The sequence below is a fragment of the Rhineura floridana genome, chromosome 11 (assembly GCF_030035675.1).
Source record: "Rhineura floridana isolate rRhiFlo1 chromosome 11, rRhiFlo1.hap2, whole genome shotgun sequence".
NCBI classification, from domain to species: domain Eukaryota; kingdom Metazoa; phylum Chordata; class Lepidosauria; order Squamata; family Rhineuridae; genus Rhineura; species Rhineura floridana.
In genome coordinates, this window is record NC_084490.1 from 12,720,329 (window position 1) to 12,792,116 (window position 71,788).

The window sequence follows — 71,788 nt, forward strand, 5'->3', positions numbered from 1 at the left end:
GTTCCACAGGGCAGGTCATGAAGGACAGGCGAAGGGTATGGGAGCCATGGTGTGCAGCTCTCAGCCCCCAATGGCACTCATATTATAACAAAACCTGTACCCAAGATGAACCTACTTTAGCCATGGTTATGTGAGGTGAGGTGAGGAAGGGGCAAGGCGTGATGGATTTACCCACATCCTGTCTACCCTACTTGGAACAGCACATAATTACTGGTGGATCTGTGGACAGAAGGCTTGGAAAAACTTACCTGTTAATGCAAAGGGAACTTGTTATATTGGATTTCTGGCCCCTGGAATCAGAATCATGGAAGCCTTTCCTAAGGGACTGGTAAGAAATTATCAAAATGTAGCCCCTAGCCATAAAATCCTGGAAGCTTTTAAAGACGTTAAAGCTCCAGGTGAGTCTTGGCTGCGAGGTATCATACCTTTTTATGGGGCAGGAGCAAACTATATGGATATTTTTGTGCTTTACTTGAAAACTTTATGAATGAAACTGCCAGTGCCCAAGCTATGATTAACACTGAAGTCCAACAGATCCGACAACTCACCTTACAGAATCGCATAGCTCTAGACTACCTCCTAACATCACAGGGGGGAGTCTGCAATTTTATTGGTCCTGAATGCTGCACCCACATTGCTGATGGTTCTGTGAACATCACCAGATCAATTGAAAATTTTCATCTGTTAGTATCCAAGGTGCATGAGGTTAGAACCTCTGGGTGGCAGTGGATTCCTGGGGAGTGGTTCAGTGGATTAAAAGGTTGGATTAATCAGTCCTTTTAGGACTACTCTTGGGTATAGTGTTCCTTTTTGCCCTATACATCATAGTAAATTGTGTGCTGTTTTGTTTGAAGAGCACCATGCCAAAGACCACCCAAATGTTAACACCTGCTGAAGTGAAGCAAATTTACTTGGAATTGATAAACAATGGATGGAGGTGAAGGAGGAAGTGTTATCTATCATGCAAATTGGGATGGAACTTGAAAATAGTCCCAAAGGGGGGAATGAGGAAGGTTCTGGCTGCCGTTCTTTCTAGGCAGGAGAGTCATGTAGACAATAGTGAATAGAGCTGCTGTAGCAGACTGATCATGTGCCAAGGATACTGATATCACAGGAATGCATAGAGGAGGGTGGCTAGTATGGGGGCAGAGCATCAAAGTAGCATAGAATAATTGGATGAGACTGTTGCTATGGCTATGACATATATTTGTCTGTACCCAACCACCATTTTTTAGTCCAGTTATGTACTTTGCTCCAGTAAAGCACTTTGCTGAATAAATAACCTTAAAACAGGCTTTGGCTTTGTTATTGAGTCTCCTCCAAAAAGAACCTAGTTGTAAATTCAACGACATACAACAGCAAGCAAAAACAACTTTCCAATATTGTGAGCATAATAAAAAAAACTTTAAAGATTTTTCTTTACGTAAATAAATAAATAAATAAATAATCAGTGTCTTTGTTGTGAAAGAAGGGGGAAATGCCCCACCAGAAAACTCGCCCCTTCTCCCACTTGTGAAATGACAATTGAGTGAATACACAGAGTACTGTACTAACCGCCAATTACCTATGGAAATTGCCCATGTTTCACCACAGCAGACGAAGATGGCCTGTCCCAAAAGAATGGCTGTTGTGGTGGATAATGACAAGGCGTTCCTGAGAGAGACATCCCAAAGGGCCTTTAGTAAGTATTTAAGGCCATCATTCAGGCTGCAGCCCAACAATCTCTTCCCACACACAGCTCACCTAGTGTCACAGTGGAAAGACATAGGAAACAACCATACACTTCTTTCAGACACGCAGTGCACACTCTCCAAATTCTGACACAGCCATTGTGGTGAGCCTTCTGCTGGATAAATCGCTCCCTCGCATGCTGCTGAGGTACAAAAATAGAAACTTCAACCAAGGCAAAGGAGACTGGGCTGAGCGAGACAAAGGGGTGCATTTGAACAGCTCCCTCATTCCAGAAAGAAAAGATTTCAGGTAAAGAAATGGTGGTACACACTTTTATAAGGTATTGCCTGAGAGAGAGAAACAAGTAGGGAATAGGGATCATTATTTATTGACTCATTTATCTATGTGTAGACTTTTTTACCCCACTCATCATCTGAAAAGGCTCCTTCCAGAACAGCTTACAGATCAGTAAGAAGACAGTCCCTGCCCTCAGGCTCACAGTCTAAATGATGGGACACAAGAGGAAAAATTATGGGGAGGAAGGAGGGGAAAGGCAAACTAAGGTACCAATTGTGGAAGTCATACCATTCTTATAACAACCAGCTGGAATGGAAACGGTTTAGAGAGTGTAGGAACCTGAGGAAGCTGGTCTCTCAGCAAAGTTGATGGACTGGCTCTTCTTCCAATCCTTCCTCTGTTACAGCCTGATAGGGCAGCTGCTGCCGAGGAAGTATTTCTGATTCTGAGCTGCATCCCATCAGATAAGCCAAACACTTTCATCAGCTGATTGACTCCATGCAGATCCTATGCACATCAATGTCTTGAACAAAAAAACTACACAGATGTGCAAAAAGTATCATTCACAGTGTGATCCTACACAGCTCTCCTAAGAGGTAAGTCCTATTGAGTTTAATGGGTCTTACTCCCAGGTAAGTATGCATAGGATAGCACAGTAAATTTCTTTAGAAACTGAACACCTCTTACTGAATGTGTTTGGTAGTGCCGTTTGATCTTCATCTCTCGGTTTTTTAACCCAAGGTTTTTCCCCCTGCCCCATGACTCATAAGAGCTTCGGGAACCAAAGGAGTGGAGGAGGAATGGTTAGAGCCCCATCCCCATGTGCTGTCGCCTGCTCCAAAATGGAGGCATCTGTGCCTGCTTTTGCAAAAAGAACATTTCACTGGGAAGCATTCGGCTCAGAACAGTGGAGAACTTTTTTCTACATCTCTCATTCAAAGCATCTGCTATCTGAAAGTAGGGTTGCCAGGTTCTTGGCCTGAGACTCATCCTGTTTCTTTAGGAGAAGAGAAAGTCAGCCAAGTGCAGGTGTTCATGCAACCCTGTAATGGGAAAAACCACAAGGTGGAATTCTCCTTCCCCCCTGCACAACTTTTAAAGATACAGAAGACCTCTTGCAGGCTGGGCCTGGCAACCAAAATGTCTTCTGTATCTTTAAAAGTTGTGGAGGAGGGAGGGAGAATTCCACCTGGTGGTTTTTCCCATTACAGGGTTGCAAGAACACCTGCACTTGGCTGACTTTCTCTTCTCCTAAAGATACAGGATCAGTCGCAGGCCAAGAACCTGGCAACCCTATCTGAAAGCCAAACACTGTCCTGAAGCAATCTTTCCCACTCACTCATCTGTGTGTGTGTGTGTGTGTGTGTGTGTGTGTGTGTGTGTGTGTGTGTGAAAGAAATAGGCAGGTTACTAAACAATATTGCTCAATATAAATGAAATAAAATTAAATATAACACTGTATTGAGGAATGTTAAACATTCCATAAACTTTCACACCCTGCCTTGCAATAGACAGCATTATTTGGCAATGATCCATATATAAACTGGCAGATGTGACTGAGGTCTTGATGGGCTGAAGGATTTACAAACTCCTAAGCCAGAGCTGGCCCTACCTTTAGGCAGAGTGACACAGCCACCTCAGGTGACAGATGTTGGAAGGCTGGGGTAGATCCCATCCCTAGCTATTTTATGTATACTCGTTATTTAACAGTTTTCTTGATTTAATCTGTGTTTTAATTTTGTTATGTACACTGGTTAGACAGTCTATACATCTTTCTCAAGAAATAAATATATTTTAAATGCATGCAGCCCAATTACTTGTTATATCTCATAATGGATACCCAATCAGAAAAACAGTTGCTTCTGAGAAATAAATGGGTGTGATCTTAAACGGAGGTAGATGGAGTGTACTGCTGGCTGTCCTCCTTAAATGGCATGCCTATTTGTTGTTATTGCATTTATTTGTCACTTTATACAAAAAGATGTCTCAAAGTGAATTAATGCCAACATCTAATACAAAACAGCTAAATCTCACTTAACAGACAGGTAAAGAAAACAACAAAATAAAGTTCTTAAAAGTAGTCATCCAACTCCATGGACTGCCTTCAAGTCGATCCTGACTTATGGTGACCCTATGAATAAGGTTTTCATGATAAGCGGTATCCAGAGGTGGTTTACCATTGCCTCCCTCTGAGGCTAAGAGGCAGTGACTGGCCCAAGGTCACCCAGTGAGCTTCATGGCTGTGTGGGGATTCGAATCCTGGTCTCCCAGGTCGTAGTCCAACACCTTAACCACTACACCACACTGGGTCTCAGTCATCCAACAATACCATACAAATCCTAAGCAACTCTATTAAAGATGAGCATCATCAAAGTAATAGCCAAAATCATACCACAGTATGATCCAAACGACAACTAAAAACACTGGGCAAGCAGAAATAAACAGTCTATATGCCTTTCTAAATAAATAAATATAGTTTAAAGGAATGCAACCCTATGGCTTGTTATACCTCATAACTGATAACTGATTAAGGGTGGAAAGTTGCTTCTGTGGAATAAACATTGGGTTAGCCTTTGTCTTTTGAGGAAAGCAGACAGGGAGAGAAGTGGACAGTACTTCCTAATGGTTTGTGATACTGCTTCTCTTATCTCATTCAAGATGGATCTAGCCAATGGAACCACAGTCCAGGAATTCATTTTGCTAGGGTTTGAAATTGGGCAGCAGAAACGGTTCCTGCTCCTTGCCATTTTTGCTGTTCTCTACATCCTCACCTTGGTTGAGAACATCACTATCATCATGCTGGTACATGTAGATGCCCACTTGGCCTGTCTTCCCATGTACATCCTGCTGAGCAACTTCTCCTGGCTAGAGATGTGCTACGTGTCCACCACTGTGCCCCGGATGCTCTTCGACCTGGCATTCCCACACGGGATCATTTCCTTCCATGAGTGCTTCCTCCAGTTCTACATCTTCTTCTCTCTCGGCGACACCGAATGCTTCTTCCTATCAGCCATGGCCTTGGATCGGTACTTGGCCATCTGCCACCCGCTGCGTTACCCACAAATGATGTCCAAAGATTCCTGCTATGCCCTGGTGGCAACTTGTTGGACCTTTGGCTTTCTGTGGCACATTGTCCCAGTTATTTTGATCTCCAAGTTGTCTTTCTGTGGCCCCAACATCATTGACCATTTTGTATGTGATCCTGGGCCAGTTCTCTCACTGGCTTGCTCTCCACGCAAAAACATTCTTGTCATCTACCAGTTTTCCATGGATGCTATGGTTATCCTAGGCAACCTGTTATTTGTTGTGCTATCCTATGGCGCTGTGATTTTCACACTGATGAAATCTTCTAGCCAAGGCAGTCGCATGAAAGCCTTCTCCACCATATCCTTCCACCTAATAGTGGTCACCCTTTTCTATGGCACAGTGGCGGGGATGTACGTAGCTCCGAGTGGAAAAAGTCACTCACACGTCTCCAAATTAGTAACACTCTTCTACACTGCAATTACACCATTTCTGAATCCTTTGATCTACTGTCTGAGGAATGATCAGGTGAGGGAGGCACTGGGCAGGTTGAAGAGGAGAAAGATGACAGAAGGAGGAAGTCGAATCTCCACTAAAAGGGATCGAGGTCCACTCAGGCTTCCATCTATCCGTGGTCGGTAAAATGAGTACCCGGCATATGCTGGGGGGTAAAGAAAGGCCAGGGAAGGAACAGGCAATCCCACCCCATATATACAGTCTGCCTAGTAAACATCGCAAGACGGCACCCTAAGAGTGCGGTGACACCTTTACCTTTATGTTTCACCTGTGATGGAGACAAATCTGAACAGCAGCTAGGTTTTGTATCTTCAAAACTTTGGCAATAAAAGCTGGGCGGCTTTGGGAGGAAGGGCGGGATACATTTTTAATAAATAACTATCTTGTGATTCACCTGCCCAGTGGTCACAAGTCGTAACTGCATAGCACCTGATAATGCCCCTTTTGAATGCCTGCTAACTCCTTCCTTATTCCATCTTAAGGGAAGACTCCACGGCTCCAACAACAGCCAGCCTATTCCCTCGCCCACCCCTCTTCTCATCTTGCTTTCCATCTGGCCTGATGAGGAGTTATGGGAATTCGAAAGCTTGCACACTATTTAGTGACATTTTGGTTGGCCTAATAAACATGTTGATCTAATGTGGATTTGGATATTCTTCTTATGGGCCAAGATGGCTACCTTTTGCTTTCACCAGAAGCCCACTCCACAGCAACTGGGCGCAGGGTTTCCAGTGTGGTTGCCCCTTTTCTGTGGAACAGCAGCCCTGCTGAGCTACGACAAGTGCCTACTCTCTGTACTTTGTGGAAACAATTGAAGGCATTTTTGTTTTGACAAGCTTTTCCAGCTGGATGAAAAGGTCTCTGCCTTAGATCTTTGTTTTGTATTGCTTTAAAACCTATTTTCAGTTGCTTCTTTGTGCTGTTTTTAAAACTACTTTAGCAGGTTTTATGATGTGACTGTAAATCACCTTGAGACATATACATAAAAAGTGATTAACTGATTAATCCACTAATTAATTAATAACGAGAGAAAGGAAGAGGAAAACAAAAACAAACCAAGATACCAGTCCTCTAACAAGAGAGATAAATGTCATGCCACCCTGGGTTCCTTCTGGGAGGAAGGGAAGGATATAAATTTGAATCATCATCATCTGTTTACAATGTGGACAAGAGTGGCGCTTCTCCTTCCCAAATGATTTTATTGTGCTCAATCGGGATACCCAAAAAACCAAAGTGGGGACAGAGGTCAGGGAGGAACCCATTGCAAGGATGCTTCCCTCTTGCTTTGAGAACTAGAATACAATGCACAAATGTTATCTTGACAAATTGTTAGGCGGTAAGTCACATAATAAATAAAAGAAAGTGAGTTATGTCTTCTTTCTATGTGGCAGCCCCAATTGTGTGCTTTTTGTATTTCATAAAGTGGAGTGAAATAATTCCAGAGCTTGGAAAAGTTACTGTTTTGAACTACAACTCCCATCAGCCCAATCCAGTGGCCATGCTGGCTGGGGCTGATGGGAGCTGTAGTTTTAAAAAGTAACTTTCCCAAGCTCTGATTATAATTCTATGTAAAATGCATGTAATGTACTTTTTATATGGTCACAAGGAGGTTGTGTTCAAACAAGCTTAGAAGTCCCCTTCAGACCTTCCCTCTGCGTAAGGGAAGTGTTATTTTTTTTTTGAGGGGGGGGAGAGTTGAGCAGGTGCACCAGTCACCCTGGTGACATGAGGGGACAGGGCGAATGGATGCACCCCCACCTCCAAACACACTTTTTTGCCCTCGCATGTTCAGGCTGAATGCCTGAAGGTGGCTTGTGTTATGCATGGTACTCAAAGGGCGAGATGAACATTCTTGATTATTTCCCAGCATAGTTTTGGGGTATCTTGATTGGACAACGCAAAATACATCAGAGGGATGGTCCACTTGTTCAAATGGTGAACACATTTGTTTGACCCCTTAGACTTAGGGAAGGGCCGTAGGTCAGTGGTAGAGCATCTGCTTTGCATGCAGAAGGTCCCAGGTTCAATCCTTAGCATCTCCAGGTAGGCTTGGGAATGTTCCTTGAAACACTGGAGAGCGGCTGCCAGACAGTGTAGGTAATACTGACCTATATGGACAACTGGTCTGGCCCGGTATAAGGCAGCGTCCTTTGTTCTTTTCCAGAGCTCTAATATGGAAAGGGCAGAGGGGGAGGGGAACGAGTGCAAGGTTGTTGGGGGTGCGGCCAGCATACAAGTTCCCCAACCCTCTCTCCATGTATATTTACCCTCATGCGTTCAGGCTGAACAACTGAATAGGGCATCATGACATATATTAGCATATTAAAAAACACTAACTCAAGAAAACAAACAAGTTTCTGATCAATAATTCATTCATAAGTCAGATACATCTAGCAAAACAAATGTACAATACATCCCTTGATTTCTAACATTATTTTGCTTATATTTGTTATTCTAAGTACTGATTTGTCCATTTTTTTTTCATTTTGATACCAGATCTCCATCTGTTGTGTCCTGTGAAACCCTGCTGTTTTACAGTAAATGACTTACTACAGCTACTCCAACCATAATCACAACTACCACTCCAATTATTGCTACTACTATTGGGTGATATCCAATCTCAGTCATACTCACAGTACAATATAGTTGCATAAGCTCATTTATTTCAGTGGCTCCGTTCTGAGCACGAATAACATTAGAGGTTCACTCTCTTTAGGCCAGCAGCGAAAGAGAATGGTTACACCTGGAATATCCAACATAGTGCCTTTCAGATGTTGTTGACCCATGGTCAAAGATGATATGAAGGGCACCACATTAGCTACCCCTGCCATACATGAATCTCTAAAAGGCACTAACATAGCTCTGATCAAGCTATACTATGGTTAAGTGTTTAGTGTTACATGTGCAAGCTTGGGGCTCATGCACTCTCTAATCCTCGCTCTTCCTCCAGCTTGGCTGCAAGGATAAGATCAGAAGGTCTTGCTTCTGTTTGTTCACCACCATTTCCTTTACACTTAGGCTGTAAACACACTAGTCGCCAGCGCAAAGCATTTCCGTTAGCCACACTTGGAGGGGGAATGGGTTGATCTGCCGATCAGTTACGAAATCTCTTTGAAGCTGATTTTTTTTTAAAAAAAATGCATTCAAGCTGCTCCCACCAGGTTTTACAGTAAAAAGGGGTGGGGTTTGACTAGCATGATGTGCCCGCATATGCAGAAGGGAGAGGTGGAGATGCACTGGAACCGACAGAACAGTGAGTGTGTGACATGCACAAGTTTAGGACTCATGCACTCTTTACTCCTCCTCCACCACGGCTACAAGAATAAGATTGAAAGCTTTTGATTCTGTTTTCAGTTCACCACAGTTTATACATCCATACCCTAAACTGGATAATTTTAACTATGATTTTGGGAAAGAAGGGGATTTCATAAACCATGCTGAAGTTGGCATGTTTCAATAAAATATACATTTCTTGAAACTAAACACAGATCCACTTTGTCCAGATCCACACATAACAATAAACTGCCATTAGTTAAAGGTAAAAGTGAACTTTTTTTATCACCTACTTGTGGCCGCGCTGCAGAAGGAATGGGGAGGGGGAAGACACACACAACGGGGGGGGGGGTTGCATGGAGATAGTGTAGATTCTCCCCAGACCAGGCCCTTCACTGGTCCTGCTTCATACCCAAGTGGTTTTGCCTGGCTGGAACATGTCCATGAACTCTGATAATGCCTGGATAGAGGATAAAGAGGGTGTGTAGAAACAAGCCTACTCTAGAAAGGTAAATTTTACATTAGTTTCTCCACCTGCTTTTGTTTCTGGCCCTGCCCACCACTGGCATTTGGCCCTCAGTCGTTTGCCCAGAAGGGAATGTGGCTCTCAGCCTGAAAAAGTTTCCTCACCTCGGCACTACTCCACCATAGTTTAGTGTTACATCCAAATGAGGACAGTATGTCTTAGAAGAGCAGCATTAGTCCATTTTTCTTACTTATATTGCTTTCCCGCTATTAACATTGATACAGTTATATCCTGTGGGTCTAATTCTAGATTGTAAACTTCTTTGGTAAAGTGCCATGCACAATGATGGCACTATAAATGAATAAATAATATGACTATTTTCTGTGTAATTGTATAGAAACAGTCAGAAACTTGTCCATAATGCATTCCATCAACTTAATTGCACAAAGGTTTCCATATTTAGCAAAACAGAGAATCCAGAAAAACAACAATTACCTGTGGAAATTTCCTGTACTTCACCATGGCAGAGGGAGGCCACGAGTCCCTAAAGAGATGCTATTTTGGTGGATAACAACAGTGTTCTTGAGGGATATATTCCCAAGGGTCACCAAATGCTTGTCAGAGACATTGTGGATAAAAATCTACGTACAGGCCCACAGTCTCTTTCCACTAAGATAAGCCCATGGCCCCTCAATGCCAAAGCACAACAAGGGATGTCCCTACTGTTGGACGGATCAGCAGTTTGAAAACTGCAGAGGTACTGAAATGAGATTTTTACCAAGCCAAGGGAAGATAAGGTGGGAGGAGAAGAATGTAGCAGGATGGGTGGAATGGGTGACATTTCCAACAATGAAAGTTTGATTTTTCAAGGAAATATAGATAGACATTATAAAGTTCTGCCCAGAAAGAGAGAGAGAGGAATAGGAAGTATGGAATGATGAAAAGTGGCCAAAAATTTCCCAGTTGCACCCTTGGTATTAATTTCACTTATGCCAAAGACTTTGATCAGCTGCTTTTGTCAACTCTGTGAAGTTCTTTCAAAAACAGCATAGAAGCCATCTTGGCAATAAAGTATTATTGATGTTGTTGTTGTTGTTATCCCTCATCATCTTGCAAAAAGCTCCAATACATTGTTTAGTTTCCTTATGAGCAACATATTTCTTACTAAATATTCCAGAATTTGTCCCCCTCGCATTTTAAGAACATAAGTAACCTAGCTGATGAGGCCAGTAGTCCACCTAGTCTAGCAACCTGTGCTCACAGAATCAGCGGCCAACCAGGTGCCCATGAGAAGCATGCAAGCAGGGTCTGAGCCCAAGACAACATTGCTTTCCTGCGGTTTCCAACAACATTCAGGAGCATACTGCCTCTGCTATTTTAGATTGTTAGCACCATTTGTTAATGACCCATAGTGAAAGCAGCAGTTGTGACAGAGTTACACACCTCCCAGTATGTTTTAATCCTGACTTCTGTAGCCATAAGCTCCCTGACAGGTGTTGAGAAGTTCTCTGTGGCAGGGGAGGAGAATAAATTCATGGCAGCTACTGATTTCTGGCTAATGGTAGGATCAGGCTGATCGTCTCTTTGTTGATTTTGCAGTGCTCTTGCCTGGAAATTTTAAAAACATAGGAAGCTACCATCCACTGTGTCAGACAATAGGTTCATCTAGCTCAATATGACCACAGTGACCAACAGCAGCTCTCCAGGGTTTCAGACAGGAGTTTCTCCCAGCCTTACCCGGAGAAGCCAGGTCTTGAACCTGGGACCTTCTGCATGCAAAGCAGAAACTCTACCACTAAGCTACGACCCTTCCTCATAATGCCGCATCAGGAGCAGTCAGGAAGGAAATACAATGGCTTAGGATTGTAATCAATGAAGACCTCATCTGAAGAATTGTATCCAGTTCTGAGTGCTACATTTTGAGAAGGACCTCAACAGACCGAAGGGTGTCCAAAGGCGAGTGACAAAGATGGTGAGTGATCTGGAAGCCAAGTCCTATGGGGAATGGTTGAAAGAGCTGGATATGTTTAGCCTAAAGAAGAGAAGATTTTACTTAGTTGAAAATGAATTTTGTGAATTCCTGCTCCCTAAATCACTTACCATCTGCATTTCACCTGTTTATTCCTGTATCTGAAAGAGTAAAGAAGGACTAAGAGGAAGAGACTTGGTCAAGCTAGTATCTGTTAATATTGCTTGCTAAAATGACAAGATGAACCCAGTGGAAATATTTCTGGAGCTTCAAAGTAATTATGCGTCATCTTGGCTTCTCTTCTCCCTCTTTCAGACAAGGTCACGGAGACCAAAGGGCCATCGCTCAGTGGCAGAGCACCTGCTTTTCATGCAGAAGGTCCCAGGCATCATCATGGCGTCTCCTGGTAGGGCTGGGAGAGACCCTTGCCTGAAACTGGAAAGCTGCTGCCAGTCAGTGCAGGCAATACTTGTTGGCAGCGGTGGAATTTGCTGCGTGTTCCCAGAGGTTCCAGTGCAGTCCTGCCAGAGAAGTAGCCCAAGACATGAGACCGACACACAGGCCTTTTAGTCTTAAGAGTCTTTTACTGACATTAATGGTTAATACAGATAAGAATACTTTCCTAACGCTACTAACACCCCACACACACCAAGCGGTTTCGGTTTCAAGGCTTTATAGTCAACAGAAGCTCTGTTCCACCTGCATATCTGTCCTTGAGCTTTCTGCAAGCCTTAACCCTTCCTTGGCATTCCTGACTGTCTTTGTGGAAAACCAGACCACTAGACTTTCCAGCAGCCTACAAAACTGTGGTAGATAGACCAATACTCTGGCTCAGCATAAGGCAGCATTGGTCTGTCTACCAGAGTATTGCCTACACTGACTGGCAGCAGCTCTCCAGGGTTTCAGGCAGGGGTCTCTCCCAGCCCTACCAGGAGATTCCATGAAGTGAACCTGGGACTTTCTGCATGAAAAGCAGATATTCCACCACTGAGCGATGGCTTTTTGGTCTCCATGACCTTGTCTAAGAGGGAGAAGAGAAGAAGCCAAGATGACGCATAACTACTTTGAAGCTCCAAAATGTTCCTAGGATGCTTTATAGGAAGAGTAGTTCTTTAAGAATCTGTAGAAAATATGGTGCCTTTTTGCTTACTAAAATTGTCACTATTGAATTTTCCATGTCCTATGATCTCATACCATATCTTATTATGTATTGTTTGACATCTGGATGGAGACTAAGTTTTTATAAAGTGTTTTCTCTCAAGTAATTTGATTAATATTTAATGTCTCTACAATACTGTCAGGACCCACAAAAAATACAGATGTATGCTTTTCATTAGTAATTACACACATTCTGGTTAATACAACCAATTCAGGATTTGCTTAGCCACTGAGATGTAAGAACTTATCTGTAAGAAGCTTATGGTGGTACAGCGTGATCTGAAACATATGGAGTGTGAGGTACAGCAGCCCCTTTCCGAACTCCACCTAATCTGCATTCCTTCTTTCAATGGAAGCAATGAGACAGGGAGCTGATACTTGCTTATGGTCTGTGCTGATGGTTCTGTTTTCCAATTGCAGATGGAGATGGCCAATGGGACCACAGTCAAGGAATTCATTTTAGTGGGCTTTGGAGAAACGGTTCCTGTTCCTCATCGTTTTCAGCATTCTCTATGTTCTCACTTTGGCTGAGAACATCCTGATTATCACACTGGTGGTTCTGGACACCCATTTATCCCAGCTTCCCATGTACATCCTGCTGAGTAACTTCTCTTGGTTGGAGGTGTGCTACGTGAGTGCAACTGTGCCCCGTATGCTCTTTGACCTGGCGTCCCCTCATGGAGGGATCATTCCCTTTCATGCCTGTTTGGTCCAGGTCTACTTCTTCTTTTCTCTTGGTAGCACCGAATGCTTCTTCCTCTCAGTCATGGCCTTAGATCGGTATTTGGCCATCTGCCACCCTCTGCGTTACCCACAAATCATGTCCCCAGAGTCCTGCTATGTCCTGGTGGCTACTTGTTGGGTCCTTGGCTTCCTATGGAACATTGCCCCAGTGACTTTGATCTCCACGTTGTCCTTCTGTGGCCCAAACATTATTGATAATTTGTTATGTGATCCTGGCCTAATACTGTCCCTAGCCAGTCCTCCACTAGGAAATGTTCCTTTCATCTGTCAGATTTCTATGACTTCTGGGGTTTTAGTAAATATCTTCTTTGTTGTGCTCTCCTACGGTACTGTGATTCTCACTCTGGTGAAAACATCTAGCCAGGGCAGTCATAAGAAGGCTTTCTCCACCATTTCTTTCCACCTAATTGTGGTGACACTTTTCTATGGGTCAGTGGCAGCGGCTAATTTAATTCCACGGGGGGAAAGCCAGTCAGATATCAATGCAGCAGTGACACTGTTCTACACTGCTGTCACACCCTTTCTCAACCCCCTGATCTACTGTTTGAGGAATGATCAGGTGAAAGAGGCCCTGGGCAGGTTGTTGACGAGAATGGAGAAATGACAGAATTGAATTGTGACAGTGTAAAAAAGAAGCAGACTGCTTCATTGAAGAGACCATGAATGTGTTTACAGTTTTGACCAGAGGTATGACCATCCCTCCTCATTGCGGATGATTGAAAATTTTGATTCAGTTCACATTTCAAGATGAATCTATCAAATTCACATTCTGACACAATATGAGGACTGAAACATAGTCATCCTTTGAAATTCACACTTATCTAAATTTTGCAATGCAGTTTGCCATCCAAATAATGCTTACAAAAATGCATATGATAGGGGAAACTGTGCATAAAATGAACATCAGTGAAGATAACATACAAAAATGCATTATATGATGAGAAGTTGCTTGAAAAATGTGTACATTAGGCAAAATTGCATACAAAAATATGTTGTTTTGGATTTTCCATAGACAGGGTAAATTCAGGTTAAATGGAGAAAAAAAATACAAGTTGGCATTTTGGTGCTGATGACATTGTGTGTGTGTGTGTGTGTGTGTGTGTATGTTATGTGCCTTGAAGTTGATTACGACTTATGGTGACCCTATGAATCAGTGACCTCCAAGAGCATCTGTCATGCACCACCCTGTTCAGACCTTGTAAGTTCAGCTCTGTGGCTTCCTTTATGGAATCAATCCATCTCTTGTTTGGCCTTCCTCTTTTTCTACTCCCTTCTGTTTTCCCAGCATTGTTGTCTTTTCTAGTGAATCATGTCTTCTCATGATGTGTCCAAAGTATGATAACCTCAGTTTCATCATTTTAGCTTCTAGTGACAGTTCTGGTTTAATTTGTTCTAACACCCAATTATTTGTCTTTTTCGCAGTCCATGGTATCCGCAAACGCCACATTTCAAATGAGTTGATTTTTCTCTTATCCACTTTTTTCATTGTCCAACTTTCACATCCATACGTAGAGATCGGGAATACCATGGTCTGAATTATCCTGACTTTAGTTTCAGTGATACATCTGAAGAAACCTGGAGAACTGAATTTAAGATTGGAAAAATGAGAAACAGAAAGAAACAAAATTGATAGATCTTTCCATCCCTTCTCCTCATCACATTGTACTGTTCAGTTAGGATGCCCCAACATGAGACCAGCCCTACCACTAGGTGGAACGAGTAAGCTGTCTCAAGTGATGGGTGGCAGGGAGCAGTGGCCAGTTGTTGGAGGACAGAGGTGTGTGCACCCCTTAAACTATTCTGCTGCCCTTAGATATAGTAGAGGATGCTGTCCCATTGCCAGTAATTGAAGTAAGACTCAATGGCCAGGCTGGTCAGCTTCTACATGTGGTGGAAGTGGGGGGCACTCTGTCCACACAGGCAGTAAATTATCTACGGATAGCTCAAAAACTAAGCTGGAGATAAGTTCAGGTAGGGATGTGTACAAGGGGGTTCCCTTTTCCCTTTGAGAACTAGATGCAAATCACAATCCTTATCTGGTAGGATTTCTTTGGTGTATGTCTATTGTAATAAATGAAATTAAACTGGATTATCTATATAACAGCGCCATTTGTGTGTTTTCATCTGCAAAATGTAGTAACAGAGGAGAGATTTAATTTTTTTCCCCAGTTATGGTGACATTATTCTATGGGTCCGTGGCAGGGATTTTACTTAAGGGATGGTGGAGAAAACCACTCTACACTAGGGATGGGTGAGAATTTTGATTCAGTTCACATTGCAAGCAGAATTTATCAAATTTGCACTTTCTGAAACAATATGAGAACCAAGACACATCCATCCTTCAAAATTCGCATTTATTAGAATTTTGGGATGCAGATCGCCAACTAAACAATATGGTTTAGGTGAGAAGGAGAGGAGAAAAACCAAAGCAAGTATGCTATCACTCCACTGAGGAGACTGTGCATGTGCTTACTGTTTTGACAACAGGGATACCTTTCTCTCCTCATGCACTTTAAACTGCTCGGTCAGGATGCCTCAGAACAGGGCCAGCCCTATGATTAGGCAGCATGAGATAGATACCTCAGGCCAGGCCCGACACCAGCAGGTGGCCAGGTTGGGCACTGCCCCTTACTCTGAGAGGAGCCCCTACTGCTGGGACTGGGCAGATATAGCTCCTGATCCACAATCCACACTAGCATCAGGTCACAGAGTGTGTGCCCTGTAACACAATGCTGACACAGTTGGCGGAGTGGCAGCCACCTTCCCAGGCACCCCTCCATGCTGCCAGCACAGGCTGGCCATACAACTTCCTGTGGTGGCACAGCAGCATGTCGCCGTGTGTTCATGCTTTCCATCACTCAAGATGGCAGTGTGGGCATCAACATGGCCCACCATCATCTTGGGTGATGGCAGGCATGTGCACAGAATATGCTATTTAAGGCCCCAGTGGTAACAGCAGTAGTGCCACTGCTGCTGAGGGACACTGTAGTCTGGTGCCCAAGGGCCCACTGCAATGGATGCTGGGAAAAAGGATTGGCAGTGAGATATTTGAGGACATAGCTCTCTCTATACACCTTCTAAATAGCCTGTTGCTCTCAGGCAGAGTGGAGGGTGCTGTCCTTCTGCCAGTAACTGAAGATCACTTCCAGATGACCTGTTTATTGAGCGTCCATCCTAAATTGTTTACGGGGAGATTAGATCAGAGCTTGGAAAAGTTACTTTTTTGAACTACAACTCCCATCAGCCCAATCCAGTGGCCATGCTGGCTAGGGCTGATGGGAGTTGTAGTTTAAAAAAGTAACTGTTCCAAGCTCTGGATTAGATGACATTGGTTATTCGTGGAGCATTCATTCTCATTTGTTTACAAGGAGGTTATATGATTTTGTAGCAAGCAAATGTAATCCCACACTTTCCCATCACTTTCCCTAACACAAAAGTCCAGTGGGGGGGTGCGCAAATAATAATCTACTACTACTGCTATGCATGGAATTTGGGGGTGGTGTGTCATCCTGTCCATTGCTTTAACAGCAAAATTGTCTGGGCCAGCCCTGCCATAAATAAATAAACAAACAAACAAACTAGGACAAGGGTCAGGAAGGAGCTTTTCCCCTGCCACCTAGGGATGCAAGAAGGCAGCGATTTCCATCCATCCAGTATTTGTCACAATCAGTGCTGTTTCCATTCTACTGAAGTTTGGTTTCCACCAAATGCTACTGTTCATCTCACTATCTGCTGTTCAATGTAACTTACGTAAATTCAGTCACTTACACTGAATACAATGTAAAGCAAATGTTAAAACAATGTTTTTTTAAAAGTCAGTTACTATATATTGTTTGCAGATTTTAAAAAATCAAAAACCATTTGAATGGATTCAGATCATATTCATAGAAACATAGGAAGCTGCCTTATATTGTGTCAGACCACTGGTCTATCTAGCTCAGTACTGTCTACACTGACCGGCAGTGGCTCTCCTGCATTTCAGGCAAATGTCTCTCCCAGCCCTTCCTGGAGATGCCATGGATTGAACCTGGGCCCTTCTGCATGCAAGACAGAAGCTCTACCCACTAAGCTACGTCCCTTCCCCTATTCACTTGACCGATCTCCATTCCTGACCACAGATAAACACACAAATTGCAGCAGTGCCCTCTTCTTTTCTGTTTTTGTTGGAATTATTCAACATCCCAGTTGATAGCCATCAGACACTAGAAGCTAGTTCACCTCCCTTAGAGATAGAATGCAAACCACAAATATTAGCTAGTCAGTTGGTGTTTCTATTACATTGTACATAAAATGCAACTGGATTACCGGTTTCTTTATACAGCAGCCTCGTGTGTGTAGTTTTGTGTATTCTATGGAATGCAATTGAAATGATTGGAAGCACACCAAACATCAATACAGTTTTGTTTGCAGCTAATGAGACCCTTGAATGCCTCATTGTGTGTCTTTTGGTAGACAGTGAACACTTCCAAACTCTTCATCTGAGCGCTCAGGCAACTCTTAGTGTATGGGTCACCTTCCTCCATAACTTTCGGAACAATTATGTATTTCTCGTTGTTTTTACTTTGAAGAATACATGCACTCCACCTATGTAAAAAAAAAATCTAGTGGGTTGTTCTTTGCATGCATTTAAAGAAATGAACCTCTTCCACACTGCAAGACACTCCACACTGTTGCAAGGCTCTCTTTCCCCTCAGACGCACATTGCTTTTGGAAACACGTTACTGTTGCAAAGAGATTGCTTTGCAGCATGGTAAAAATAAGGGCCAGTTTGCTCCACCTGGGAGGGGGGATAAATCAGTGCTTTGCATCTGGCCATCTTTGAAGATCACATAAGGAAAAGAAAGAGGTCAATCCAGGGCTTGGTTTTCTGTCAGGTTTGGATGCAGATCGTTTTTCATGCCCGTCAGACTAGAGAGGTTCCTAATATCAGTCTCTTGGATAGGCACCATGTCAGGAAAAGGGGCTGTAGCCAGCTTTCTCCCTAGCAAGCTACTCTTCTGCATGCAGGGAGCCTTTTCTAATGATCTTTTGTGAGTGCCTCCTTCCCTCGGGAGCAGTTTCTGCAGGAGAGAGTGGCGACAGTATTTGGCATAGCATGTTCTCCTAGCCGTTGACAATGTTGGCTGGGGCTGATGGGAGCTTTCATCCAAAACATCTGGAGGGCACCAGGTTGGCAAAAGCTGTTCTCACACATCTCCAAGCCACCAGGGACAACAGAACCTACTTCATAATGTGTTGAATCGTTTTGGCTGTTCCAAATGGTCCGTGTTTAGTAAACACCGAATGCAGGAAAACAGTCACTACCTTTGATAGTTGTTTGTTTCCCCATGGCAACCTGTCTAATGGGATGTCGCTGTGCTGGATAATTGTATTGTTCCTAATGGGCACATTCCCAAGAGCCAGGAGATGCTTAATACTGGCTTTCAAGCTTTGTTCCGCGCACAGGGCACAGCCTTGCTCCCCACAACATCTGACATCCCACTGATGCCACAGCTCATCGCCACTGGAGGACACAGGGAGCAACACATCTTTGATAGTTGCATAGAAGAGGGGATTTCAGCAGATTCCACTTGTTTCAAAAGATGCCCTACCATCTGCCAAATTCCTCAGCCTTCTTTTTTAAAAAATAATTCTGTTCACTCCAACTAAGTTAATTACAATATATTTATATCTCCCCCTTCTCCCCCCCACCCCCAGGTATTTGGCCCACCACGCTATAGATGTCTTCACGCTCCCTGGAATCTTTGTGAGTTTAATCTTCTCTTCTTAAATTTTGTGTCATTTTAAATGTGTTTTTAAATGTAGTTTATCAATAAGTGATTTTTTAAAAAAAAGATTGTGAGCCACCTTGCAAAAAGAGAAAGGCATGATGGAAGTGTGTGTGCGTGTGTGTGAATTCAATACAATTCTCATTTAAAGGCATACTTATCTAATTCACACTTTCCTAAGTAATACACAAACCAAAATATAGCCCCCCTTCATAATTCACACACCTCTGAATTTTGCAATGCATTTCTCCAGCCAAATAATGTATGCAGAAATGCAGACAGTGGGGTAAAATGTCCATAAACATATATGTATTTGTGTATTTGTGAAAATAATGTACAAAAATTTAATATTTTAGGGAAAATTGTTTAGGGAAAACGTATATGTTAGGCAGAATTGCATACAAACTTGTGTATATTCGGAGAAATTTGCAATAAAACACTAATGAAATTTGATTAGGACTATTCTTTTAAAGAAAAATCACAAACTGATGTGGAAATGTGAAGAACTTACCTAAGACTGGAAAAAAGGAAGATAGAGAGTAGACAATTTTGACATATTTGCCCATCCCTATCAACCCTAAGTCCCAGACCAGAAAAGAAACAAAATGAAGAATTGTTATGGAACGACACGGTGCTCTTTTATTGTTAAAGCTCTGCAAGATTCAGCCTAAATGGGAGATGAACAGGCATTCCCTGAGGGGTGCAGTAAGCTGATCGATTGACTTGTCATCTATTTTGTATTTGTTTTATGTTTGCCATCTCGGCTGTCCACTACCGTGGCATTTTTTTCTTATTGTTAGTGGTATAGACATTTTGGCTAAATAAAGTAAAATAAACTGCCCCAATCTTAAAGGGAGCAATTGACAAGAACTGTTCTCCTGATTTCTGGATGATTTCTCCACCCGCCGCCGCCTTCAGAAGATGGCACTCCTCAGAGGCAGGAGGAGAGATATAGAGTCTGTGGAGAGCTAGTGTTTATTCAGCCTGCTCCCCACTAATTATTTTCATTATCTATTTATTTAGTACATTTATATCCCACCTTTCCTCTAAGAGAGCTACGATAAGCTACATAGTTCTCCCCTCCCAAATTTTATCCTCACAGCCCTGTGAGGGAGGTTTAGGCTCAGAGGCAGTGACTAGCCCAAGGTCACCCCATGAGCTTCATGGCTGAGCAGGGAGCTGAACCCGAGTCTCTCAGGTCCTAGCAGAAACTATGCAAAGTCTCCTGACCCCTTCATACTTTGGACGAAGTGCCCAGGAATAATCCCAGCTCAGAAAAAAAGCTCAAGGAGTGGCTTTAAGGAAGCACCTGTGTGTCCTCTCAAGTCTGGGAGCCAAATGTGGCCCTGATCTCCGCCATGCCCCCTCTATGATGAGCTTCTGCCGGGCCTTGAAGACCGGGCTCTTCAGGCAGGCTTTTGGGATGGGTTAGCTTTTATCATTATTGCTGAGATTTTTAATGTTTTAATGTATTTGCATGTTTTTATTTTGTACGTCGCCCAGAGTGGCTGGACAGCCAGCCAGATGGGCGACTAATAAATATAATAAATAAAATAAATAAATAAATTCTGTCTGGCCCTCAGAACTCTCATCAGGCCACATCCCTCAGTGGTTTTGCTTCGCACACTTCTCTTGTGATTTGCCTGGGTGGAATGGGCCCTTGCACTCTGAGAAGAATGCCTCATGCTTGCTTGGATGGAAGACAGGAAGTGTGAGTGTGAGTAGAAACCAGCCCTCTGTAGAAAGGTGAAATTTACATTCTCTGCTCTGCCTATTTTTGCCTCTGGTTCTACCCATCGTTGGCATATGGCCCTCAAGAGATTACCCAGAAAGGAATGCAGCCCTTGGCCTGAAAAGGGTTCCCCACCTCTACCATATGTCTCTAGCACTCTTTCTTCTCAAGGCATCTATACTCTTAAGAACAGGCCCTGGACATAGCACCATGCCAGGGAGTGACATAGAGAGCCAGTATGGTATAGTGGTTAGAGTTTTAGACTGGAACCTGGGCGACTAGGATTCATATCGCCATTCAGCCATGAAGCTCACTGGGTGATCTTGGGTCACTCACAGACTCTTAGCCCAACCTACCTCACAGGATTGTTGTCAGGATGAAATTGGGAGGGGGAGAACCATGTCTGATGTATGCCATTTTGAGCTCCCTGGAGGAAAAGTGTGATGTAAATGTAATAATAAAATAAAATAAATAACAACACTAAGACAAGGAAAACGTGATCCAGCCAGGCAAAAGCACTCAAGGAGGGTGCAAAGCAGGCTGGGGAGGGAGTGTGGCCTCCTGAGAGTCCGGAGGGCCAGACAGAGAGGCTCACTTTCAGCTCCTGGGCCTGATGTTCCCCATCCCGATCTGTATTGAATACTGTAAAGGGAATTGTGCAAAAACACAGGATTACACCACTTATGCCGATGTGTTCCTGTCAAGCCGCTTAACCAGAAAAAAGAGGTGCTTCTGAGGAATAAGCACATGGGGTTTAAAATGAGGAGGTGGGCAGCAGTCTGAACCATTGACTGTCCACCCATCTTAACCAGTGGCCATCTTAACCATTTGTTTTACAGCAGAAACGTACAGGCACCAGACAGGTAGAGGATACCTTCTAGTACAGTGTGTGATTACGATTCTGTGCTTTGATTCCAGATGGAGTTGGCCAATGGGACCACAGTCCAGGAATTCATTTTGCTGGGATTTGGAATTGGGCAGGGCAGGAAGTTCCTGCTCCTCGCCTTTTTCACTGTCCTCTATGTGCTCACGTTGGCCGAGAACATCACCATCATCACACTGGTGTTCTTCGATGTCCACCTGGCCCGTCTGCCCATGTACATCCTGCTGAGCAACTTCTCCTGGCTAGAGATGTGCTATGTGTCCACCACTGTGCCCCGGATGCTCTTCGACCTGGCGTTCCCATATGGGGTCATCTCCTTCCATGCCTGCTTCCTCCAGTTCTATATGTTCTTCTCACTTGGCTACACTGAAGCCTGCTTCCTCTCCGCCATGGCCTTGGATCGGTACTTGGCCATCTGCCACCCGCTACGTTACCCACAAATTATGTCTCCAAATTCCTGCTTCACCCTGGTGGCCTCTTGTTGGGTCTTTGGCTTCTTGGGATCCATTCTCCCAGTTGCTTTGATCTCCAGGTTGTCCTTCTGCAAATCCAACATCATTGATCATTTTTTGTGTGATCCTGGACCCCTTCTGTCTCTGGCCTGTCCCCCACTCAGAAATGCTGCCTCTGTCTGCCAGTTTGCCATTAACATTCTGATTATCGTAGGCAACATATTATTTGTCCTGCTCTCCTATGGCACCATAGTTCACACACTGATGAAATCCTCTGGCCGAGGGAGTCGTAGAAAGGCCTTCTCCACCATATCTTTCCACTTAGTGGTGGTGACACTTTTCTTCGGGTCAGTGGCAGGGATGTATGTAACTCCAGACGGAGAAAGCCACTCAGAGGTCACAAAGGCAGTGACAGTTTTTTTCACTGCCATTACCCCTTTTCTTAACCCTTTGATCTACTGTCTGAGGAATGATCAGGTGAAAGAGGCCCTGGGCAGGTTGCTGAGGAGAAAGGAGAGAGAGCCAAGGCGAAAGGTGGCAGTGTAGAAAGGGAAATGAAAATAAGAAAGCAAAAGCAAAACACCCAGCAACACAGCTGAAAAGATAATATGATCAGAGAGACAGGTCTTCCTCTTTAGTATTGTCCAATAAGGATGTCCAAAAATGTAGCTGGGGTATGGGAGTCACACCCAACCACCACATCCTGTTACAAAAAAGTTCTCCTCTTGTTCTTAAGAACTGGAATGCAATGTTACCTTGACAGATTTCATCGGAGTGTATATTATGCAATAAATTTTGAAAAATAAATTATCTCTTCTTATTTTAGATGATTGAATCATGTGATTTCTGTTTTCATTGGAATTATTCAACATCCCAATTGGTAGCCATCAGACACTAGAAGCTAGTTCACCTCCCTTAGAGATAGAATGCAAACCATAAATATTAGCTAGTCAATTGGTGTTTGTATTACGTTGTACATATAATGCAACTGGATTACCGGTTTCTTTATACAGCAGCCTCGTGTGTGTAATTTTGTGTATTCTGTGGAATGCATTTGAAATGATTGGAAGCACACCAAACATCAATACAGTTTTGTTTGCAGCTAATGAGACCCTTGAATGCCTCTTTGTGTGTCTTTTGGTAGACAGGGAACATTTTTCATCTGAGCGCTCAGGCAACTCTTAGTGTATGGGTCACCTTCCTCCATAACTTTCGGAACAATTACGTATTTCTCGTTGTTTTTACTTTGAAGAATACATGCACTCCGCCTATGTAAAAAAAAAAATCTAGTGGGTTGTTGTTTGCTTGCACTTAAAGAAATGAACCTCTTCCACACTGCAAGACACTCCACACTGTTGCAAGGCTCTCTTTCCCCTCAGACGCACATTGCTTTTGGAATCACGTTACTGTTGCAAAGAGATTGCTTTGCAGCATGGTAAAAATAAGGGCCAGTTTGCTCCACCTGGGAGGGGGGATAAATCAGTGCTTTGCATCTGGCCATCTTAAAAGATAACATAAGAAAAAGGAAGAGGTCAATCCAGGGCTTGGTTTTCTGTTAGGTTTGGATGCAGATCGTTTTTCATGCCCGTCAGACTAGAGAGGTTCCTAATATCAGTCTCTTGGATAGGCACCATGTCAGGAAAAGGGGCTGTAGCCAGCTTTCTCCCTAGCAAGCTACTCTTCTGCATGCAGGGAGCCTTTTCTAATGATCTTTTGTGAGTGCCTCCTTTCCTCGGGAGCAGTTTCTGCAGGAGAGAGTGGCGACAGTATTTGGCATAGCATAAGAACATAAGAAGAGCCTGCTGGATCAGGCTAGTGGCCCATCTAGTCCAGCATCCTGTTCTCACAGTGGCCAACTAGGTGCCTGGGGGAAGCCCGCAAGCAGGACCCGAGTGCAAGAACACTCTCCCCTCCTGAGGCTTCCGGCAACTGGTTTTCAGAAGCATGCTGCCTCTGACTAGGGTGGCAGAGCACAGCCATCATGGCTAGTAGCCATTGATAGCCCTGTCCTCCATGAATTTGTCTAATCTTCTTTTAAAGCCGTCCAAGCTGGTGGCCATTACTGCATCTTGTGGGAGCAAATTCCATAGTTTAACTATGCGCTGAGTAAAGTACTTCCTTTTGTCTGTCCTGAATCTTCCAACATTCAGCTTCTTTGAATGTCCACGAGTTCTAGTATTATGAGAGAGGGAGAAGAACTTTTCTGTATCCACTTTCTCAATGCCATGCATAATTTTATACACTTCTATCATGTCTCCTCTGACCCGCCTTTTCTCTAAACTAAAAAGCCCCAAATGCTGCAACCTTTCCTCGTAAGGGAGTCGCTCCATCCCCTTGATCATTCTGGTTGCCCTCTTCTGAACCTTTTCCAACTCTATAATATCCTTTTTGAGATGAGGCGACCAGAACTGTACACAGTATTCTAAATGCGGCCGCACCATAGATTTATACAACGGCATTATGATATCGTCTGTTTTATTTTCAATACCTTTCCTAATTATCGCTAGCATGGAATTTGCCTTTTTCACAGCTGCCGCACACTGGGTCGACATTTTCATCATGCTGTCCACTACAACCCCGAGGTCTCTCTCCTGGTCGGTCACCGCCAGTTCAGACCCCATGAGCGTATATGTGAAATTAGGATTTTTTGCTCCCATATGCATAATTTTACACTTGTTTATATTGAATTGCATTTGCCATTTTTCCGCCCATTCACTCAGTTTGGAGAGGTCTTTTTGGAGCTCTTCGCAATCCCTTTTTGTTTTAACAACCCTGAACAATTTAGTGTCATCAGCAAACTTGGCCACTTCACTGCTCACTCCTAATTCTAGGTCATTAATGAACAAGTTGAAAAGGACAGGTCCCAGTACCGATCCTTGAGGGACTCCACTTTCTACAGCCCTCCATTGGGAGAACTGTCCGTTGATTCCTACTCTCTGCTTTCTGCTTCTTAACCAATTTCTTATCCACAAGAGGACCTCTCCTCTTATTTCATGACTGCTAAGCTTCCTCAGAAGCCTTTGGTGAGGTACCTTGTCAAACGCTTTTTGAAAGTCTAAGTACACTATGTCCGCTGGATCACCTCTATCTATATGCTTGTTGACACTCTCAAAGAATTCTAATAGGTTACTGAGACAGGACTTTCCCTTGCAGAAGCCATGCTGGCTCTGCTTCAGCAAGGCTTGTTCTTCTATGTGCTTAGTTAATCTAGCTTTAATCATACTTTCTACCAGTTTTCCAGGGACAGAAGTTACGCTAACTGGCCTGTAATTTCCGGGATCCCCTCTGGATCCCTTTTTGAAGATTGGCGTTACATTTGCCACTTTCCAGTCTTCAGGCACGGAGGAGGACCCAAGGGACAAGTTACATATTTTAGTTAGCAGATCAGCAATTTCACCTTTGAGTTCTTTGAGAACTCTCGGGTGGATGCCATCCGGGCCCGGTGATTTGTCAGTTTTTATATTGTCCATTAAGCTTAGAACTTCCTCTCTCGTTACCACTATTTGTCTCAGTTCCTCAGAATCCCTTCCTGCAAATGTTAGTTCAGGTTCAGGGATCTGCCCTATATCTTCCACTGTGAAGACAGATGCAAAGAATTCATTTAGCTTCTCTGCAATCTCCTTATTGTTCTTTAGTACACCTTTGACTCCCTTATCATCCAAGGGTCCAATTGTCTCCCTCGATGGTCTCCTGCTTTGAATGTATTTATAGAATTTTTTGTTGTTGGTTTTTATGTTCTTAGCAATGTGCTCCTCAAATTCTTTTTTAGCATCCCTTATTGTCTTCTTGCATTTCTTTTGCCAGAGTTTGTGTTCTTTTTTATTTTCTTCATTTGGACAAGACTTCCATTTTTTGAAGGAAGACTTTTTGCCTCTAAGAGCTTCCTTGACTTTGCTCGTTAACCATGCTGGCATCTTCTTGGCCCTGGCGGTACCTTTTCTGATCTGCGGTATGCACTCCAGTTGAGCTTCTAATATAGTGTTTTTAAACAACTTCCAAGCATTTTCGAGTGATGTGACCCTCTGGACTTTGTTTTTCAGCTTTCTTTTTACCAATCCCCTCATTTTTGTGAAGTTTCCTCTTTTGAAGTCAAATGTGACCGTGTTGGATTTTCTTGGCAATTGGCCAGTTACACGTATGTTTAATTTAATAGCACTGTGGTCACTGCTCCCAATCGGTTCAACAACACTTACATCTTGCACCAGGTCCCGGTCCCCACTGACGATTAAGTCCAGGCTTGCCGTCCCTCTGGTCGGTTCCATGACCAACTGGTCTAGGGAATAGTCATTTAGAATATCTAGAAACTTTGCTTCTTTGTCATGACTGGAACACATATGCAGCCAGTCTATGTCCGGGTAGTTGAAGTCACCCATTAGCATGTTCTCCTAGCCGTTGACAATGTTGGCTGGGGCTGATGGGAGCTTTCATCCAAAACATCTGGAGGGCACCAGGTTGGCAAAAGCTGTTCTCACACATCTCCAAGCCACCAGGGACAACAGAACCTACTTCATAATGTGTTGAATCGTTTTGGCTGCTCCAAATGGTCCGTGTTTAGTAAACACCGAATGCAGGAAAACAGTCACTACCTTTGATAGTTGTTTGTTTCCCCATGGCAACCTGTCTAATGGGATGTCGCTGTGCTGGATAATTGTATTGTTCCTAATGGGCACATTCCCAAGAGCCAGGAGATGCTTAATACTGGCTTTCAAGCTTTGTTCCGCGCACAGGGCACAGCCTTGCTCCCCACAACATCTGACATCCCGCTGATGCCACAGCTCATCGCCACTGGAGGACACAGGGAGCAACACACTTCACACACACAGCTTTTGTGATGAGACTTCAGCTAGATGAATTAAGGCTGTGCATGCTACTGAGGAACAGAAATGTCACCCTTTACTGAGACAAAGGAGACGGGGATGAGAGCCACAGAGGGATGCGTTTGAACAGGTGCCACCTTCCAGGCAAAGATGCGATGTCCACAGAGCACTATAAAATTGGGAGGGAGGAAGAGAAGTACAAAGGTGTGATCACAACAATTATCCCTGATTCTCAGCAGCACAGCCAGTGTGCTATAGTGGTTAGAGTGCTGCACTAAGACCTGCAAGGCCAGGGTCCCAATCCCGACTCAGCGACAAAGCTCACTGGGTGACCTTGGGCCAGTCACTGTCTCTCAGACATCTTAACCTATCCTGCAGGGTTGTTGTGAGGATAATACAGAGAGGGGGAGAACCAGCTCCTTGGAGGAAAAGGTGGGGCACAAAATGTAATCATGAATAAATGAAGAATTTCTCATTAACTAAATCCACCTTCACGAATTGCCCTCTTGAGTTGGAAGAAGAGGACTGCACTTGCTGGTGACAGCCCCAAAGTCACCACCTCTGGCTGGCTTGGGCCCTCTGACTTCCAAATATTTGGCAAAGGTCTGAAGGGGGACCTGGTTATACCCACATGGGCTTCTCTGTGTGATCAGGAGAGTATATCTGGCTCCTGTTGCAATCTTTTGCAGACCACCCAAAGGCCACAGGGGCAAAGTGAGCCAGGGGCAGTGATGCACAGTGGAAGGGCAGTGGGCACAGCTACATTGGCAGAGCATCTGCTTCGAGCACCAAAGGTCTCATGTTGAATCTCCAACATGTCTAGGTAGGGCTGGGAATGTCCCCCTTCTGAAACACAGGAGAGCTGCTGCCAGTCAGTGTATACAATACTAAGCCACATTAACCAGTAGTCATGGAATCATGGAATCATAGAATAGTAGAGTTGGAAGGGGCCTATAAGGCCATCAAGTCCAACCCCCTGAGCAATGCAGGAATCTGACTCAGATGGTCTGACTCAGTATAAGTGGGCTTCCTGTGTTCCTTTCTCCACACGTTCATGTAAACTCATGTAAACTTTTATATATATATAAACTGTGGTATACAAATATTTGTAGAAATAAATAAAGTGTGGAGGAGGCTTCTGAGTCAGGACAGGCACTGGATGAGAACTAACAAACTGAGACTCAATCCTGACAAGACTGAGATGCTGTTGGTGGATGGTTTCTCTGATCGGATGGTGGATATATACCCTGTCCTGGATGGGGTTACACTCCCCCTAAAGGAACAGGTGCGTAGTCTGGGAGTCATCTTAGACTCTTCCCTCACACTTGAGGCTCATGTAGCCTCGGTGGCCCGGAATGCGTTCTACCAACTTCGGTTGGTAGCCCAGCTACGTCCCTATCTGAGTAAGGAGGACCTCTCATCAGTGGTACATGCTATGGTAACCTCGCGTTTGGACTACTGCAATGCGCTTTACGTAGGGCTACCTTTGAAGACGATTCGGAAGCTACAGCTAGTGCAAAATGCGGCAGCCAGACTGCTAACAAGAACTAAGCGGTCTGAGCATATAACACCTGTGCTAGCCCGTTTGCACTGGCTTCCAATATGCTTCCGGGCCAGATTCAAAGTGTTGGTACTTACCTATAAAACCTTATACGGCGCGGGACCACGATATCTGTCGCAACGCCTCTCCCGATATGAACCGGCCCGTACACTACAGTCTACTACGAAGGCCCTCCTCCGGGTTCCGACTCATAGGGAAGCCCGGAGAGTGGTGACAAGATCTAGGGCCTTCTCAGTGGTGGCCCCCGAACTATGGAATGGTCTCCCCGAGGAGGTGCGCCTGGCGCCGACACTATCATCTTTTCGGCGCCAGGTTAAAACCTTTCTCTTCTCTGAGGCATTTTAATTCTTGTTAATTGTAAATTATTATATTTTGATTTTAGACTGTACAGTTTTGTGTACAGTTTTGTGTTATTTTTATTGTATTTTTAATGTTCACCGCCCAGAAAGCTGTTGCTAGTCGGGCGGTATATAAGCTTAATTAAATAAATAAATAAATAAATAAATTTGATCAGCTGCTTTTGTCCACTCAGACCTTCTGCATTCCTTCAATGGTCCTCTCCTTTCCGTTACCTCAGTAGCAATGAGCAGAGGTCTAAGCAACTCAGATACGACATACTAAATTGTTGGATGACTTCTGTTCTGCTGCTTACACCTCTGCTTGTTGGTGTTTATTAGGAGAAATTTGAACTAAACTGCTGAAGAATTTTCAGGGAAAAAAAATTTTTTTTTTAAATGCAAATTGCTGCAGAAATCAAGAGGACCAACGCTTAAAGTTATGTTAAGTACTTTGAGTGTCTGCGGGGGGAAGGAACCCTTTATAAATTTGAAATTTATTTTCAGATATAAAAGAAGAAAAACCAAATCAATCTGGGTGTAGTTGATTCAATGTAACACAATCACCATCTCTGTTATCTTTTCGGCGCCTATTGAAGACCTTCCTCTTTCAACAAGGCTTTTAAGTTGAGACCTTATCCCAGTCTGCTTCTGTGTTGGAATTGCTTTTTTATATGCTTTTAAACCTTTTCTTAAAAAAGCAATATGTTTTTTAACCTATTTTTAAAGAAAAAGTGTTCAAAGCTTTTTTAAAAAAAAGTTTTTTAAGTTGTTTTGTTTTAATGTATTTTAAAGTCTGTTTTTATGATGTTTTAAAGTGTTTTTAGTGCTTTTGTTTGCCGCTCTGGGCTCCTGCTGGGAGGAAGGGTGGGATATAAATCAAATAATAAATAAATAATAAACGTTTCAGTCATTGTGTGGGCTAGAGAGAGATGCCAGTGGAAGAGAGGTCACTTCCAGATAACCTGTTTATTGAGCATTCCTTCTGATTTGCTTGCAGGGGGGTTGTGCATCAAGCAAATGTTATCTCACATTTTCCTGTTCATTTTCTCATCGCTTTCCCAATTGCAAAAAGTCCTATTTGGGGGGGGGGACAAATTTATTGCACAAAAGGGCTAAATCAACTTTAATTGTGCAACCTGAATTTGCCAGCAAGTGACTTGAATCTCACCCCAAAATAGTGAGAGTCTGAAAGCTCCAAGAGACCTCAAAGCTCAGCTCCTGAATATATTCAGAATTACATTCTCCAAAGCAATCTATTAGAAGGCTGCTTTTTGTACTTCGTTTTCGTAAACAGCTTGAGGAATAACTACATCAGATCTGAAAACACACATAAGAGAGGAAGTGCCCTTCCCTGTCCTCCCAACCTGGCATGGCTGCTTAACCTTGCCATGCCTTTCAATGGAAACAGGCACTCTGGCATGCAGACAATATTAGCTTATGGTGTGTACTGTGATGATTCTCCTATTCTGTTCTAGATGGAGTTGGCCAATGGGACCACAGTCCAGGAATTCATTTTGGTGGGCTTTGGGGGTGGGCAACAGAAAAAGTTCCTGCTCCTCATCTTTTTCACCATTCTCTATGTGCTCACTTTGGCTCAGAACATCACAATTATCACACTGGTGGCTCTGGACACCCATTTGTCCCGGCTTCCCATGTACATCCTGCTAAGCAACTTCTCCGGGCTAGAGATGTGCTACATGAGTGCAACTGTGCCCCGTATGCTATTTGATCTGGCTAACCCTTGTGGGATCATCTCCTTCCATGCCTGCTTCCTCCAGTTCTACATCTTCTTCTCCCTCAGCAGCACAGAATGCTTCTTCCTCTCCGCCATGGCCTTGGATCGGTACTTGGCCATCTGCCACCCGCTGCGTTACCCACAAATTATGTCTCAGGATTTCTGCTACATCCTGGTAGCTGCTTGTTGGATTCTTGGTTTTTTGTGGTTCATTGTCCCGGTGATTTTGATTTCGAAATTATCCTTCTGTGGCTCAAACATCATTGAGCATTTGTTGTGCGATCCTGGACCAATCCTGTCCCTGGCCTGCCCCCCGCTAGGAAATGCTCCCTTCATCTGTCAGATTGCTATGAATGCTGTGGTTTTAGGCAATTTATTCTTTGTTGTGCTATCCTATGGCGTTGTAATTCTAACTCTAATGAAAACCTCTAGACAAGGCAGTTGTGGGAAGGCTTTCTCAACTGCGTCTTTCCACTTAGTGGTAGTCACACTTTTCTACGGATCAGTGGCAGGGGTTTACTTAACTCCCAATGGAGAAAGCCAATCAGATCTCACAAAGACAGCCACAGTCTTCTACAAGGCCATCACACCCTTTCTCAACCCCTTGATCTACTGTCTGAGGAACAATCAGGTGAAAGAGGCCCTGGGCAGGTTGCTGAAGAGAAACTTGAGGCTGATGGGAAGAAAAGCAACTGTTGAAACATAGGAAGCTGCCTTCTATGAATGAGATCTTTGCTCTGTTGAACTCAGTACTGTTAGTGGCTCTCCAATATTTCAGACATTCCCAGCGCTATCTGAAGATGCCAAGGATTGAACCTGAGCTTTCTCCATGCAAAGCAGATGCTCTGCCACTGAACAACACGCTTCCCAAAGCTGGGGTGGATGGATATTCAAGTACAAAACACCCCATCAAAGACATAAAACTCATGTGTTTACAAACAGGCAAGAGGGATGCCTTTTCCTCCTCATCTTTTTTTTATTGTCCAATCAGAAACCAAAAACTAAGCTCATAGATTAGTGAGGCGCTTAAACTACATTTGACCTCAACAAAACTTACCTCTGGCTCTTGAGTTTCAAAATACAGGGAAGAATCCCTTTGAAATGGAATGTATCAGGGCAGATTGCCTTCAAGCAGATATTGTATAATAAATAAAAAGAGGATTAGCTGATTTTATGGCAGTCTCAGTGCTCTGTTTTGCATACTTGTGTGCGTTCTTTCACATTCATGATAAATAGAGGTAGACGTCATTTGGTGTTAGATATTATTAATGTGTTGGGTTTTTTTTAAAAAAAAAATCAGTTGCATTATTTTAACTCTGATGAGTTGTCTGCCCTTGGCTCCTTTGGGAGGAAGAATGGGATGTACATTTGATTTTATAAATAAATTCACTAATAGGCAAACAACCTTGCGGTTTAAGAACGTACCTATAGCCCACAGATATTTCTATCAAACTTTAAAAAGCAGGGATATTCGGCAGCTATAGTGTATGCACCAGGGGAGCAGGAGACCTGACCTCCTCTCTGAGATATTGGACTGCCCTACAAAGTTGTCAAACTGCAAACACAATTTGGGTTGGTCTTTCACAGTCCAATCCACTTGCTGTGTAGCTTGGAAGAATTTGGTAACATGTGCCTCTGAGCATATGGTGAGTGGTGGCAACACCTGCAATCAGCCCAAATAATAGAAAGAAGACATGTGCTGTGCTGATCTTGTTTTAGCAGGGAGGAAGCAACAATATTAAGACAGTTTATATAGTTCAGATGGTCCAGTGTGGTGTAGTGGTTAAGGTGTTGGACTACGACCTGGGAGACCAGGGTTTGAATCTCCACAAAGCTATGAAGCTCACTGGGTGACCTTGGGCCAGTCACTGCCTCTCAGCCTCAGAGGAACGCAGTGGTAAACCACCTCTGGATATCACTTAGGGTCGCCATAAGTCAGAATTGACTTGAAGGCAGACCATTTCCATTTTTTCCATGTCTAAACCACTTCATTTAAGGCAAGGTGGGCACTGTCTGAAACTGCAGTCTGATGTAAAGTCAGACATTATAATATGTTGCTACTTCAGCAATGATTCTAGCTGTTGGAAAAAAGAGGATGCATGTTTTCAGCCTGCTATGTTTAAACCACTTCATTTAAGGCAAAGTGGGCATGGTCAATTAAAAACATAGAGCACACCTAGAATTTTGCTAGACTATATTTCACCTCCCACTGTTTTATCTTGTGCAAACTGAGACACTCCTGGGGTCCACTGGAGACTATTCTGTAGAAGTCAGTGCCCTTATTCCACAATTATGTTTGGAGTTTTTTTAGTGTAAATTTTGCAAAGTGTTGCTGTACTTCACATATTCACAGAAATAGAAACAAAAGAAAATGATTTCCTATAGGAAACTTCATTAACATTGCAAAGTAAATCAGACATATTTAAAGTGACCATCTGAACTCTGAATACCGCTTACCATGAAAACCCTGTTCATAGGGTTGCCATAAGTCAGAATTTCCATTTTGTCTATGTTTAAACCACTTCATTTAAGGCAAGGTGGGCACTGTCTGAAACTGCAGTCTCGTGTAAAACCGGGGATTTGAACTCACAGACTCTGGAGATTGGGTGGGTGGGCACTGCGCAGCGGGGAAAACCCTTCCCTTTACAAAAGGAAAACATTGTGAACAGTATCATTGCTTTTCAGCGTTTCCCCCACCCTTTTATTCTACAGCAGGCACATGTAGCCTCCCACCCAAATTTAAACCAAAGATGTCAATCACCGCATCCACACTAGACCTTTATTTCACTTTGGACAGTCATGGCTTCTCTCAAAGAATCCTGGAAGTGTAGATAGTGAAGGGTGCTGAGTTGCTAGGAGATGCCCTGTTCCCCTCACATACCTGTTAAACCACTCTGGCCAGTTAAACCAGTGGCTGACTGTTAAACCAGTCTGGCCACTGGAGCACTCTCAATGGAACAGGAAAGCCACGGCTGTCTCAACTGAAATCAAAGTCTGGTATGGGTGTGGCCCCCAGATTAGGCAAACCCAGTAGCTGTGAGTCTGGCTTTTAGAACACTGATAGTTGGTTCTTACTGAGCATGCCCGACATTATCATAGGGTTCAAGACAAAATTTATTAAATTAATTAAAAATCAGCCAGGCCTTTTTTTTTTACTTTTAAACTGCAGAAGATGAAGGTCAGAGTATGGGGCAATGTCAGTATTAGGATTACAGCTACTCTGTGAAAATGGCTGATTTTTAATGAATTTCAACAGATTATGAGAACTCTGACAGAAAAAAGTCCAAAAGGAGTCGGGGGGGTTTCTCTCTCTTTTTACACTTTGAACTCTCTATTCTCACTGACTGTTTTGTGTATCACCATGAATATTTAGAATGTAGTTAAGCAAGCATTTCTGAGTTCAGGACTATAAGTTTGGTAAGGTTTTGTTTTGAAATGAGCTTATGGGAAGCATCAGAATGGCATGGGGGGTATTTTCAATTTAACATTGCGGAATGTGAAAAATCCATGCTGTCTATAGTATACAGCCACTCTTGTGGCTGTATAAGAAATTATGGATGCTCTGCTTGTAGACAAAAGCTATCATTGTGTGCGCCTGCATTGTGTGCCTCAAACTACAATCCTATACACCAAAAGTAGCCGAAGTGGTGCCTTCCCGATGTTTTTGGACTACAGCTCCCACCATTCCTCACCACTGGCCATTCTTGCTGTGGCTGATGGAAATTACAGCCCCAAAACATCTGGAGGACACTACAGTGGATATCCCTACTATACATATTTACACAGGAATTACTTCTGAGTAGGCATGCATAGGATTGCACAGCACTTACCTGGGTTTGGTTTCCTTTGGATGAAGACATCATTAGTGGCTTATGGTGTTTTTGAAATATTTGGATGTGTTTATCTATACAGAAGTTCAGCATGGGTGGTGGAGAGCATATCACTTCTACAAACAGCAGATCCACTGTCCTATATCAGAACCACCCAAAGAGGCACCCCAAAGAATGACCTTAACATTTCAGAATTCAAATCTCACTCTCTGCCTCTTAAGGCATCTCAAAACTATATCTTCTCTTTTCTTCCTTCTCTCTCTCTCTCTCTCTCTCTCTCTCTCTCTCTCTCTCTCTCTCACACACACACACACACACACACACACAGACCTAGATTACCCAACTCACACATCCACCTCTCGCAGTCCCTGGTCCTATTGAGAACATTCCAGAGAAGTGTCTGTATTAAAAAGCAATTTTCTAACAATTAACTCCCGTTCAGGTACATCACCAGGTGACCCTGGGCCACAGGTTCTCAAACTGTGGCTTTTAACTTGAACAGCTCTCCAGGGTTCATGCACAAGTGAATCAAAGGGATCCAGGTATGAGTGATCACTGTGCAGCAAAATGAAGGACTGAAATGGGCATGCAGTTAAGACCCATTGTAGATGTGTTCAAATCCCAGTTTGGGGAAGGACAATAACTCATTGATAAAGCATCTGATTTACATGCCAAAGGTCCCAGGTTGAATCCCTGCAACCAGTAGTGCAGTGGCAAATTCAGAAGTGCAGGGTCCCTTCATGATAGGCACAGCCACACACCCTTCTCCCCCCTTTTGCTGCTGTGTTGAGAATGAGATCCTTGTTAATGTCTTCTTCCACAGCAACAGACATCCCTAGGAGCCAATCAGCATGAAAGGGGAGTGTATTAGTTACTGAGAAGAGTCTTCTCAGTGGCTGATTCACCTCCTTTCACTCCGATTGGCTCCACTCAGCAGGAAAGGACAAGGAAGTATGTTGGAAGACTCTTCTCAGTAGCTAATACACGCCCCTTTCATGCTGATTGGCTTGTAGGATGTTGGAGATAAAGGGATCATGCTCCCAAAAAAGTAAGGGGTCTAAGACCCCCTGAGACCCTGGACAACTACACGCCTGCTGGCATCTCCAGTTAGGTCTGGGAATGTCCCCTGTCTGGAACCCTGGAGAGCTGCTGGCAATCAGCACACACAATACTGAACTAGATGGGTCGATAGTCTGACTCAGTATAAAGCAGCTTCCTGCATTCCTATGCTTCTCACATCAGCACCGTACATTTAAAGCACATTGCTTCCCCCAAAGAATCCTGGGAACTGTCATTCATTCCTCACAGGGCAAAAAGCCCCAACACCCTTAGCAAACTATAGTTTCCCAGTATTCTTTGGGTGAAGCTACGTGCATTAAATGTATGCTGTGGGTATGACCTCAGTCAGCTGACCACAAGAACCAATCCTGTTCTACCAGGCGCTAAAAAAAACCTCAACTTCAGTGTTTGTGCTTCACTCTGAATAAAAGAGGTCATATGTACCGGAATTAAGTCATATATCTCTGTCCCAAGAAGTTAGTTACCGTTGTAGGAGATACTGCTGTTTTTGGATCAGGTTTTTTACTAAAGTTGGATCGTATTGTGATATGATTCCTGGCCCTTTTCGTGCTGAACTACAACTCCCATTGTTCCTGGCCATGCTGCACAAGGGGTTTGGACAGGTGGACAGGACAAAACACCTGTCAATCATGTAATACCATAATGATGTCATGTGACTGAGAGGCAGGTTGTCCAACCCACCTCTCAGCACTGGCCTATGGGGATGGAACCAAAATGGTTCCCCACCCCTGTATTCTATCATGTTATCTTTGTGAGCCCCCAGAAAACTATATTTCAGGTACCCAATATCAACAGCATAAATAATAGCAGCAATAGCAACAGCCACCCTAAAGCCCCTCAAGAAAGGAGGCGGAAGCACACTAAACTCTCCATTGCCACCTTTGATGAGAAAATATCTCGTTGTTCAGCTTTTTATTTTTACTGTTTAAACAATCAAAGAGAAGCCATGCCTACTGCAAAAGGCCCTTATAGCAGCAGTTCCACACGTCATCAGGTAAGTGCCCCAGATCTGGAGAAGTGCCGAAAGAAACCTTTCCTCCAAAAATCAGAAACCTAGAACATTCTGCCTGACTCAGGCTCACTTCACCCGCAACATCTCAGCACAGCTGCTGCTAAAGCTACTATCACAATCCAGATTTTGGCATCTCCATCACGCTCTAGAGACAGGGCTCCTCTGAGGCCTTGGCCTGCGGAGCTGAGATATCAGTCTCCTTTCACCAGACAGGCCTTCAGAACTAAGGAGGAAGTGGTGCTTGCAGAGTAGTATTCAGGACAGGTAAGGCTTGCTTGCTTGTTTTCACTCTTCCCCTGTCCAAATTCCTCACCATGGAGAGGCAGCCCTCTTGGAGTGGGGGGTGGGGGTATTCCTTGTTGTAACCGCTGCATTCTACTGTCCTTCCTGGACCCAACAGTAAAACTCAGGACTCCTGATGGACTCCTGGCTAGCCCCTCGTCTTTGACCCCACTTTTTCTTCTGTCCAAGCTGGGAGCAGAAATTGATGATTATGCCTATGTTTTAATATTTACTGAAGATGGGAAAGAGAAAGACAGTAAGCTCCAAAGATGCATATGAAAGCCTCTTTATTTTCGTACATTTATATCCCACTTTTCTACCATCATGGAACCCAAAGTGGTGTAATTATGGTTGATTTGTATTGTACAATTATTACTAGCAAATTGCCTGTTTCTTGTTAGAATAATATGTACATTGTAATTCAGTCCAGTGATTGCTGCTTTTCCCCCAATTTCCTGGCCCACTAGATCTGAACTTAACGAAATGAACATGACAGATGTCATCCTTGGATCTGTCCAAACATGTGGTAAGAAATGTTTAATATGTTACTTTACATATTAAATGTTTAATATGTAAAATATTTATTCCCTGTGCTTAGCTGATCATTGTTTTTCAGTCTTGTTTGAAAATATAAAATATGTGTTTGTTTATTATGGTCATAGACCAATAGCATTCAACACAAAAATATACAATATTTCTCTCTCTTTCTTTCTCTCTCTCTCAAGAAGCCACCAAAAAAGCTATCTTGCACTGCATGGAGAAATTTGGCAACCCCCTAGGTGATAAAGGAGGCCCCTCCTTTAAACAGAATACCACATTTTCAGGAGATCTTTCTGATTAACTTCCTAGCAGAATTAGCCTCCCTCCACACTCACCGTACAGGTTACAGTGCAGAACAACAAAAATATAACGCAGTATATCAATAGCAGTAAATCCAGATCCTGCAAAAAAATAAGAACTCTGTTGTATACATAATCGCATTTTCCTGTCCTCAGACCACAGCCCATAGGAGCTGCCTCAGTCCAGGTTACACTGCTTTGTCTATTTAGCCAAGTATTGTTTTTTTCTGATTGGCAGCAGTTCTCCAGGATCCAGCTGAAGATTCTTTCTGTCACTAGTTATCAGATCCTTGTAACTGGTGATATCAGGGACTGAATCAGGGACCTTCAGCAAGCAAAGCATGTTCTGTGTCACTGAGTTATGCTTCCTCCCTGAAGCAACTGATCAACAGAAGGATAGCGAGAGTTAGGAAACCAGTTTGGGCTTGATTTTGACAGAGTGGTCCCAAAATCTTATCCAAAAGGATCTGATGGTATGTCATGGCATAAGAAGTGGGATGGGAGAGCCAGTGTGTGATGTAGAGGTCAGAGGATGGTATTCAGTGTTAATAGATATTATAGGGATGGGTGAGAATTTCGATTCAGTCTGCATTTGAAGCAGAATATATCAAATTTGCAATTTCTGAAAGAATATGAGAACCGAAACACAGCCATCCTTCGAAATTAGCATTTATTCAAATGTTGGGAAGCAGTTTGCTAACTAAACAACATTTACAAAAATGCATGTATTAGGGGGAAGTGTGCATAAAAATGAATACACGAGTGAAAATAACTTGCAAAAAGGCATGAAATGATGAGACACGGCTAGCAAAATGTGTACCTTTGTCAAAACTGCCTACAAAAATGTCTTTATTTGGAGAAATTCGCACTAAAATAGTGGAGAATTTTCATGAGGATTTTTTTTAAAAAAAACTGCAGATGGTAGAAATGTAGAGAACCAAATTTAACATTGGAAAAAGGAGAAACTGAGAGAACCGAAATAGACAGATCTTTCCATCCCTAAGATATGACTAACTTAGGTTTATTAATTTCAAGGGGTCTACTCTGAGTATGACTTTGGTATATACCACCCAGAGTGTTAGAGTTAGACTGGGGGCACTCAACTTCAAAGCCCTGCTTAGTTCCAAAGCCCAATGAATGACCCATAGACCAGTCACTGACTGAAGCTCCCTCACAGGGATGTTGTGAGAATAAAAGGAATGGGGACCAGAGATGCTCCATTCCATTGCTTGGAGGAAGGGCAGGGTGATAATAGCGTGTTTCCAAACAAAAAAGCAAGATTTCTGGAAATGTTGAAAATGTGTGTGTGTGAGAGAGAGAGGGTGGGGAGGTTAGGTTAAAAATTAAAATATTTTCTCTTGACTTCCAAGGCTGTATTTTATTTTTGTAAATTATTTTTGTAAATCGCTTTGGGACAATCCATTGTGGGGTGTAAATTTAATAAATCCTCCCTTTGGAAGGAAGGACAGGATATAAATTTAATTAATAATAAGAATAATGACAAATGCAATAATAAATAAATACATTATAAATAATAACAAATTACCGTTTGCACATGTGTAGAGGAGGGGGAAGGGGACTGCACTTGCTGGCCCCAGTCCCAAAGTCATCACCTCCTGCTGACTCAAGTCTCCTGATTTCCATATATTCATCCGAGGTGTGAAGGGAAACCTGGTGATGTCCACATAGGCTCCTCCGTGTGATCAGGAGAGAGTATGTGGCTCCTCTTTCAGTCCTTTGCAGAAGTCAGAGGGGTGGAGCTAGCTGGAGGCAACGATTCTGGGAGAGCAGTGGACATGCAAAAGGTCCTAGGTTTGATTCCCAGCATCCCCAGATAGAGCTGCGAATGCCCCCTGCCTGAAACCCTAGAGCATGGGTGGGGAACTGCCTGCCCATGGGCCAATCTCAGTCCACCTTCTGGCCTGTGAGACCATCTTGCTCACATCGCGCCTATCAGCTGATGTCACTGGACAGGGTTTAATCTATTGGCTGTGTACCTTGCACAGACAAGGCAGCAGGATTTAATCCCCGCTCGTCAGCCTGCATTTACAACTTGTTCTCAGTTTAGGGTTATTTTACATCAAAGCCCTAAGGGAGGGTGACTAGGGGCCCTCCAGACAACCTTTTTATTATGCTTTCATGATGTTTTGTGCTCATGATGCTATTGGGACGGTCACATGCAATCCTGCTTTCAAGACTGTTTGTGCCTGGAAAAGTTTTGGGGCAGTCACACTGCTTCATTTCCACTCTCCCTTAAGGTTTCCTCCAGACCCAGATGGCTGTTTTATTGCAGGTGTATTCTGCAACATGTTCTTGACACAATAATAGTGCATTATAGGTGGTTCTGTTCTGCTTTAGGCTGTGCTGTGATGCTTCCCCAATGCTACTGCATCACTGCTGTCTAGATGTGTTACTATAGTGCAACAAAAGTGGGACAAAAAATACACCAGGATTTTTGTGGTATAAAAAGTTACAGGATTTCAGCAGGAAGTTACAGGATATGCACTGATTGGATATGAAGTGGTGTGACTGCCCCAAAACCTTTGCAGGGGCAAGCAGTTCAAAGCAGCCACGAACAGAATTAAAAGTGGGATTGGGAGAATGGCAGAGCTCAATGGCAGAGCATCTGCTTGCATTCAGAAGGTCCCAGATTCAATCCCAGGTAACTCCAGGTAGGCCTGGGAGAGAACCCTGTCTGAAACTCTGAAGAGTTGCTGCCAGTCAGTGTAGACCATACTGAGTTCGATGGACTAATGGGGTTGACTCAGGGTAAGGTAGCTTCCAGTCGTTCCAGAGTGCCCCAATAGCATCATGAGCACAAATCATCTTGAATGCACAACAAAAGGATGTCTGGAGCAGGGATGGGTGAGAATTTTGATTCAGTTTGCATTTCAAGCCAAATCTATCAAATTTGCACTTTCTGAAACAGTATGAGAACTGAAACACAGCCATCCTTTGAAATTCACACTTACATGAATTTTGCAGTGCAGTTCCCCCAGCAATGTTTACAGACATGCATATGCTAGGGGGAAGTGTGCAGAAAAAGATGTTAGTGAAAACATGCAAAAATGCATTATATGACAAGAAACAGCTTGCAAAAATGTATACATTAGCCAAAACTCCCTACAAAAATGTGTTTATTAGGAGAAATTCACACTAAAATGCTGGTGAATTTTCACGAGGATTTTTTAAAAGGTTCACAAATTTACAAATGAGAAACTGAGAGAACTGAAATTGACAGATCTTTCCATCCCGAGTGTAGAGGGGCCCTAAACTGTAGCCATGCTAATTATATTGTTGCACATTCCTCTGAGGTACTAACCACAACCATGTGCTTTTATTTTTAAATGGAAACATCAGGCCACTGAAGATGGTTGAAATGCGTTTGGCTAATGGTTAAGGAGCATCCAATTCTATATGTTTTAACTGGTGTTTTGCCTTTATCAAAGTTATAAGAGTGCTGTTTTAATATTTTTACTCTTGCATCTTATGTGTGGAATTACTTTTTTGGTTGTATAAATGTAACATAGTTCTTCATCTTAACTCTTTTTCTATATAAATTGAGCAGTGATAAGGATAAGTTGCAAATTTACTTTTCTGTGTATGAAGATCAATCCACTTCTCAATTGCAGATGGAAATGGCCAATAGAACCACAGTCCAGGAATTCATCTTGGTGGGCTTTGGAGATGGGCCACAGAAACGGTTGCTGCTCCTCATCTTTTTCACCATTCTCTACATTCTCACATTGGCTGAAAACATTACAATTATCACACTGGCAACTCTGGATGCCCATTTGTCCCGGCTTCCCATGTACATCCTGTTAAGCAACTTCTCCTGGATGGAGATGTGCTATGTGACCACCACTGTGCCCCGGATGCTCTTTGATCTGGCCTCACCTACTGGGATCATCTCCTTCCATGCCTGCTTCCTCCAGTTTTACATCTTTTTCTCTTTGGGCACCACTGAATTATTCTTCCTCTCTGCCATGGCCTTAGACCGGTACTTGGCCATCTGCCACCCCCTGCGCTACCCACAGATCATGTCCCAGGATACCTGCTATGCCCTGGTGGCTGTTTGCTGGATCCTTGGCTTCCTGTGGAACATTGTCCCAGTGACTTTAATCTCCAAGTTGTCCTTCTGTGGCTCAAACATCATTGAACATTTGTTGTGTGATCCCGGACCAATTGTGTCACTGGCCTGCCCCCCACTAGGAAATGCTCCTTTCATCTGTCAGATTTTTGTGGATACTGTGGTTTTAGTCAATTTCTTCTTTGTTGTGTTATCCTATGGTGCTGTGATTCTCACACTGATGAAAATCTCTAGCCAAGGCAGTTGTCAGAAAGCCTTTTCTACCGTGTCTTTCCACTTAGCAGTGGTCACAATTTTCTACGGCTCAGTGGCAGGGGTTTACTTAGCTCCAGGTGGAGAAAGTCAATCAGATCTCACTAGGGTAGCAACAATCATCTACACTTTGGTCACACCCTTCCTCAACCCCTTGCTCTACTCCCTAAGGAACAATCAGGTGAAAGAGGCACTGGGCAGGTTGCTCAGAAGAAATGTGAGATTGAAGGGAAGAAAAACAACTGTTCAAACATAGGAAGCTATCTTCACTGTTAGAGGCTCTTCAGTATTTCAGGCAGGCGACCTTCCCAGCCCTATCTGGAGATACCGGGGATTGAAACTGGGGCCTACTTTGTGCATAGCACATAGTCTGCCATAGAACTATGGCCCTTTCCCGAGCTGTAAAGAATGGACACAGCAAGCACAAAATACCAGTCGAAGAGATAAAAGTGGTGTGTTTACAATACGGGCAAGAGGGCTGCTTTTTTCTTCTTAGTTTTTTGTCCATCTAGGATACCCAGAAACTAACCTCAGAGTTCAAGGAGGAGATTGAATGAATAATTTATTTCGATCAAAGATCAGTACATAAAAAGCATGAGTAAACAAGATATATAAAGTACATACAACCATAAGTGAGTAAAAAGCACAAAATTAAAATCAGTATAAAATTTCCTCTGTAAGGTCATTTATCATTGTTTTCTGACATGCGATAGCAGCAGCACAGAAACTAGCCACTCTTACTGTAAGAGTGGACTCCTGTCTGCCAGTAAGTGCATTAAGTAAAGCTCACCAGGTAAGTCTGGGGTGCTTTGTAAAATTGGGGTAATAAATGAGTGGCAGAGATCCCTATAAAAGGTACAATGCAATAAAACGTGACCTACAATTTCCACTTCCTCCATTCCACATGGACAGACCCGTTTGTGATAAGGTACCCTTTATATCTTCCCTCCAAGAGGGTGGATGGGAATACATTAAACCTGGCAGCTGTAAAAGCTCTTCTATATTTGAAATGGAAATGGACTGTCTCCAAGTCGATTCCAACTTATGGGAGACTCTACGAATAGGATGTTCATGGTAAGCGGTATTCAGAGGGAGTTTACCATTGCCTTCCTCTGAGGCTGAGAGGCACTGACTGGCCCAAGGTCACCCAGTGAGCTTCATGGTTGTGTGGGGATTTGAACCCTGGTCTTCCAGGTCATAGTCCAACACCTTAACCACTACACCACACTGGCTTTCCTTCTACATTTAGGGATATTCAAATTTGTTAAGTACTGCATGGGCACCAGTACTCAGGGTGCCTACCACCAAGACTCAAATGATTTTGTAGATCTATACCCCAAATTCGCTGTTGGATAGTGGTTTTTGCTTTAGCATATCCAAGAGTGAGAAGAGCACAAGGGGTAAAGCCCAGATTTTGCAATTTCACAAACAGCGAGCTTTTCCATCTTGATTGATGTGCATCAATCAGTGTCAAAGGGGTCAAACCCACAGGAGAAAAAATCAGCTTCAACCAATAATGAAGCCTAAGAATCCAAGCACGGGCTTCAATAGAGATTAGCTCTCCTTCTAAATGAAGAAACACATTAGGCACACAGCTTGGAACTCCCAGCACAGCTCTCAGAAACTTAATCTGTGCGACTTCAAAAGGGGGCCAAGTTATCATATGCACATAACTGGGTGCCATATAACATCTTTGAAATAGCCTTTGCTATAAACACCTGGAAGGCTGAAGGCACATATTGCCCCCCCCCCTTTGTGTAAAAGAACTGGAGCAAGGCCTCTGAGCATTCCCAGTAGCATTTTTTTGATTGTGCTGTCCAGGAGCCCAATGCATGGAAAGTTACACCCAGATAGATGTAAGATGCATCCTGTTTAATGGGATGATTCATCATTCATTCATTGGTGATCACTCATGACCGAGTAAGATTGTCTTCCAAAATAAAGTCTTTAACAGTGGGTGCGTAAGTGACCGTGGAGGCCAATCCTAGATCCACACAACCTCCTACAGTGAGGACATAGGTTTCTAGATGGAAGACGGTTGCGATGAGGATTTGTTTGACATGCCTTCCACTTGGCTCATTTGACCCTTTTGCTCTGTATTCCTGCTTCTTCAAAGTCCATAGCACCTTTGATAATAGCTGACCTCCATTTGGAATGCTCATGGGTGCTTTCTCCTCCTCGTGGAGAAAACGAATATTTTGGACTTGTCATAATTAATCGTCAGGCCTTCCTTATTGCAATGGGAGTCCAGGGCTTTGAAAAGGCGTCTCAGACCTATACTTGTCTGGGAGAGAAACACGGCATCATCAGTATACAAAAAGATTGACAGAGCTCTATTAGCCAATCTTGGTGGATGCGAGTTAACTTCCGCTCCCTAGTTAATATAAAAATTAAATAAAGTTGGGGCAAGTATGCACCCTTGTTTAACACCATTAAAAGTTGGAATGGGATCAGATAATTGGCCAGCACGATTGCAGCTAATCCTCATGCAGGTGTTTTCATATAGTTTATGAATAAGAGTTAACAAGCGTCTGTCAATGTTGGTAGCCTCACATTTTTCCCACAGTCTACCCCTCTGAATCAAATCGAAGGCTGATTTGAAATCAATAAAGGCTGAATAGAGAGCTATATAGTAGAGCACCCTGACCTGAAACCAGCCTGTTCATCTTCTAATCTCTCTCAGCTGTGCCCGCCAGGTTTCTCTGTGCAGCAGCAGGCGAGACCTGGGGGGCGGGGAGGTGGAGTTGCAGTGGTCTATCATGATACCATTTCCCTGACCAGGTGCCCTATCCCACAGTATCCAGGGTTCAAGTGTGTGTATCTGAAGTTGAGTGGTCGGGACAGAATAGGGATTCTGTTGGTGTACCGCCCACCCCGCTGCTCAACAGTCTCCCTTCCTGAGCTAGCCGGGGTGGTCTCGGGGTTGATGTTGCAGTCCCCTCGGCTTGTGGTGCTAGGGGACTTCAACATCCATGCCGAGGCCACCCTGTCTGGAGTGGCTCAGGACTTTATGGTCTCCATGACAGCCATGAGTCTGTCCCAAGTAATATCTGGCCCCACTCATGTTGCTGGCCACACCCTGGACCTTGTTTTCTGTGTGGAGGGGAATTATGGTGATCTTGGTGTGGAGGAACTTTCTGTAGTTCCATTGTCATGGACAGACCACTACCTGGTTGGGTTTAGACTCACTGGGACTCAGAACCTCTGCAGGGGTGGGAGACCGATTAGGATGGCCCGCCCCAGGAGGCTGATGGATCCGGATGGTTTCCTGACGGCTCTTGGGGATTTTCCTGTCACCTCAGCAGGCGATTCTGTCTAAGCTCTGGTTGACCTCTGGAATAGGGGAATGGCCAGGGCGGTGGACACGATCGCTCCTGAGCATCCCCTCTCACGAAGTGGAGCCAGACCAGCCCCCTGGTTTACCAAGGAGCTGGCGGTGATGAAACGAATGAGACGGAGTCTGGAGCAACGTTGGCAGAAGACTCAAAGCGAGTCTCATCGAACATGGGCTAGAGCCTATTTGAAGGCCTACTCCGTGGCAGTATGGGCAGCAAAGAAAGCATTCTTTTCTGCCACTATTGTGTCTGCAGGGAGCCGTCCAGCGGAGCTGTTTCAAGTGGTCAGAGGTCTTTTACATCTTGGCCCCCATAGGGATAATATAGACCATTCAACAGACCGCTGCCAAGAATTTGCACGGCACTTTGCAGATAAAATCACTCAGATTCATTCCGACTTGGATGCTATAGTTGATACAGTCTCAGTGGATGTAACCTTGGCTCCTGCCTGTCCATTAATAATGGATTCTTTTCAATTTGTACAGCCTGAGGATGTGGACAGGATCCTTGGAGAGGTGAGAGCCACCACATGTTTTCTAGACCCCTGCCCTTCCTGGCTCATTAAATGTGTCAGAGAGGGACTGGCTGAGTGGGTGAAGGGAGTGATCAATGCCTCCTTACAACAAGGCAGAGTTCCAGTGTGCCTAAAGGAGGCAGTTGTAAGGCCTTTGTTGAAAAAGTCCTCCCTGGATCCCTCCATAATGGATAATTATCGGCCAGTGTCCAATATCCCATTTTTGGGCAAGGTAATAGAGAGTGTGGTGGCCTCCCAGCTCCAGGGATTCCTGGATGAAACGGAGTATCTAGAACCATTTCAGTCTGGTTTCAGGCCTGGTTATGGGACGGAGACGGCTTTGGCCACCTTGGTGGATAAGGGGAGTGTGTCCCTGTTGGTTCTGCTGGACTTCTCAGCGGCTTTCGATACCATCGTCCATGGTATCCTTCTGGGCCGCCTTGCTGGGATGGGACTTGGGGTCACTGTTTTACAGTGGCTCCGTTCCTTCCTGGAGGGACGAACCCAGAAAGTGGTGCTGGGGGATTCCTGTTCGACTCCTTGGCCGTTGGCCTCAGGGCTCAGTTTTGTCCCCCATGCTATTTAACATCTACATGAAACCACTGGGAGAGGTTGTCCGGGGATTTGGGGTTCGGTGCCATCAGTATGCTGATGACACCCAACTCTACTTCTCCTTTCCACCTAACTCCAAGGAAGCTGTCTTGGTTTTTAAACTGGTGTCTGTCATCAGTGGTGGACTGAATGAGGGCGAACAAATTGAAGCATAATCCAGACAAGACAGAGGTGCTCCCGGTCAGTCGAAAGGCAAATCAGAGAATAGGGATTCAGCCTGTGCTGGATGGGATTACACTCCCCCTGAAGATGCAGGTTCGCAGTTTGGGTGTGCTCCTGGACTCAGCTTTAAATTTGGAGGCCCAGGTTTCTCCAGTGGCCAGGAGTGCTTTTGCACAATTAAGATTAGTGCACCAACTGTGCCCGTTCCTTGAGCCGTCTGATCTGGCCACGGTGACACATGCCTTAGTTACATCCCATTTAGATTACTGTAATGCGCTCTACGTGGGGCTGCCTCTGAAGACTGTTCGGAAACTTCAGTTGGTGCAACGTGCTGCAGCCAGAATGTTAACTGGGGCTGGTTACAGGGACCATACGACTCCCCTGTTACAAAAGCTCCACTGGTTGCCACTCTGTTTCCGGACTTCAAAGTGCTGGTGATGACCTATAAAGCCCTATATGGCTTAGGTCCATGCTGTCTGTCAGACCGTATCTCCCTATATGAGCCTGCCCGGGCCCTGAGATCCTCAGGAGAGGCCCTTCTCTCAATACCTACGTCCTCACAAGCACGACTAGTGGGGACACGAGATAAGGCCGTTTCGGTGGCTGCCCTGAGGCTTTGGAACTCCCTTCCTAGGGAAGCAAGAATGGCCCCCTCCTTATAGTCCTTCCGTCAGCAAGCAAAGACTTTTTTATTTCAACAAGCCTTTGGAACTGAAAGCTGTTAAGGACAGGTCTTGAAGGGTGCTGCATTGCTGTTGCCTAACTGTATTATTTTAAACTGAGTTTGAATTATTTTAACTGTATGTATGAATGGTTTTAATACTGTAAATTGTTTAATTTGATTTTAATATAGACTTTTGTATGTTTTTAATTATATGTGTGCTTTTATCTGGAAGCCGCCGTGAGTTCCAGTTTTGGAAAAAGGGCGGGGTAAAAATAATGATAATAAATAATAAATTAATAAATAATAAATAAATAAATAAATATGTTTTATTGTTCTAGCCAATTTAGTAGCTTCTCATCTAAATGGCTGGCATATACTTTATTTACCAGTAATACTTGACAGGCTGATAGGTCTATAATTTGCAGGGTCTGATCTTTTCCCTCTTTTATATATAGGAACAATAATAGCAAGTCCCCAATCCTCTGGGATACACGCTGTGCAATCAATACAGGTGAACAGGGTCGCTAGAACCGGAGCCCACCACGCTATATTGGCTTTAAGCAACTCAGGTGGGATATTATCCCCTCCAGGGGATGTAGTCATTTAGGGTCTCAGGTTCTTAGACCCCTTACTTTTTTGGGAGCCAGGTCCCAGCAGGGCTCCCTACATCTCCAGCATCCTATGAACCAATGAGCATGAAAGGTTTCTGGAGGTTTCTTGTACCAAGACAAAGCTTTGGACCAGCATGCTAGTAGGACACCTTCTAGAGAGTGGTCCCTAATATCATGGAGGTAATATGATTTGGAGTGAGTATGTATATTTGGTATGTGTTATTGTTTATTTTAATTAGTTTTTAAAATATTTTTAAATACCTATTTTTAAGAGTCTTTCATAATTTTAACGTTTGTTTTTGTAAACTGCTTTGAGCTTGTATTACAATCAAGTGGTATATACTTGTTAAATAAAATAAATATAAATAAATGTCCTGGGGATAGAGTAGTCATAGTGATTCTTAAGAGAGAAAGCCTTCTTGATAAGCCATGCAGATTAAAATAAAAGCCATCAAGCACACTGGGGGCCTGGGGAGATCCTATTTTCATAACTCTCCTCTACCACTTGACAAATAAGCTCTCTTAAACATAGTGGTTTTTAAAAAGCAGATATTTGGCTTTGTGCTGCACTCTGGAGACAATATCCCACTGAGGCTTCTTCCTATGGTGTCATAATAGCAACCTTCTCCTTGGGGTGACATCTTCAGAGCTTGAGGGAATCTGAAGCTTAGAGCTGGGTAGATATGTCTGTGGAGCAGGTGAGCCTTCTATGTCTTGTTTCCTTTCAAAGATCTCCCTTTTTAAGTTGCTGTTCAGCTCCTCAGCTTTCTTCAAATGGTTTGAAAGACATGGATGCTTAGGCATGATTAAAGTAGTGATTTGGAAGGAGGGACTTTATGATTGTTATAATTTAATATTAATAAAACTGTACTAGGGGCTGTTGTATATAGATTAAAAAAACAAGTCTGCACTCACAGACTTACAATCTAAATTAAAATATAACATAAAGGGGGAGGGTTCTTGTGGGGACAATACTGCATTTGAGGATAGAGCACTGGAGAATCCTTTGGCAACTGTCTCTTCAGTCATTTTGGAAGTCCTAAAATGACTATGATACCAAGTTCCTTCTCCCCCCGCTGATGAATTTCACCTAAAAGAACCTGGTCTCAGGGTGTGGTCTGAAGGTACATAACGTAGTCACTTTGCTGAAGCTAAGCAGGTTTGGCTCTAGTCAGGGTCTGCATGGAATGCCACCTTGAGTTGCATGATGGAAGAATAGAAAGGTGAGATATACATGTAATCAATCAATAATATGTGGTAGAAGAAATGCCAAAGGGTTCAACCTCCTGTGCCAGATCGAGAAATTTGTAACCATTCTTCGAACTGTCTAAAAGGGGCCCATCAAGGAGACACAGAACAGCCATTTGAGCAGTCATTGAAAGAAGCATTTGGAGGAGTTTAAAAAAATTAGGATGCCCTTTAGGATAAATGGAGGGAAAACCTTCCTAATTGCAAGAAAGGCGGGACTGTGAAAGTTTAAGATCAAGAGAAAGAGGAATTTCTACCCAGATGAAGGCAGCTACTGTTTTAAGATATGGTCAGTGTTTTCCTGTATTCTGGACTTGGCATCCTTGCTAGTTTCATCTGCACTCTCTGCACATCAGCCACCTCCTTTTGGATTGCACAATATTTGGATTAATAGCTGAAGGATGGAGGATGCCCTAGGATATGGTGAGGGGCGTGACTTCCAAGAGCTTCATATAAACTGAGTTTTTCAAAGAAAGATTTAAATGTGGTACATAAAGAGTTATTTCATAATTCATTTAGAAAAGTGTGTGGGAGGGGAAAGCTAACTTAGTGTGCTATTATTTGATACCTTTCACTCCTGTGTCTGGCTGGTGCAGTCGATGAACAACTACTGCCTTGAAACATTTCATCTGGAGATCTGTCTCTAAATCCAAGAAATGTAACAGCAATGACTATATTTCTCCTCTTCCTTTTCCTGTACAGTCAACTACTATATTCTATTTCCAGTGTTTAGAGTGCTGATGCTTATATAGCCAAAACGACACCGCCCATGCCCAAAATGGAGGTATCAGCAAGCTTGGTTTGCAGAAGTACAAAATGAGTTTTTAAAAATTTATTTGAGGTTGCCGGGGGGAATCTCCAAACACAGAGCAATCGAGCATGCTCAGGGGCTACAGAATGCTAACTGACTGTTGGGGGGAATGGAAAAGGGGAAAGGATGATGTAGAGTGGCTGACATCCTGAACAACAGCACTCCACACTGCAATATGCTATTGAAGGTACCACTTGTTCTGTTTCTTGCGGGCAAACATCTGTGATCCAGACATCTGGAAATTCCAAAGGACTGAAATGGGAGGAGAATTTCAGATTGTGATGTCTGGTTATTTTCATTCTCCTAGCAGTAGGTGATTTAAAGAAAGCTGATCTTGGTTGTATTAAACCAGCCTTCCCAATCTGGTGACCCCTGGATGCTTTGGACCAGCCTTTCCCAACCTTTGGGTGCCCAGATGTTGCTGGACTACAATTCCTATCAGCCCCAACCAGCAACATCTGGAGACTCAAAGGCTGGAAAAGGCTGCTTTGGACTACAACTCCCATCCACCCCAGCCTGCATGACCAATGGTCAGGGATGATGGGAGCTGTTCTCTAACAATATCTGGAGGGCCAAAGATTGGGAAAGGCTGATTGAAACTATAACAGGTGGTCCTTTGAGCATCTGCCTTTTCCCTCCCATCTGTTTTCCATCACTATTGCCCCACTTCATTCTTTCTTTCTCCAGTGAACTCTGTTCCTGGTGATGATAATGCCTTACATTGTGTGTTCTGCATACAGTTACATGAACAGTATAACAAATAAATGCCAGCAGACAGAATCACACAGCAGAGCACATAGATGTCTTATTTTCACATACATACAGCATTAGCAGGACATGCAAAGGCCAGGACGGAACAGCCAGGCAGGGAAGGGATTATTTTCACTGTTCTGTTCCTTCATTGTTACTCTGGTTTGCCCTGACTTCCATCCTACTCATCCTGAAATCTGATTCAACTAGGAGAATTTCTAAATATGAATTCTGGGTTTCAAGTATGTGAAATTGGCTATAGCTTTCACTTCCTTCCATTAATTTGCTTCATTTCCCCACTCTATGTTACTGATGAAACCCTGCATGGATTTTTTTCCCTTTGTGGCATGTTTTTGGCACACCCGTGCTGGCCTACAAATTGATAAAATACTACAAAAAAGAATTTTGCTCACATCAAGATTGCTTTCCTGTGGTGTTTTATCCATCTGCAGATGAACGTATTAAATATATCACCTATATGGAAACAGTTCCCCCAGTCCCACTTTTTATAAATACAGGTTTAGATATTTCTGCCTCTCATTCTGCAAAACTCCCTAAACTTTTTAAGAATGTTTTCAAATTTGTTTTGTTTTAATATACTTTAAAGTCTGTTTTTATGATGTTTTACAGTGTTTTTATTGCTTTTGTTTGCTGCCCTGGACTCGTACTGGGAGGAAGGGCAGGATATAAATCAAATAAATAAATAAATAGACTTCCACCCCATTCCTTGGAACAACATGCCTCTGACCCCAAAGCTCCTCCAGTTGTACGTCTGGCTGCTCAGCCAGTTCAGCTGATTTTAAAATCCCACTTGTGTAACCTTCTACTGGGAACTACAGTTCCCAGGATTCCTGGGAGGGATGCCATACACTGTAAATGTGTGCTAAATGCAGGGGTGTAGTCACTCAGGGTCACGGGGGGGTCATAGACCCCTTATTTTTTTGGGAGCAGGATCCCAACCAGATCCCTATGTATGAGCCAGTCATCATGGAAAGGGAGCGTGTTAGCCACTGAGAAGAATCCTTGCATGCTGATTGGAGGCAATCAGAGTGAAAGGAGGCAAGTCAGCCACTGAGAAGACTCTTCTCAGGAGCTAACACACAGCCTCCCCGAAGATTGGCTTTTAGGGATTTCTGCTGTACTAGAGTGTGGACTCAGAGCAAACACAAAGAGCAACGGAGATGAGGGAAAGGGGACGTGGCTGTGAGAAGAAGTGGCTGTGACTATCATGAAGGGGTCCTGTACTTTTGAATTTGCCACTACACTACTGGTTAAATGTGCTTTCAGTGTATGGTGTGGATGCAGTGTCGTTATTGTCAGAGCCCTCTTCTGATTCCCCAACCCCCAATTCTAGATGTAAGCAGGGAAGATGATATTATTGGCCCTGATCTTGTGCCTTTTAACAACAGCTTGACATGCAGAAGTTAGACAGGTAAAGCTTTTTTTGACCTGAGGTTCTTCCAGGTAGAAGCGTAATATTAAAAAAGCATCATTCAGATATTGTAGATGGGTTATGGTCAACAGGCTTTTCATTGTTGTTTTCTTTCCACAGAAAGGGTAAATTCAGATTAATTACTACAAATGTATGGTGTGTAGTTACTAAATTAATACAAGGTTTAGTAATCTTGGTATAGGATTGAAGAATTACTAGTTTGTTTTTCAGCATTCAGTTATGTTGATGCAGTTGAATTTGAGAAGTTCTGCCTGTGGCCTGGCAAAGATTCACTCATAAACACAACTCACTATTTAAAGCAGTGGCCATAAAGCAATGGTGAAATAATCCAGAAGCATCCAGTAACCTGTTCTTCAAAATGATTCTTTGCTTCTACAGGAACGACAAATCGATCTCACCAACATCACCGGCCACAAAGTGACTGAGTTTGTCCTCCTGGGCTTCCCTTCTTTATCACCGGCATTGCGCTTGCTCCTCTGCTCCATTCTCTCAACTGGCTATGTCTTCACAATACTGGGGAACCTGTGCATCATCTGGGCAGTGCTCAGAGACACCCATTTGTCCCGCCTCCCCATGTACATCCTCTTGGGCAACTTCTCCGGGCTGGAGATGTGCTACGTCACCTCTACAGTACCTCGGATGCTCATTGATGTGGCCTCCCCGCCAGGGGTCATCTCTTTCCGTGACTGCTTCTTGCAGTTCTATTTCTTCTTCTCCATGGGGGCAACTGAGTGCTTTTGCCTCTCCAGCATGGCCTTAGACCGGTACTTGGCCATCTGCCACCCACTTCGCTATCCAATGCTCATGTCCCCCCAATTTTGCTGCACCTTATCGGCTTGCTGCTGGGTCTCTGGTTTCTTGTGGTATCTCGTGCCCATCATTCTCATTTCCCAGCTCCCATTTTGTGGCCCCAACATCCTGGATCACTTTATATGTGACCCAGGCCCTCTTCTAGCTGCTTCCTGCAGCCCAGCACCCCTCACACAGATGACCTGCTATGTCCTCAGTTCCCTCATCATTTTTGCTACCTTACTCTTCATTGTGACCTCCTATGGCACAGTTCTGCAGACGGTCCTAAAGCTTCCCTCTGCTGCAGGTCGTCGCAAGGCGTTTTCCACTTGCACCTCCCACCTGGCCGTGGTCAGCTTGTTTTATGGCTCCGTCATGGTCACCTATGTCAACCCAGGATCTTCTGGTGGGAGTAATAAGGTGGTGACTGCCTTCTACTCCATGGTGACCCCTCTTCTCAACCCACTCATCTACAGCTTGCGAAACAAAGAGATGATAGCGGCACTAAAGAGGACATTGATTCAAGGATGTTGAGAGCCTCCAGTGCAAATCTTAGTGGGTGATCATGGGCAAGTCATTCTCCCCCTGCCTAACCTACCTCACAGGGTTCTTATGAGGTTCAAATGCTGCCTTGAGCTCCTTGAGAGAAGGTTGGAGTACAAATGTAACAGCACACAGACAGGTGGATGAGGGATTCTGAAGAGAAACACAGGGCCTGGTCTTTGCTACAGCTATTGTCAGCCAATATTAGTGGCTATCTGAACATAAACCACGTGCAGAGCTTTTTCGATTAAGCAGTTTCTAAATCTTCTAAATAAATTAATAAACAGTTTTTGGTGCTGGTTTTTAACAATTCTCTTTTAATTGTGTCTTAGTGATATTTTTGCTTTTCAGTGTACAAGAGTGTCGTTGTGGATTTTAAATTCTTGATTTTGAATGTGTTACAATTGTTTTTGTGTTCTGCTGTCTCGTGAAGACACTTATCCTAAAAGTCAGGGAAGATGGTTGTAAATCTTTTAATAAACAAACAAAACATTGTGTGTAGAGTATTTTTGCCATTTTTGTTCAATTTCTACCCTTCCTGTTCAAGCCCAAGAACAAACTGTATTTAGTTATTTACAGCACAATCCTGACCAAGGCCCCTATCTGCGCTACACATTTAAAGCAGTATCATACCTCTTTAAACCGTCATGGCTTCCCCTAAAACATCATGGGAACTGTAGTTTGTTAAGGTTGCTGACTGTTGTTGGGAGACCCCTATTCACCTCAGGGCTACAATTCCCACTCTGAAAATTGTAGCTCTATGGTGGAAATAGGGGTGTTTCCTAACAACTATCAGTCTTAACAAACTACAGTTTTTGGGATTACTTGGGGGGAGGAGTAATGACTGTTTGAAGTGGTATGATACTTGTTTAAATGTACAGTGCAGATGGGGCCCATGTCTACATAGCAGTAAGTCAATTTGAATTCAACAGAGCCTACTCCAAGGTAAGTGTGGTTAGGATTGCAATTTTAGTTATTTATTGGATATATATATAGTTAGTCATCCATCACTAAATATTCTTTGGGTAGCATGGAAACAAAATAATGCTAAAATAAAATATATTGTGTAAAATCAACAAGAATAAAACACAACAGATAAATCCACCATTCAACACAGACAGAATAAAACTCCTGGATATTAAAGATCTTCACCAGGTGCCAAAAAGATCCCAAATATCTGATATAATGAAGGGCAGGTAAGGAACTGATGATGATGATGGGTCCAGGCATGCCTCTCTGGGGAATATATTTAATACTCAAGGTAGCATTACCACACAAGTCCTCTCCGTGGTAGACACCCACTTCACTTGGCAAGGCACCCAGAGCAGGTTGAGGTATGAATAGCCTCCTTTGATAGCCGTTGAGGATGGCTGGTAATTATATTGACATAGCAAACTAACATGTCAGTGAGAAGGCTGGGCTAACACTCTTCTCCCTAACACGGTAGTTTTCTATGCAGAGGGAATTTTTATGTGTTTGTAATGGAACAGGACTAGCTCAAGACATTTGCTCCTGGGACAAAGGACAAGATGGGGTCCTTCTCCAATTCCATGTGCAGACGCCAATGGACTGGCAGTGGCCTCTTACTTCAACACTAGCAATGGGAAAGTAGCAGGCTAAATTAGGGGCGTGACCTCAGTCATCCACGTGCCACCACTACTCCCTGTCCTCTACAGCTGGCTCACTCTCAAATCATAGGGTAGGCCCCGTGGAGGAGCCAGTGTGCTGTTCTTCAACGGCGCCACCTAAGGATCATTCCTCCTGTTCCAGCAGGCCCTAAGACCCAACCCTTTGCTCTGAAAAAGAGAAGCGGAGAAATGCACTGGAATGTGCAAGCGTATATGTCAAGGTGTTAGTTACACTTGTGAGAATCACTGCTGTTTCTGGATCAAGTACTTGACTAACATTGGATCGTTCTGTGGTATGATTTCTGGCCTGTTTTCTTGTCTTCATCTTTTAGTGAGGCAGAGTAAGAGTTGTCCTCTTTATAGTTATTGCTGAATCAGCACCTTTAGGAATATTGTTCTGTTGCAGGTGTGGGGAACCTTTGGCCCTCCAAATGTTGCTGAACTTCCACTCCCATCATCCCTGGCCATGCAGCGCAAAGGATGTTGACAGGTGGGCAGGACAAGAAACCTGTCAATCAAGTCATGACACAATGATGTTATATGATAGAGAAGTGGGCTGTCCTGCCCACCTGTCAACATTGGCACACGGGGGTGGAGCTAAAAAATTCCCCACGCCAATATTATATCATGTAAACTTTGTGAGCCCCCCATAAAACTATCTTGTTGGGTAGAAAATATAAATGCCATAAATAATAGCAACAGCAACCCTAAGGCCCCATAGAAAAGGAGGTGGAAGCACAGCACACTCAATTCTCAGTAGCCACCTTTGATGAGAAATAATATCCCATTGTTCAGCTTTTTATTTTTACTGTTTAAACAACCAAAGAGAAGCCATGCCTACTGCAAAAAGGCGCTTGTAGCAGCAGTTCCACATGTCATCAGGTAAGTGCCCCAGATCTGGAGAGCTGCTGACAGAAACCCTTCCTGGTTCCTATACACAAAACCTATAATATTCTGTCTGCCTCAGCTCAGCTGCAGCATCACAGCACAGCTGCACTGAAGCAACTATCACAATCCAGATTTTGGTATCTCCATCACACTGTGGAGACAGGGCTCCCCTGAGGCCTTGGCCTGCGGAGCTGAAATATCAGTCTGCTTTCACCTGATGGCACTTCAGAACTGAGGAGGAGGTTGTGCTTGCAGAGAAGTATTCAGGACAGGTAAGGTGTGTTTGCTTGTTTTTCACTCTTCCCATGTCCAAATTCCTCAACTTGGATAAGCAACCCTCTTGGTGGGAGGGGGACTTCCCTGTTCTAACCAATACACCCTTCTATCCTCATGGAGGCAACAGTAACACTCAGGACTCTTGATGGACTCCTTGGTAAACCCACTTCTATGACCCCACGTTTTCTTTTGCTTAAGCTGTAAACAGGAATTCTTAGTGATGCCTTTTATTATCATTATTATTATTTATTAAATTTATATACCACCCGACTAGCAATAGCTCTCTGGGCGGTGAACATAGAAATACAAAGCGTAAAAAATACAATAAATAACACAATATGATACAAAATAACACAATCTAAATCATGCAGTAACATTTTAAACATAAATCAATTTAGATTAAAATGCTTCGGAGAATAATAATTTTCAGTAGCACCCTAATTATTCCTAACATTCACCTTTTTTACAGCTGTTGCGCACTGGGTTGCCATCTTCATCAAGCTATCCACGAGGGTTGCCAGGTTCAACAGGTTTTAACATTTCCTGAAGTTCTGAAGACAGGAAAAGAGGGAGACAGTAAGTTTCAGGGATGCATATTGAAACCTCTTTATTTATTTTCATACATTGATATCTCTCTTTTCTTCCGTCATGGAATCAAATATTATGTGCTTGTAGTTAATTAGTTGTTATTCACTAACAGGCAAAAACCTTGCGGTTTAAGAACGTACCTATAGCCCACAGATATTTCTATCAAACTTTAAAAAGCAGGGAAATTGGGCAGCTATAGTGAATGCACCAGGGGAGCAGGAGACCTGACTTCCTCTCTGAGATACTGTACTGCCCTACAAATTTGTCAAAATGCAAACACAATTTGGGTTGGTCTTTCACAGTCCAATCCACTTGCTGTGTAGCTTGGAAGAATTTGGTAACATTGCCTCAGAGGGGAGGAGGAAGGGAGAGGAGAGGGGAAGGAGGGGAAAGGCAGGTCTGATCATTTGCATGCTTATTGAGTTCAATGGGATTTACTCCTATTCAACCATGGTTAGGATAGGAAAAACTGACCATGGGGGAGGAAAAGGTGGAAGGGAAAGGTGCAGATTGGAGGGGGGCAAAGGAAGGGGAAGGGGAGGGCAGTTTTAATCATATCCATGCTTATAGAGTTCAATGGCATTTACTCCTTTGCAATCATACTTAAGATAGGTAAAACTTACCATGGGTAAGAGGAAGGGGAGGGGGACGAGGGTGAAGGAGGGGATTGGAAGGAGATGGGGATGGGGAGTGGGGCAAAGGAAGGGGAAGGGGCAAGAGGGAGGAAGCTATCTTCACTGTTAGAAGCTCTTCAGTATTTCAGGCAGGCGACCTTCCCAGCCCTACCTGGAGATACCGGGGATTGAAACAGGGGCCTTCTTTGTGCATAGCACATAGTCTGCCATAGAACTATGGCCCTTTCCCAAGCTGTAAAGAATGGACACAGCAAGCACAAAATACCAGTCGAAGAGATAAAAGTGGTGTGTTTACAATACGGGCAAGACGGCTGCTTTTTTCTTCTTAGTTTTTTGTCCATCTAGGATACCCAGAAACTAACCTCAGAGTTCAAGGAGGAGATTGAATGAATAATTTATTTCAATCAAAGATCAGTACATAAAAAAGCATGAGTAAACAAGATATATAAAGTACATAAAACCATAAGTGAGTAAAAAGCACAAAATTAAAATCAGTATAAAATTTCCTCTGTAAGGTCATTTATCATTGTTTTCTGACATGCGATAGCAGCAGCACAGAAACTAGCCACTCTTACTGTAAGAGTGGACTCCTGTCTTCCAGTAAGTGCATTAAGTAAAGCTCACCAGGTAAGTCTGGGGTGCTTTGTAAAATTGGGGTAATAAAAGAGTGGCAGAGATCCCTATAAAAGGTACAATGCAATAAAACATGACCTACAATTTCCACTTCCTCCATTCCACATGGACAGACCCGTTTGTGATAAGGTACCCTTTATATCTTCCCTCCAAGAGGGCGGATGGGAATACATTAAATCTGGCAGCTGTAAAAGCTCTTCTATATTTGAAATGGAAATGGACTGTCTCCAAGTCGATTCCAACTTATGGGCGACTCTACGAATAGGGTTTTCATGGTAAGCCGTATTCAGAGGAGGTTTACCATTGCCTTCCTCTGAGGTTGAGAGGCAGTGACTGGCCCAAGGTCACCCAGTGAGCTTCATGGCTGTGTGGGGATTTAAACCCTGGTCTTCCAGGTCATAGTCCAACACCTTAACCACTACACCACACTGGCTTTCCTTCTATATTTAGGGATATTCAAATTTGTTAAGTACTGCATGGGCACCAGTGCCCTACCGTTATCCCTGAACTCAGGGTGCCTACCACCAAGACTCAAATGATTTTGTAGATCTATACCCCAAATTCGCTGTTGGATAGTGGTTTTTGCTTTAGCATATCCAAGAGTGAGAAGAGCACAAGGGGTAAGGCCCAGATTTTGCAATTTCACAAACAGCGAGCTTTTCCATCTTGATTGATGTGCATCAATCAGTGTCAAAGGGGTCAAACCCACAGGAGAAAAAATCAGCTTCAACCAATAATGAAGCCTAAGAATCCAAGCACGGGCTTCAATAGAGATTAGCTCTCCTTCTAAATGAAGAAACACATTAGGCACACAGCTTGGAACTCCCAGCACAGCTCTCAGAAACTTAATCTGTGTGACTTCAAAAGTGGGCCAAGTTATCATATGCACATAACTGGGTGCCATATGACATCTTTGAAATAGCCTTTGCTATAAACACCTGGAAGGCTGAAGGTACATATTGGTCCCCCTTTGTGTAAAAGAAGTGGAGCAAGGCCTTTATACTCCTCTGAGCATTCCCAGTAGCATTTTTTTGATTGTGCTGTCCAGGAGCCAATGCATGGAAAGTTACACCCAGATAGATGTAAGATGCATCCTGTTTAATGGGATGATTCATCATTCATTCATTGGTGATCACTCATTACCGAGTAAGATTGTCTTCCAAAATAAAGTCTTTAACAGTGGGTGCGTAAGTGACCGTGGAGGCCAATCCTAGATCCACACAACCTCCTACAGTGAGGACATAGGTTTCTAGATGGAAGACGGTTGCGATGAGGATTTGTTTGACATGCCTTCCACTTGGCTCATTTGACCCTTTTGCTCTGTATTCCTGCTTCTTCAAAGTCCATAGCACCTTTGATAAAAGCATTTGGAATGCTCATGGGTGCTTTGTCCTCCTCCTGGAGAAAACAAATACTTTGGACTTGTCATAATTAATCGTCAGGCCTTCCTTATTGCAATGGGAGTCCAGGGCTTTGAAAAGGCATCCCAGACCTATACTTGTCTGGGAGAGAAGCACGGCATCATCAGTATACAAAAATATTGACAGAGCTCTATTAGCCAATCTTGGTGGATGTGAGTTAACTTCCGCTCCCTAGTTAATATAAAAATTAAATAAAGTTGGGGCAAGTATGCACCCTTGTTTAACACCATTAAAAGTTGGAATGGGATCAGATAATTGGCCAGCACGATTGCAGCTAATCCTCATGCAGGTGTTTTCATATAGTTTATGAATAAGAGTTAACAAGCGTCTGTCAATGTTGGTAGCCTCACATTTTTCCCACAGTCTACCCCTCTGAATCAAATCGAAGGCTGATTTGAAATCAATAAAGGCTGAATAGAGAGCTCCCTCTCTGAGTGATGTGTATTATTCAACAAGATGTTGGAGGACTAGGCCCTGGTCTATAGTAGAGCACCCTGACCTGAAACCAGCCTGTTCATCTTCTAATCTCTCTCAGCTGTGCCCGCCAGGTTTCTCTGTGCAGCAGCAGGCGAGACCTGGGGGGCGGGGAGGTGGAGTTGCAGTGGTCTATCATGATACCATTTCCCTGACCAGGTGCCCTATCCCACAGTATCCAGGGTTCAAGTGTGTGTATCTGAAGTTGAGTGGTCGGGACAGAATAGGGATTCTGTTGGTGTACCGCCCGCCCCGCTGCTCAACAGTCTCCCTTCCTGAGCTAGCCGGGGTGGTCTCGGGGTTGATGTTGCAGTCCCCTCGGCTTGTGGTGCTAGGGGACTTCAACATCCATGCCGAGGCCACCCTGTCTGGAGTGGCTCAGGACTTTATGGTCTCCATGACAGCCATGAGTCTGTCCCAAGTAATATCTGGCCCCACTCATGTTGCTGGCCACACCCTGGACCTTGTTTTCTGTGTGGAGGGGAATTATGGTGATCTTGGTGTGGAGGAACTTTCTGTAGTTCTGTTGTCATGGACAGACCACTACCTGGTTGGGTTTAGACTCACTGGGACTCAGAACCTCTGCAGGGGTGGGAGACCGATTAGGATGGCCCGCCCCAGGAGGCTGATGGATCCGGATGGTTTCCTGACGGCTCTTGGGGATTTTCCTGTCACCTCAGCAGGCGATTCTGTCTAAGCTCTGGTTGACCTCTGGAATAGGGGAATGGCCAGGGCGGTGGACACGATCGCTCCTGAGCATCCCCTCTCACGAAGTGGAGCCAGACCAGCCCCCTGGTTTACCAAGGAGCTGGCGGTGATGAAACGAATGAGACGGAGTCTGGAGCAACGTTGGCAGAAGACTCAAAGCGAGTCTCATCGAACATGGGCTAGAGCCTATTTGAAGGCCTACTCCGTGGCAGTATGGGCAGCAAAGAAAGCATTCTTTTCTGCCACTATTGTGTCTGCAGGGAGCCGTCCAGCGGAGCTGTTTCAAGTGGTCAGAGGTCTTTTACATCTTGGCCCCCATAGGGATAATATAGACCATTCAACAGACCGCTGCCAAGAATTTGCACGGCACTTTGCAGATAAAATCACTCAGATTCATTCCGACTTGGATGCTATAGTTGATACAGTCTCAGTGGATGTAACTTTGGCTCCTGCCTGTCCAATAATAATGGATTCTTTTCAATTTGTACAGCCTGAGGATGTGGACAGGATCCTTGGAGAGGTGAGAGCCACCACATGTTTTCTAGACCCCTGCCCTTCCTGGTTCATTAAATGTGCCAGAGAGGGACTGGCTGAGTGGGTGAAGGGAGTGATCAATGCCTCCTTACAACAAGGCAGAGTTCCAGTGTGCCTAAAGGAGGCAGTTGTAAGGCCTTTGTTGAAAAAGTCCTCCCTGGATCCCTCCATAATGGATAATTATCGGCCAGTGTCCAATATCCCATTTTTGGGCAAGGTAATAGAGAGTGTGGTGGCCTCCCAGCTCCAGGGATTCCTGGATGAAACGGAGTATCTAGAACCATTTCAGTCTGGTTTCAGGCCTGGTTATGGGACGGAGACGGCTTTGGCCACCTTGGTGGACAAGGGGAGTGTGTCCCTGTTGGTTCTGCTGGACTTCTCAGTGGCTTTCGATACCATCAACCATGGTATCCTTCTGGGCCGCCTTGCTGGGATGGGACTTGGGGTCACTGTTTTACAGTGGCTCCGTTCCTTCCTGGAGGGACGAACCCAGAAAGTGGTGCTGGGGAATTCCTGTTCGACTCCTTGGCCGTTGGCCTCAGGGCTCAGTTTTGTCCCCCATGCTATTTAACATCTACATGAAACCACTGGGAGAGGTTGTCCGGGGATTTGGGGTTCGGTGCCATCAGTATGCTGATGACACCCAACTCTACTTCTCCTTTCCACCTAACTCCAAGGAAGCTGTCTTGGTTTTTAAACCGGTGTCTGTCATCAGTGGTGGACTGAATGAGGGCGAACAAATTGAAGCATAATCCAGACAAGACAGAGGTGCTCCCAGTCAGTCGAAAGGCAAATCAGAGAATAGGGATTCAGCCTGTGCTGGATGGGATTACACTCCCCCTGAAGATGCAGGTTCGCAGTTTGGGTGTGCTCCTGGACTCAGCTTTAAATTTGGAGGCCCAGGTTTCTGCGGTGGCCAGGAGTGCTTTTGCACAATTAAGATTAGTGCACCAACTGCACCCATTCCTTGAGCCGTCTGATCTGGCCACGGTGACACATGCCTTAGTTACATCCCATTTAGATTACTGTAATGCGCTCTACGTGGGGCTGCCTCTGAAGACTGTTCGGAAACTTCAGTTGGTGCAACGTGCTGCAGCCAGAATGTTAACTGGGGCTGGTTACAGGGACCATACGACTCCCCTGTTACAAAAGCTCCACTGGTTGCCACTCTGTTTCCGGACTTCAAAGTGCTGGTGATGACCTATAAAGCCCTATATGGCTTAGGTCCATGCTGTCTGTCAGACCGTATCTCCCTATATGAGCCTGCCCGGGCCCTGAGATCCTCAGGAGAGGCCCTTCTCTCAATACCTACGTCCTCACAAGCACGACTAGTGGGGACACGAGATAAGGCCGTTTCGGTGGCTGCCCTGAGGCTTTGGAACTCCCTTCCTAGGGAAGCAAGAATGGCCCCCTCCTTATAGTCCTTCCGTCAGCAAGCAAAGACTTTTTTATTTCAACAAGCCTTTGGAACTGAAAGCTGTTAAGGACAGGTCTTGAAGGGTGCTGCATTGCTGTTGCCTAACTGTATTATTTTAAACTGAGTTTGAATTATTTTAACTGTATGTATGAATGGTTTTAATACTGTAAATTGTTTAATTTGATTTTAATATAGACTTTTGTATGTTTTTAATTATATGTGTGCTTTTATCTGGAAGCCGCCGTGAGTTCCAGTTTTGGAAAAAGGGCGGGGTAAAAATAATGATAATAAATAATAAATTAATAAATAATAAATAAATAAATAAATATGTTTTATTGTTCTAGCCAATTTAGTAGCTTCTCATCTAAATGGCTGGCATATACTTTATTTACCAGTAATACTTGACAGGCTGATAGGTCTATAATTTGCAGGGTCTGATCTTTTCCCTCTTTTATATATAGGAACAATAATAGCAAGTCCCCAATCCTCTGGGATACACGCTGTGCAATCAATACAGGTGAACAGGGTCGCTAGAACCGGAGCCCACCACGCTATATTGGCTTTAAGCAACTCAGGTGGGATATTATCCCCTCCAGGGGATGTAGTCATTTAGGGTCTCAGGTTCTTAGACCCCTTACTTTTTTGGGAGCCAGGTCCCAGCAGGGCTCCCTACATCTCCAGCATCCTATGAACCAATGAGCATGAAAGGTTTCTGGAGGTTTCTTGTACCAAGACAAAGCTTTGGACCAGCATGCTAGTAGGACACCTTCTAGAGAGTGGTCCCTAATATCATGGAGGTAATATGATTTGGAGTGAGTATGTATATTTGGTATGTGTTATTGTTTATTTTAATTAGTTTTTAAAATATTTTTAAATACCTATTTTTAAGAGTCTTTCATAATTTTAACGTTTGTTTTTGTAAACTGCTTTGAGCTTGTATTACAATCAAGTGGTATATACTTGTTAAATAAAATAAATATAAATAAATGTCCTGGGGATAGAGTAGTCATAGTGATTCTTAAGAGAGAAAGCCTTCTTGATAAGCCATGCAGATTAAAATAAAAGCCATCAAGCACACTGGGGGCCTGGGGAGATCCTATTTTCATAACTCTCCTCTACCACTTGACAAATAAGCTCTCTTAAACATAGTGGTTTTTAAAAAGCAGATATTTGGCTTTGTGCTGCACTCTGGAGACAATATCCCACTGAGGCTTCTTCCTATGGTGTCATAATAGCAACCTTCTCCTTGGGGTGACATCTTCAGAGCTTGAGGGAATCTGAAGCTTAGAGCTGGGTAGATATGTCTGTGGAGCAGGTGAGCCTTCTATGTCTTGTTTCCTTTCAAAGATCTCCCTTTTTAAGTTGCTGTTCAGCTCCTCAGCTTTCTTCAAATGGTTTGAAAGACATGGATGCTTAGGCATGATTAAAGTAGTGATTTGGAAGGAGGGACTTTATGATTGTTATAATTTAATATTAATAAAACTGTACTAGGGGCTGTTGTATATAGATTAAAAAAACAAGTCTGCACTCACAGACTTACAATCTAAATTAAAATATAACATAAAGGGGGAAGGGTCTTGTGGGGACAATACTGCATTTGAGGATAGAGGACTGGATAATCCTTTGGCATCTGTCTCTTCAGTCATTTTGGAAGTCCTAAAATGACTATGATACCAAGTTCCTTCTCCCCCCGCTGATGAATTTCACCTAAAAGAACCTGGTCTCAGGGTGTGGTCTGAAGGTACATAACGTAGTCACTTTGCTGAAGCTAAGCAGGTTTGGCTCTAGTCAGGGTCTGCATGGAATGCCACCTTGAGTTGCATGATGGAAGAATAGAAAGGTGAGATATACATGTAATCAATCAATAATATGTGGTAGAAGAAATGCCAAAGGGTTCAACCTCCTGTGCCAGATCGAGAAATTTGTAACCATTCTTCGAACTGTCTAAAAGGGGCCCATCAAGGAGACACAGAACAGCCATTTGAGCAGTCATTGAAAGAAGCATTTGGAGGAGTTTAAAAAAATTAGGATGCCCTTTAGGATAAATGGAGGGAAAACCTTCCTAATTGCAAGAAAGGCGGGACTGTGAAAGTTTAAGATCAAGAGAAAGAGGAATTTCTACCCAGATGAAGGCAGCTACTGTTTTAAGATATGGTCAGTGTTTTCCTGTATTCTGGACTTGGCATCCTTGCTAGTTTCATCTGCACTCTCTGCACATCAGCCACCTCCTTTTGGATTGCACAATATTTGGATTAATAGCTGAAGGATGGAGGATGCCCTAGGATATGGTGAGGGGCGTGACTTCCAAGAGCTTCATATAAACTGAGTTTTTTCAAAGAAAGATTTAAATGTGGTACATAAAGAGTTATTTCATAATTCATTTAGAAAAGTGTGTGGGAGGGGAAAGCTAACTTAGTGTGCTATTATTTGATACCTTTCACTCCTGTGTCTGGCTGGTGCAGTCAATGAACAACTACTGCCTTGAAACATTTCATCTGGAGATCTGTCTCTAAATCCAAGAAATGTAACTGCAATGACTATATTTCTCCTCTTCCTTTTCCTGTACCATAAACTACTATATTCTATTTCCAGTGTTTAGAGTGCTGATGCTTATATAGCCAAAACGACACCACCCATGCCCAAAATGGAGGTATCAGCAAGCTTGGTTTGCAGAAGTACAAAATGAGTTTTTAAAAATTTATTTGAGGTTGCCGGGGGGAATCTCCAAACACAGAGCAATCGAGCATGCTCAGGGGCTACAGAATGCTAACTGACTGTTGGGGGGAATGGAAAAGGGGAAAGGATGATGTAGAGTGGCTGACATCCTGAACAACAGCACTCCACACTGCAATATGTTATTGAAGGTACCACTTGTTCTGTTTCTTGCGGGCAAACATCTGGGATCCAGACATCTGGAAATTCCAAAGGACTGAAATGGGAGGAGAATTTCAGATTGTGATGTCTGGTTATTTTCATTCTCCTAGCAGTAGGTGATTTAAAGAAAGCTGATCTTGGTTGTATTAAACCAGCCTTCCCAATCTGGTGACCCCTGGATGCTTTGGACCAGCCTTTCCCAACCTTTGGGTGCCCAGATGTTGCTGGACTACAATTCCTATCAGCCCCAACCAGCAACATCTGGAGACCCAAAGGCTGGGAAAGGCTGCTTTGGACTACAACTCCCATCCACCCCAGCCTGCATGACTAATGGTCAGGGATGATGGGAGCTGTTCTCTAACAATATCTGGAGGGCGAAAGATTGGGAAAGGCTGATTGAAACTATAACAGGTGGTCCTTTGAGCATCTGCCTTTTCCCTCCCATCTGTTTTCCATCACTATTGCCCCACTTCATTCTTTCTTTCTCCAGTGAACTCTGTTCCTGGTGATGATAATGCCTTACATTGTGTGTTCTGCATACAGTTACATGAACAGTATAACAAATAAATGCCAGCAGACAGAATCACACAGCAGAGCACATAGATGTCTTATTTTCACATACATACAGCATTAGCAGGACATGCAAAGGCCAGGATGGAACAGCCAGGCAGGGAAGGGATTATTTTCACTGTTCTGTTCCTTCATTGTTACTCTGGTTTGCCCTGACTTCCATCCTACTCATCCTGAAATCTGATTCAACTAGGAGAATTTCTAAATATGAATTCTGGGTTTCAAGTATGTGAAATTGGCTATAGCTTTCACTTCCTTCCATTAATTTGCTTCATTTCCCCACTCTATGTTACTGATGAAACCCTGCATTGATTTTTTTCCCTTTGTGGCATGTTTTTGGCACACCCGTGCTGGCCTACAAATTGATAAAATACTACAAAAAAGAATTTTGTTTAATATATTTTAAAGTCTGTTTTTATGGTGTTTTAAAGTGTTTTTATTGCTTTTGTTTGCTGCCCTGGACTCGTACTGGGAGGAAGGGCAGGATATAAATCAAATAAATAAATAAATAGACTTCCACCCCATTCCTTGGAACAACATGCCTCTGACCCCAAAGCTCCTCCAGTTGTACGTCTGGCTGCTCAGCCAGTTCAGCTGATTTTAAAATCCCACTTGTGTAACCTTCTACTGGGAACTACAGTTCCCAGGATTCCTGGGAGGGATGCCATACACTGTAAATGTGTGCTAAATGCAGGGGTGTAGTCACTCAGGGTCACGGGGGGGTCATAGACCCCTTATTTTTTTGGGAGCAGGATCCCAACCAGATCCCTATGTATGAGCCAGTCATCATGGAAAGGGAGCGTGTTAGCCATTGAGAAGAATCCTTGCATGCTGATTGGAGGCAATCAGAGTGAAAGGAGGCAAGTCAGCCACTGAGAAGACTCTTCTCAGGAGCTAACACACAGCCTCCCTGAAGATTGGCTTTTAGGGATTTCTGCTGTACTAGAGTGTGGACTCAGAGAAAACACAAAGAGCAACGGAGATGAGGGAAAGGGGACATGGCTGTGAGAAGAAGTGGCTGTGACTATCATGAAGGGGTCCTGTACTTTTGAATTTGCCACTACACTACTGGTTAAATGTGCTTTCAGTGTATGGTGTGGATGCAGTGTCGTTATTGTCAGAGCCCTCTTCTGATTCCCCAACCCCCAATTCTAGATGTAAGCAGGGAAGATGATATTATTGGCCCTGATCTTGTGCCTTTTAACAACAGCTTGACATGCAGAAGTTAGACAGGTAAAGCTTTTTTTGACCTGAGGTTCTTCCAGGTAGAAGCGTAATATTAAAAAAGCATCATTCAGATATTGTAGATGGGTTATGGTCAACAGGCTTTTCATTGTTGTTTTCTTTCCACAGAAAGGGTAAATTCAGATTAATTACTACAAATGTATGGTGTGTAGTTACTAAATTAATACAAGGTTTAGTAATCTTGGTATAGGATTGAAGAATTACTAGTTTGTTTTTCAGCATTCAGTTATGTTGATGCAGTTGAATTTGAGAAGTTCTGCCTGTGGCCTGGCAAAGATTCACTCATAAACACAACTCACTATTTAAAGCAGTGGCCATAAAGCAATGGTGAAATAATCCAGAAGCATCCAGTAACCTGTTCTTCAAAATGATTCTTTGCTTCTACAGGAACGACAAATCGATCTCACCAACATCACCGGCCACAAAGTGACTGAGTTTGTCCTCCTGGGCTTCCCTTCTTTATCACCGGCATTGCGCTTGCTCCTCTGCTCCATTCTCTCAACTGGCTATGTCTTCACAATACTGGGGAACCTGTGCATCATCTGGGCAGTGCTCAGAGACACCCATTTGTCCCGCCTCCCCATGTACATCCTGCTGGGCAACTTCTCCGGGCTGGAGATGTGCTACGTCACCTCTACAGTACCTCGGATGCTCATTGATGTGGCCTCCCCGCCAGGGGTCATCTCTTTCCGTGACTGCTTCTTGCAGTTCTATTTCTTCTTCTCCATGGGGGCAACTGAGTGCTTTTGCCTCTCCAGCATGGCCTTAGACCGGTACTTGGCCATCTGCCACCCACTTCGCTATCCAATGCTCATGTCCCCCCAATTTTGCTGCACCTTATCGGCTTGCTGCTGGGTCTCTGGTTTCTTGTGGTATCTCGTGCCCATCATTCTCATTTCCCAGCTCCCATTTTGTGGCCCCAACATCCTGGATCACTTTATATGTGACCCAGGCCCTCTTCTAGCTGCTTCCTGCAGCCCAGCACCCCTCACACAGATCACCTGCTATGTCCTCAGTTCCCTCCTCGCTTTTGCTACCTTCTTCTTCATTGTGACCTCCTATGGCACAGTTCTGCAGACGGTCCTAAAGCTCCCCTCTGCTGCAGGTCGTCGCAAAGCGTTTTCCACTTGCACCTCCCACCTGGCCGTGGTCAGCTTGTTTTATGGCTCCGTCATGGTCACCTATGTCAACCCAGGATCTTCTGGTGGGAGTAATAAGGTGGTGACTGCCTTCTACTCCATGGTGACCCCTCTTCTCAACCCACTCATCTACAGCTTGCGAAACAAAGAGATGATAGCGGCACTAAAGAGGACATTGATTCAAGGATGTTGAGAGCCTCCAGTGCAAATCTTAGTGGGTGATCATGGGCAAGTCATTCTCCCCCTGCCTAACCTACCTCACAGGGTTCTTATGAGGTTCAAATGCTGCCTTGAGCTCCTTGAGAGAAGGTTGGAGTACAAATGTAACAGCACACAGACAGGTGGATGAGGGATTCTGAAGAGAAACACAGGGCCTGGTCTTTGCTACAGCTATTGTCAGCCAATATTAGTGGCTATCTGAACATAAACCACGTGCAGAGCTTTTTCGATTAAGCAGTTTCTAAATCTTCTAAATAAATTAATAAACAGTTTTTGGTGCTGGTTTTTAACAATTCTCTTTTAATTGTGTCTTAGTGATATTTTTGCTTTTCAGTGTACAAGAGTGTCGTTGTGGATTTTAAATTCTTGATTTTGAATGTGTTACAATTGTTTTTGTGTTCTGCTGTCTCGTGAAGACACTTATCCTAAAAGTCAGGGAAGATGGTTGTAAATCTTTTAATAAACAAACAAAACATTGTGTGTAGAGTATTTTTGCCATTTTTGTTCAATTTCTACCCTTCCTGTTCAAGCCCAAGAACAAACTGTATTTAGTTATTTACAGCACAATCCTGACCAAGGCCCCTATCTGCGCTACACATTTAAAGCAGTATCATACCTCTTTAAACCATCATGGCTTCCCCTAAAACATCATGGGAACTGTAGTTTGTTAAGGTTGCTGACTGTTGTTAGGAGACCCCTATTCACCTCACGGCTACAATTCCCACTCTGAAAATTGTAGCTCTATGGTGGAAATAGGGGTGTTTCCTAACAACTATCAGTCTTAACAAACTACAGTTTTTGGGATTACTTGGGGGGAGGAGTAATGACTGTTTGAAGTGGTATGATACTTGTTTAAATGTACAGTGCGGATGGGGCCCATGTCTACATAGCAGTAAGTCAATTTGAATTCAACAGAGCCTACTCCAAGGTAAGTGTAGTTAGGATTGCAATTTTAGTTATTTATTGGATATATATATAGTTAGTCATCCATCACTAAATATTCTTTGGGTAGCATGGAAACAAAATAATGCTAAAATAAAATATATTGTGTAAAATCAACAAGAATAAAACACAACAGATAAATCCACCATTCAACACAGACAGAATAAAACTCCTGGATATTAAAGATCTTCACCAGGTGCCAAAAAGATCCCAAATATCTGATATAATGAAGGGCAGGTAAGGAACTGATGATGATGATGGGTCCAGGCATGCCTCTCTGGGGAATATATTTAATACTCAAGGTAGCATTACCACACAAGTCCTCTCCGTGGTAGACACCCACTTCACTTCGCAAGGCACCCAGAGCAGGTTGAGGTATGAAGCCTCCTTTGATAGCCGTTGAGGATGGCTGGGAATTATACTGACATAGCAAACTAACATGTCAGTGAGAAGGCTGGGCTAACACTCTTCTCCCTAACACGGTAGTTTTCTATGCAGAGGGAATTTTTATGTGTTTGTAATGGAACAGGACTAGCTCAAGACATTTGCTCCTGGGACAAAGGACAAGATGGGGTCCTTCTCCAATTCCATGTGCAGATGCCAGTGGACTGGCAGTGGCCTCTTACTTCAACACTAGCAATGGGAAAGTAGCAGGCTAAATTAGGGGCGTGACCTCAGTCATCCACGTGCCACCACTACTCCCTGTCCTCTACAGCTGGCTCACTCTCAAATCATAGGGTAGGCCCTGTGGAGGAGCCTGTGCCCTGTTCTTCAACGGCACCACCTAAGGATCATTCCTCCTGTTCCAGCAGGCCCTAAGACCCAACCCTTTGCTCTGAAAAAGAGAAGCGGAGAAATGCATTGGAATGTGCAAGCGTATATGTCAAGGTGTTAGTTACACTTGTGAGAATCACTGCTGTTTCTGGATCAAGTACTTGACTAACATTGGATCGTTTTGTGGTATGATTTCTGGCCTGTTTTCTTGTCTTCATCTTTTAGTGAGGCAGAGTAAGAGTTGTCCTCTTTATAGTTACTGCTGAATCAGCACCTTTAGGAATATTGTTCTGTTGCAGGTGTGGGGAACCTTTGGCCCTCCAGATGTTGCTGAACTTCCACTCCCATCATCCCTGGCCATGCAGCGCAAAGGATGTTGACAGGTGGGCAGGACAAGAAACCTGTCAATCAAGTCATGACACAATGATGTTATATGATAGAGAAGTGGGCTGTCCTGCCCACCTGTCAACATTGGCACACGGGGGTGGAGCTAAAAAATTCCCCACGCCAATATTATATCATGTAAACTTTGTGAGCCCCCCATAAAACTATATTGTTGGGTAGAAAATATAAATGCCATAAATAATAGCAACAGCAACCCTAAGGCCCCATAGAAAAGGAGATGGAAGCACAGCACACTCAATTCTCAGTAGCCACCTTTGATGAGAAATAATATCCCATTGTTCAGCTTTTTATTTTTACTGTTTAAACAAAAAGGCCCTTATAGCAGCAGTTCCACATGTCATCAGGTAAGTGCCCCAGATCTGGAGAGCTGCTGACAGAAACCCTTCCTGGTTCCTATACACAAAACCTATAATATTCTGTCTGCCTCAGCTCAGCTGCAGCATCACAGCACAGCTGCACTGAAGCAACTATCACAATCCAGATTTTGGTATCTCCATCACACTGTGGAGACAGGGCTCCCCTGAGGCCTTGGCCTGCGGAGCTGAAATATCAGTCTGCTTTCATCTGATGGCACTTCAGAACTGAGGAGGAGGTTGTGCTTGCAGAGAAGTATTCAGGACAGGTAAGGCGTGTTTGCTTGTTTTTCACTCTTCCCATGTCCAAATTCCTCAACTTAGGTAAGCAACCCTCTTGGTGGGAGGGGGACTTCCCTGTTCTAACCAATACACCCTTCTATCCTCATGGAGGCAACAGTAACACTCAGGACTCCTGATGGACTCCTTGGTAGACCCACTTCTATGACCCCACGTTTTCTTTTGCCTAAGCTGTAAACAGGAATTCTTAGTGATGCCTTTTATTATCATTATTATTATTTATTAAATTTATATACCACCCGACTAGCAATAGCTCTCTGGGCGGTGAACATAGAAATACAAAGCGTATTATAATATTGCAACAATTTATTCAGGAAGATCAATCAGGGTTTTTACCTAAAAGACAATTACGTGACAACGTCAGGAATGTTTTGAATGTGTTGGAATATTTAGAACAACGAAATGATAAACAAGCAGCTCTGATTTTTTTAGATGCTGAAAAAGCATTTGATAATTTGAATTGGAAATTTATGTTCCAGGTTTT

General features: G+C 43.7%; 6 protein-coding genes across 6 annotated transcripts; all 6 read left to right on the forward strand.

Annotated features, from left to right (window-relative positions):
* Window positions 1-4,626: 4,626 nt before the first annotated feature.
* On the forward strand, window positions 4,627-13,722 carry LOC133367416 (olfactory receptor 2M2-like). Its single transcript, XM_061591520.1, has 3 exons — window positions 4,627-5,572; window positions 7,470-7,488; window positions 12,879-13,722. The coding sequence occupies exons 1-3, from the start codon at window positions 4,627-4,629 to the stop codon at window positions 13,720-13,722; spliced, it is 1,809 nt and encodes a 602-aa protein (XP_061447504.1).
* A 7,814-nt stretch (window positions 13,723-21,536) lies between these two features.
* On the forward strand, window positions 21,537-22,499 carry LOC133367417 (olfactory receptor 11G2-like). The gene has a single exon (XM_061591521.1). The coding sequence runs from the start codon at window positions 21,537-21,539 to the stop codon at window positions 22,497-22,499; it is 963 nt and encodes a 320-aa protein (XP_061447505.1).
* A 7,645-nt stretch (window positions 22,500-30,144) lies between these two features.
* Window positions 30,145-31,110, forward strand: LOC133367418 (olfactory receptor 11G2-like). The gene has a single exon (XM_061591522.1). It carries the CDS (start codon window positions 30,145-30,147, stop codon window positions 31,108-31,110), a length of 966 nt encoding a protein of 321 aa, XP_061447506.1.
* A 9,969-nt stretch (window positions 31,111-41,079) lies between these two features.
* LOC133367419 (olfactory receptor 11G2-like) lies at window positions 41,080-42,045 on the forward strand. The gene has a single exon (XM_061591523.1). The coding sequence runs from the start codon at window positions 41,080-41,082 to the stop codon at window positions 42,043-42,045; it is 966 nt and encodes a 321-aa protein (XP_061447507.1).
* Window positions 42,046-48,370: 6,325 nt separating this feature from the next.
* Window positions 48,371-53,272, forward strand: LOC133367420 (olfactory receptor 11H6-like). Its single transcript, XM_061591524.1, has 2 exons — window positions 48,371-48,385; window positions 52,328-53,272. Exons 1-2 carry the CDS (start codon window positions 48,371-48,373, stop codon window positions 53,270-53,272), a joined length of 960 nt encoding a protein of 319 aa, XP_061447508.1.
* A 10,511-nt stretch (window positions 53,273-63,783) lies between these two features.
* Window positions 63,784-68,504, forward strand: LOC133367421 (olfactory receptor 11H6-like). Its single transcript, XM_061591525.1, has 2 exons — window positions 63,784-63,798; window positions 67,560-68,504. Exons 1-2 carry the CDS (start codon window positions 63,784-63,786, stop codon window positions 68,502-68,504), a joined length of 960 nt encoding a protein of 319 aa, XP_061447509.1.
* Window positions 68,505-71,788: the final 3,284 nt, after the last annotated feature.

Bases quoted from the DNA above. Each gene is read 5' to 3' on its own strand.
- LOC133367419 (XM_061591523.1), top strand. From the start codon at position 41,080: ATGGAAATGGCCAATAGAACCACAGTCCAGGAATTCATCTTGGTGGGC.
- LOC133367417 (XM_061591521.1), top strand. From the start codon at position 21,537: ATGGAGTTGGCCAATGGGACCACAGTCCAGGAATTCATTTTGCTGGGA.
- LOC133367416 (XM_061591520.1), top strand. From the start codon at position 4,627: ATGGATCTAGCCAATGGAACCACAGTCCAGGAATTCATTTTGCTAGGG.
- LOC133367418 (XM_061591522.1), top strand. From the start codon at position 30,145: ATGGAGTTGGCCAATGGGACCACAGTCCAGGAATTCATTTTGGTGGGC.